This window comes from Doryrhamphus excisus, unplaced genomic scaffold (genome assembly GCF_030265055.1).
Source record: "Doryrhamphus excisus isolate RoL2022-K1 unplaced genomic scaffold, RoL_Dexc_1.0 HiC_scaffold_24, whole genome shotgun sequence".
In the NCBI taxonomy this organism is placed as follows: domain Eukaryota; kingdom Metazoa; phylum Chordata; class Actinopteri; order Syngnathiformes; family Syngnathidae; genus Doryrhamphus; species Doryrhamphus excisus.
Window position 1 is genome coordinate 1,651,402 of NW_026652242.1, and position 71,102 is coordinate 1,722,503.

Sequence of the window (71,102 nt, forward strand, 5' to 3'; positions counted from 1 at the left end):
AAGACCTACAGTCATTGTCGTCCTCAAAAAGAGACCTTCAGCCCTCTCCACCACAGCCGCTGTCCAAGCTGCCTCTGTCCCCGCCGCCACACATGTAGCACCTGTCCTGGCTGCTCCTGTCCCTTCGACCACTGTCCTTGCCACGACACCTGCATCCACTGTGCTGACTGCTTCTGTCCCTGCGGCCAATGTCCTCGCCGCAACACCTACAGCTATTGCCCCAGCTGCCTCTGTCCTCGCTGCCACAGGACCAACTGCCCCAGTCCACCCAGTTGCTGTCCCAGGTGCAGCAGGACCGGAATATCAAGACTCTGCAGCTGAAGGACATGTCCTGTCCAGAAATTTGTGGCACATACAGTGACACAGAAGTACAGAAATGTATGTTTATTATGTTTATGTTTGCCTTTACACAATAAATCTGGTATGCATGGATGTTTAAATGTTTCCAAGTCAGTGTTCAGTCTTGTAACTGTGATTAACGTATACGTTTCACTTTTGTAGATCTAGAAGCAGTGTGGACTGGGAACCACTCTAGTGACCATGTGCTGCTCTCAAAAATAGAAAAGTATAAACTATTTTGTAGGGACATTGCTCGGATCGCTCCTGGCAAAGAGCTTGAGAGTGAGGTAATAATTCTTTACTTTCGAATGACAGACTTTAGATTAAGTATATCTTGGATTGAGAGTACTGATCAAATGTGTGCGTGTATTTGTTTTTTAATTTTTTAATGTTCTTACTAGGCACCTCTGGGCCATATTTTAATCCATGAATACATAAATGAGTGTTTAAATATGTTTCTGTGTTGTGTGGAAACAAAATGTTATCTTTTTGTTGTCTTTAAGGTGATAAATGCATATCTAACATTGCTTGTCCAACGATACACCAATGCCAACAGCGGTGATCAAGCTGCTGTCATTGACAGCTATGAAATGACACGTATTTGGACTCACAACACCTCCAAGCTCAAAGTTAGTAGAGAAAATATTTTTCTAATTAAGTAATGATTACACAATTGCTTTATATAGTCACATTTTACTTTATTATCCTTCAAGTTGTTTGTTTGGATTGATTTTCAGATGGATCCGATGCAGTTCAATATTATTGTGGGGATTTTTAACCAACATCATCACTGGATGTTAACGGTAAAGCTTTGACTGTCGCTTTGAATACCTACATATAAAATAGTCCTTATTGGGACTGATATGAAGTGTATGATTACAGTTTATGAAACATTTTAAACAAATATTAATCTGTTCATTCATTGTCTCAATTGGTGGTAGTTGTAGTGGAAAAGTTGTAAAGTTGTTACCTTCCAAAAGGTCATTTATCCTCATGAAAAGAGGACCTTGTTTGTGGATCCATTTGGGGAAACTGACGATAAAATAAAAAGATGCCTGGAAACAAGAAGGTAAGAAGAACTTAAAGAAAGCAGTTAAAAACATCAATCTGGTATAGACAAAGATGTATCATTTCTTCAAAGGGCATTCATGCGGAAGAGGGACTGTAAGGTGTCAAGGTGGACATGTGGTACCCTTCCTCATGGACTTCAGGGTGATGGCACATCATGTGGTATGTTAGCCTTGAAAGTGAGTACAGTTGCAGTTTCATATAGCCAGACTTTTAATGTTGACTTAATCAGTCTGTCTTATGCACACATATATTCATAACAGATTTTCAGCTTGTATTAGTCCTGTCAATGTCTGTAACCCCCCCCCCCCCCCCCATATTTTTTGCAAAGCATGTACAAAGTATCACAATTCATTGGGTCCATATCTAATAACTTGTCTTCAGTTTGCTCAGTGTATCCTGGAAGACCAGCCCCTGACCTTAGATACCAGCAAAGGGGCTGTCAACAACATGCGAGAAGAGATTGCCAAAACTCTTCTCCGTGAATCAGGTGTGCTACCGTTTGCCTTCTTTTGTTTGTGTTAAAATTCATTATCAAAAGGGACAGTTTGTGGATTTTTTGTCAAATTAATTAACGTTTTTTTGTGTGCGTGTATGTTTTTTTTTAATTAGAATCCCTCAAGAACCTGTGCCACCATTGTGGGTCTGAGGAAACGGATGACATGCTATGGGTAATGACATTAAATTGAACATATCAGAACACATACAGTACTTAACAAGCCAACTTGTACTAATTGTACTTAGTACTATTGTAGTGATAGTAATGCCTACAGTAAAAGACGGATGTGAATAGCACCTTAAATGTTTGTCATTTTCAGATTGGCTGTGACAACTGCAGCAGGTGGTACCACCACAGTTGCTTAGGTCAGCCACCACTTGATGCGGACTATCTCTGTCCTCTCTGTCTGTAAGGCGGGCAGAAGACCATTGAGTGTGTGTTTATGTGTTTTGCTGATGGATCATGTATATTTCTCTACTGTATATAGTTTAAAACAATTTTCACACAATTCAAATATTTTCATATAAAGTTTTCGTATAAAACATTTTCCTGCTCCTATTTCTTTTAGGGCACATTTTGTGCACACATTATTTTAAAAGCAAATTGGCATACTGCCGTAAAATGCATGCACCCCGATTTGCTCTTGAAGAACTTTTCTGTTCAAATGATGAAGTCCACATGACAGGTGGGTGTCTTCAAAGTAAATCATGTGAACTATAGACATGTAGAAGTTACGCAGGTCTAAATAGGGGGTGCATGCAAATCTCGGCAGGCACAAAATCCGCCCTGCCGTAAAATGCATGGACCCCATATTTCCAATATGGGAACTTTTTTGTTCAAATGATGAAGTCCACATGACAGGTGGGTGTCTTTAAAGTAAACCATGTGAACTATAGACATGTAGAAGTTATCTTAGTCCAAATAGGGGTGGATGCAAATCTGCCCTGCCGTAAAATGCATGTACCCCATATTTCCTATATGGAAACTTTTTTGTTCAAATGATGACATCCACATGAGAGATGGATGTATTTAAAGTAAATAATGTGAACTATAGACATGTAGCAGTTATCCTGGTCCAAGTGGGGGGTGCATGCAAATCTCGGCAGGTCAAAATCCACCCGCTGTAGAATGCATGCACCCCATATTTCCTATTGGGGAACTTTTTTGTTCAAATGATAGACATGTAGAACTCATCTTAGTCCAAATAGGGGGTGCATGCAAATCTCGGCAGGCACAAAATCTGCCCTGCCATAGAATGCATGCACCCATATTTGTTGATGGGGAATTTAAAATTCACCAAATAACCATTGTGTTGCCACATAATGAATGAATGAGTGGAGCCCCCAAGTTCAACACTTTTATTTTTCATTTTACAGTCCAAAGTATGTCAAACGGGTGAGATCGACTGTTGCATCATGCCTCATTCACTGTCTGTTAACAACTCTTCCTTGTGGTTTGGTTGGTTTGGTCATATTTGTCATTAGTTATGCAGAAATACCTAAATGGTGGAAGAAATGTGTTACAAAGCGCCACAATTACATTGTAAATGTCTAACCCGCTCCACTCACCGTATTCCTGGATACGCATGCGTCAAATGCTTGACATACCTAACAAATACCAAGCCAATCGAAGTTTTCATATACTGTGTACTTTAGGTATCTCATAGTAAATGATAAAGCAGACAAAAAGTATAATATCTACGTAATCTAAAGTCCTGTGGCGAAAAAAACCCGCAGCGTCACATATTTTCGGTTTTTACTGAGCGTGCGCGCTCCCGCGAGGTGGATGCATATTCCGGCAGGCATGCAAAACTCGGCACAACACCGGCTTCTCCTCAAGATGATGGCGGATCTCGACTACATCATCCACTTGCTACCTGGCACAGTGGTGATGTTTTCGGATATCTTGCCCCGTTGGAACTGGCGTTACCAGACGGCACCCACAGGACGTGGACTGGACAATGCGAGGAAAAGGATTAACCGAGTCCTTGGCGGCTTCCTACGACAACGCGGCATGAAGCGCATCCCGCATTCCAACATCTCCGTCCACGACTTGCTTGCCGACGGTTGCCATCTCAACGAGAGGGGAAATGAGACGCTCTATCTCAACTTCCGCCGAGAAATCGCTGCAAATCTGCAGTAGATTCACCACAACGGCTCTTTTAAGAGCCAACCACTTTTCCATAAAGAGCAAAATGTTCCAATGCATTCCACACACCGCAACGCACTGCTTCAGAATAAAACGTAAACAAATGGTTTCAATCAGAATGATGTACAAAATACTACGCTCAGAAAATGACCCAGAGCTTAAGCTTGGTGACGTAGACCGTCATGACGTGCCCCCTTCGCGGCCAAAGGGGTGGAGTTATGAGAGGTCTATGGTACAGTTTCCGGCAACACAACAGCGAAGGTATCAAGACGAGCATGGCAAGTTATATGGACGACAATACATCGGTAAGTAGAGCACTTGCAATTTTTAAACTAATAGCGACCCCGTCTTCCTTCAAATACGCTGGGTGTTGTTTTTTTAATGTCACCACTATTCTGTTGCGCGTAAGCTAACTTTAGCTATGTTTGCTAGCCACCAAATTGCTCAGCTAACATGGTTCGTTGGGCGAACATACTTTAACAGGTAACGGACCATCGAACCGGAAAAGTGAAGCTTTTAACCGCGCTCTCTTTGTGTGTACGCCGTGTTTTGCTTGGTTTTACTTTGTTTTTGTAACATGACGTGATGTCGATATGCTCCGATGGGAATCTCTTGTGGGAACAGCCGAGCTACTTCCGGAGCTCATTACAATTATAATACAAGAGTATTCAACATTCGTTTTCTACCGCTCACCCCCACGAAGGTCGCGCGGGGTGCTGGAGTCTACTTGGAATTAAATTTGCATGTTTTTGGAATGTGGGAGGAAACCGGAGTACCCGGAGAAAACCCACGTATGCACGGGGAGAACATGCAAACTCCACACAGAGATGGGCAACAGTATTCATTAAAATTATTTATTCATGGTTTTATATAAGAAATATTAATTCGAATTATGAATTACTGCATGTTTTCCTATAATTATATTTGGAGATTAATTAATGTCAATGTGCATTTTTGGCAGGCGAGTGATTAGTGGCAGACCTCACAGCTAAAAGATGCCAGTTCAGGGGTGCTCATTAAGTCGATCGCGAGCTACCGGTCGATCGCGGAGGTGGTACTGGTCGATCGCTGGTCGATCGCGGCGTGACATTAAAAAAATAACATCCCAGCATCAATGCCGTCACTTGATTGATATACAGGGCAGCCATTCAGATGACAACTGAATGTTGCCCTTCGGGCGACCAATCAAATCAAACAACGTCTCTAAGTGCAGCAGAACTTACGATGTCAGCCGATATCATCCATCCCCGTTACTTGATTGACATACAGGACAACCAATCAGATGACAACTGAATTTTGACCTTTAGGTCACCCCTCATGCGTAAACAACGATGCAAAGTGCTAAGCTAGTCGGCGAATTGCGAGATTTTAAGCCCTCGCTAAAGTTTATGGTCACTAAAATGAGTGAAGGAGCTGGACCAAGTAAAAAGGCAAAAACATATCACTTCCATACGGAATGGGAGGTGGACTTTTTTTTCACAATGTCTTTTTCGAAGTGCGTTTGCCTGGCTAACCTGGCTATCAGCAGCTACTGTCCGGACTATGCATCCCTGGCTGGTTCAATTCAGTGCAAGTCATCAAAGTAAACTCAGGTAATTACAAAAAATGTTAATAGTTAATTATGTGTGTTTTGCAATATTGGCTCATTTGGTTATGTAAGGTACATCAACATACATTGTACGTACAAATAATCCTCAATACATTTGAAAATAAATAGATGTTTTGCATTTTTGTAGTGGGTAGATCATTTTGACTCGGTCATTTTAAAAGTAGCTCGCATGCTGAAAAAGTGTGAGCACCCCTGTGCCAGTTCAATTCCACACTCGGCCATCTCTGTGTGGAGTTTGCATGTTCTCCCCGTGCATGCGTGGGTTTTCTCCGGGTACTCCGGTTTCCTCCCACATTCCAAAAACATGCTAGGTTAATTAGCCACTCCAAATTGTCCATAGGTATGAATGTGAGTGTGAATGGTTGTTTGTCTATATGTGCCCTGGGATTGGCTGGCCACCAGTCCAGGGAGGCCCCCGCATCACGCCCGAAGACAGCTGAGATAGGCTCCAGCACCCCTTGCGACCCTTGTGAGGATGAGCAATCGAAAATGAATGCATGAATGAATGTGCATTATAATTATTTCTTTAGAACTGTGGATTTAAAACGCAATCCAAAAACGATGTACATGAAATTAGACAGCACTTTTAAAAACAAACCATCCTAACACTGTTTATGCTCCTTTTTAAGGTGGCGGCCCGTGGCCTGGCAATGTAGGCGCTGCACATTGGAGGATACTTCAGAAGGGGAGCTTCTCAAGCATTACCAAGTCAAGCACAGTATTTATGGTTGTGGCTGTAAGTACCCTGTCTTCATTTAAGATGTCCTTGCTCCCTTAAAACATGGAACAGTGGTGAAGTGGTATTCTTCCTCGCTATCCTCCAGGAGCTGAACCAAAACCAACTAATCACCAATTAAAGAAGAGAGACAGCCCAGTCATTAAGGACTTGATGTGGAGAACTTTTGCACATAGAGGAACATACGACATACAAATGAGCATCAGTGACATGAAGCACAGGTGGCCTACCTTGTTTAATGTCTCACAGGTGAGTATTTGGATCTTTTGTGTTAAACACATTAAGGACTGTAAACAACTACTGTATGTTTCACAGTTATACTTAAGTATGCACTTCACTTTTTGTTGTCACTGGTTCTTTTGTCTCTTCTTTCATATCTCTCAGGTTGGTGCAGAGTTTCTAATGCTCACAAAACAGAAGGGAGGCAAAAGGACATTGCGGTAATTGAACAGTCTTACTCATCTGTATTCCTAAGGAGAAGCTTACACAAGTGCAGCTTCATCTTGGAATGCCAAACAAGAAACTACTGCAGGAGGTTGAGACACGATGGAACAGCACATACTTAATGCTGCAATGATTGGTCGAATTAAGGGAGCCAGTTGGAGCAGCATCCGCAGGGCTCCAACACGACAGACCACTCCTGACAACTGATGAATTCACCATTGTTGGAGGGTGCCTTTCCCTGCTGTCTCCGTTTTATGATGCCACAGTTGAGCTGTCAGCAGAGAAACATGTGTGTGCCTCTAAAGTTGTCCCCCTCTTGAAAATGCTTGAGCAAACTCTTCAGGAGGAAGTGACAAAGCCGGCCTCAGTAGTTGCACGTGAAATGGGAGAGCAACTCATAAGGCTCCTCCGGGAGAAGCTCCACACTTTACAATCAATGAGCATCATGTCCCTAGCTACACTCCTGGACCCGCCATTTAAAGTGATAGGCTTCTTCAGCCCAAATAAGGCATCAGAAGCGATCAAGCGGCTGACCTCTGAGTGTGCCACGTTGATAAGGTCCAAACAGGATATTCCCCAAGCATCTACTTCTCATGATGACACCGGAGGTAATCTATTATTTTGAATGTTGAAATCTATCATTCCTTTCAGAACACTTATTCACATGATATGTGGTTTCTTCTAGGAAGCAAACTGTGGCTTCGTTTTGACACGAGTGTAAAGGAGGCACAGAAGACTCAAAACGTGACAGCAGATGCCACGGTAGAGGTCCAGCGCTACATATCGGAGCCAAATCTGAGCAGGATGGAAAATCCTTGGACTACTGGGAAAGACAAAAAAACCCTGTACCCCAATTTATACATGTTGGCTTTAACCTATTTATGCACGCCTGCATCCTCTGTGTGTTAGAATAAAATGGAGATAGAATGAATATAGTATTAGTTATCACCCTTATATGACACCGTGCCATGCGAAAGAATTTTCTCAAAGGCCGGAGAGGTTGTATCAAAAAAGAGGAATCGCCTCAAACCACAAATTGTTGAAAAACTATTACTTTTCAATAAAATGTCCAACGTCTTGTCCAAGTTACACAAGCATACATCTTTAGCACTTTAACTGTCCTCTGCCTGTATGAGGCCATGCCAGGTAACATAAAACCATGATGAAGCAAGCCATATCACATGATGCTGGAAGCATTTATTGACATGAAAACATTCCGCATTTCATATATACTGTATATGTTTTCCTACATGTTTTAGATGACTCATTTGTCAATGAAAATTGTGGAGTACATAATTATAAGAGCCAAAACATATGAATTGCTGCCTGCAATTGTATCCAAGGCCAGCAGGTGGTGTCGTGTGCACATGTAGCTTCAAGAAATGAATCCATTCTCGAACCAGTTGACTGAAATGGTTCCAAGCCTCATGGGGCTTCATCACACCAACACTAGCAAAAACTAAACTAAACAGCCAAACAAGAACAACAGCATGGTGCAGCCTGAAGTCTGAAGAAGGGGCAGGAGAGAGCTGTTGGAGGTGGAGCCCTTTTATCCTGGGAGCCTCCTCCCAGGTGCTGCACATCAGCAATCAGGCTTGGGTCCCATGGCAACCTCAGGGAAGCAGCATGTTAATGACGGGTCACATGGAACCCAAACAGGGCCATCACAAGGGAAAGGTTTTAATCATAAAGCTGTGATTTTACTTTTGCTTTTACTATCAGCTCTGTTTTTACCCCCCAAAGACATGTGCTTTTAGAACTGGATTGGGCCATCATTTATTTCCTTTGGGGCTCCAAGTGGGAAAGAGTGAGGAGAGACATCCTCAAAAGGCCAAAGGAAAAATGAGGAAAAGGAGTACCAGATCTCCAACGGTTCCTGGGAGCAAGATACTCATCCAGTACACCCAAGACCAAAGCCCTGGCACGACAAGGATGGGCTCCTACCTAAGAAAGCTAAAACTGATCCCAACAGACCTACGAGTACCTGTGGCATTGTTTAACACCAGCATATGTAGCCGGTCTAGCCGACCCTCTCTTGTCTCACGGTGATCAAACTCTGCGTTGTGTTGTGTGAACAGATGAGATGGGAATCACCGCTGTTTTGCCAGTGGAGCAGGATTTATTCCAAATCAGCTGTACGAACAAAACAAAATCAGTACAGGAGCTCGTCTCTCCTCAGCGGGATCTCGCGCCGTCTCAGCTAATGCACGTTTCTATAAGTTTGCTTAATCCATTCAACAGTGGCATTTTTCCCATGTTTCATCATGAACGTTATAACAAATGAACAAAAAAACCATGAGCTTACGTACCTGTACGAACAAAACAAAATCAGTACAGGAGCTCGTCTCTCCTCAGCGGGATCTCGCGCCGTCTGAGGAGAGTACCGCGAAACTGCGGGGAGTGCCTTCCTTACAGGAAGTCACCAAAATAAAACAAATTTCAAAATAAAATGACAATATACGTAAAATAAATAATTCAACATGAAAATTATATGACAAAATGAAAACAAATACTAAGGATGGACTTTTGGTGAATTACAACGCCATTGCTGGAACACACCTGTTACATCCACCCCTCCTAACTTCACCAAAATCCAGACTGTACATGTGAGCGTTTCAAAAAAAACAACAATTCACACACTCATTGAAACCCGACGGAGGTAGTTAAAAAGCTCTGAGCTTTACCTTCCATGAGAAACCCACAAAATAGGTTCAGAAAGAACATAAGGGTGATCAAGCCTTAGTCTCTCCTAGGTCGATATGATGCCGTGTACACCATACACATTCTCCGTCACCTTAAACTTCGCAAAACATACCGCATACAAAATCACTACGGTAGTGACATTGTCCATTAATCACAACACATTTACATATCTGGACACCTTGATACACTAAAACAAAGTTAGGAGTGACTGAGATTTCCTGCTGAATGAACTTGCCATATCTTTTATATCAAAAGGCTTTTGAACCATGGATTCAATAAGACGATTGACCTTTCTACTGACTCTGCCAAACCGTGTCCTGACTACATGTTCCGTAGCTGCTGATGGGTTAACTTGTATGCCTCTGTCATGAACAGCATCTACTGATGGCACCTGTGAGTCTGTGGAAAGCACTGGGCTTGCCTGAAGTAACCCTGACTCTGTGTCACAGTCAGTGTCTGGATTAGACTTGGTGTCTGTGTCTACTGGAAGCATGTCTGACGGATGTAGGAAGTCTGAGTCAGGTTCTGCAGCTAGACTGTTAATGTCACTGTCTCTATTGGAGTCTCTGCCGTCTGGTGCGCACTGGATCAACTCATCTGCAGACAGCTCCTCATGATCCAACGCTGCAGCATCCTGACTGGGCTGGTCCAGTTCTGACTGTCCTCCACTCAGGCTGGCCTGACTCTCGGCATCTGCTGATTCACTCATAACCCATGCGCTTGTCCTCTCCTCTGAGTTCTCCTCCTCCAAAGAATCCAGGGAATTTGTCACACTTGATCCATCCTCATTCCCAGTGTCACACAGTTCTCTTTCAGTCGCCACCACAGGTAAGAAACTGATGTTGAGGACTAAGTTGCGGTGCACTACTTTCGTTTTGCCCTTATTGTCCTCCAGCCTGTACGTGTGGGTCTGCAGATTTCTGTCTTTGACCGTGTACACTGTAGGATCCCACTTATCAGCTAACTTTTTCTTCCCTTTTTCGCCTTTGTTTGCAATGAGTACTCGGTCTCCAATGCTGAGGTGAGTGCCTTTTACTTTTTTGTTGTACTCTCTTGCTTGTTTGTCTTGTTCCTTGATTGCATGTGTTTGAGCGATCCTGGCTGCTTCATTAAGATGTGACATCAGAGTGTTCACGTAGCTTTTGTGATCGACAACCACAGGGTCGTGCAGCACCTGTTTAAACATTACATCCACGGGGAGCCTTGGAATACGACCAAACATGAGCTGGAAAGGGGCATATCCAGTGGTTTCATGTACTGTTGCATTGTACGCAAACGTCAAAGTTTGTACTTGTTGTGTCCATTTGTGTTTCTCCTTGAGGGGCAACGATCTGAGCATGCTGCCTAACGTTCTGTTAAAGCGCTCAGTTCCTCCATTTCCCATCGGGTGATAAGCCGTAGTGTGTGACTTTGAGACTCCTGACAGTCTGAGCAGTTCGGCTATGAGCTCACTCTCAAAGTTAGCCCCCTGATCGGAGTGGATCCGTTCAGGGAACCCATACACACAGAAGACGTGATCCCATAGCTTTTTAGCTACTTGCTTGGCGGTCTGGTTTGTGCATGGAAAGGCATGGGCCAGCTTCGTAAAATGATCTGTCAGGACAAGAACATCGACGGAGCGCTGCCTGCTGTCTTCTGCACTCCAAAAGTCCAAACATACGAGCTCCATGGGAAAAGAGGTTCTGATGCTTTCAAGTGGTGCTCTAGCAGAAGGGTCTGGTGTTTTTGCTAGAATGCATCTTTGACAGCACTTGACGTAATCTCTTACGTCAGACTCCATCTTGGGCCAAAAGAAGCGTTGTCTCGCCAGGTGTAAAGTTCTCGCTTGCCCCTGGTGTCCAGCAATGTCATGGATACCATGCAGCGCTGTCTCCTTGAGAGTCTCTGGCAAGACAAACTGATGCCTCTTTTGTTTACTGAGGGGGTCTTTAGTCACACGGTACAGGACACCATTCTGAAAGTGAAGCCGGTCCCACTGTTTGAGCAACGTCACAGCTTTCGAGTCAAGACCTGCTCTTTCACGCCTGGATGGTCGTCTCTTTCGGATGACAAACGGCACCAGCTTCGAGACGGTGGCGTCGAGCTCTTGGCTTCGCTGGAGGTCTTCCAAGGTGAAGACAGGAAGTGAATCCTGGCCCTGTGTCAAAAGATCCTGCACAGACTGAAACAGCTCCACAGCCCTGGTCTCAGCAGCTGTATCCCATTGGTCATGAGCATCCAAAAGAGCCTTGACGGCCACAGAGTCACAAGGATGTCTATTTGGACTAACCTGAGATGATGGGCTGGTACGGGATGGTTTCTTTACCCGATGACACTGGACCTTTAAACGGAGAGTGTCCTGAATGCCATCATAGCTGACATCCTCAGCTTCAGCAAGCAGTTGGTCGTAGTGCTCTGTGATGAGCCGATGACCGACTGTCGTGGCAAAGGGATCTCTGCTAAGAGCATCAGCAACTGTGTTCTTTGTACCAGGTATGTGTTTCAGGTCGAATGTATAAGGAGCAAGCTTGGACACCCAACGCTGCTCACAAGCATCGAGCTTTGGCTTTGTCATGATATAGGTGAGTGGGTTGTTATCTGTCCATACTGTAAATGAATGACCCCTCAACCAATGGCTAAATTTCTCGCACACACTCCACTTCAAGGCTAAAAATTCTAGCCGGTGAGCTGGATACTTTTTCTGAGAACTGCTCAGGGTCTTACTGGCAAATGCTATGGGGCGGGCCTTCTCTTGTCCAGCTGGTACTTGTGACAGTACAGCGCCGAGTCCATCTAGCGAGGCATCAATGGACAAGATCAGGGGCAGCGTAAAATCCGGATGCGTGAGGACAACACAGTTCAAAAGACAGTCTTTAAGCTTCGACAGAGCTGCGTCACACTCACCGGACCAATCTGAGGGTTTGAGCTTCCTGAAAGAGCCAGCATTTGCTTGTGACTTGACTTTTCCTCTTTTCTTTTGTCCAGCAGTGAGAGCAAAGAGTGGCTTTGCTATGGCAGAGCAACTTGGAATGAAGTGTTGGTAGTAGAATACCATCCCAAGGAAAGACTTTATCCTCTTCACTGATGGGGTGCAGCCATCTTCTTCCATCAGATCACTTTTGGACATGTTTGTGATTACGTCAACTTTTGATGGATCCACAGCCACTCCATTGCCATCTATGACGTGACCAAGAAACTTGACTGAAGATCGCATCAGGTGACACTTTTTAGGACTTAGCTTAAGGTTGTGGAGTCGCAGCCTCTGAAACACAACCTCAAGCCTCTCCAAAGCTTCCTCTTCTGTTGAAGCAAACACCAGCAAATCGTCGAGATAGCATAACAGACTGCTGAAGTTCAAGTCACCAAATATGCTGAGCATCATGCGCATAAATGAGGCGGGGCTATTGCACAGACCCTGTGGCATTCTATTATACTCATACAAACCCACAGGGGTCGTGAATGCAGTGTACTTCTTGTCTCCCTCAGCCATCGGGATGTTATAAAACCCGGAGGTCAGGTCCATGGTGCTGAAGTAGGTGTTTCCTCCCAGCGCAGCAAGGCAGTCCGACTGATGTGGCAGTGGGTGCGCATCTTTGAATGTGCGAGCATTCAGCCACCTGAAGTCGGTGCACAGTCTTAAGCTGCCGTCCTTTTTCCACACCAAGACTAGAGGAGATGCATATTCACTCAAAGATTTCCGGATTATTTCCTGCTCCTCCATCTCAGACAGGACCTGCCGCAGTTTCTGGTAGTGGGCTGGTGGCACACGGCGGTAAGGAAGACGAAAAGGTTTCTCATCGGTAAGTCTGATGTGGTGGGTAAAGCCTTTCGCCTCACCACAATCCAACGTGTGTTTTGAGAAGATGTCATTGTACTTTTCGAGCAGCTCAACTAACTTCTTTTTCCCTTCATTACCAGCGTGACACAGGTCAATGTCAATGTTGCTGAGACCAATTTGTTGCAGCCGCTGTTTCAGATCTGTGAGCTTGACATAGTCATGACTGTTGTCTGTTTCAGCTTTTCCAGGCTGACTGGAACCCTGGAAAACTTCAAAATCTTCTACAGCTAGGCAGGGAGACACATCTGCCAGCTTACTGTTCCTCCTGAGGGTTATCGGTTTGTTGGACAGGTTAGTCACTTTCATGGGAACCCATCTGTCTCCCCAAAGTGGCGTAATGACACGGCCGACCATGATGTTGCGTGGCATGGACTTTGATGAGGTGGGTTCGACAATGACTGTGCTTCCTGGTGACATTGGGACATTATTCGGCAGCTTACCCCACACAAGGTGTTCTTGTCTCACCAGCAGGGTGACTGACTGTTGAAGCTTGACTGTGCCAATCCTTTCCGGGAGCTCCTCACCTCTCCACCTGGATGAGTTTGCCATGAGGTCAAGAAACTGCTCACACTCAGGAAGAAGATTGCCACTGGAGACGAGACGCCAATAGTCACTGCTTATTTTCAGCTGGTGCATAAGAAATCTGATGACATTTGTGCCCAAGATTAAATCATCACGTTGACCTGGCACAACAAGAACAGGAACAACACAGGTTTCTCCGTACGCTTTCATCTCAACTTCATACATGCACTTAGGCTTGCTGATTTTTCCACCACAGCCCACAAGAACAATCTCTTGAGTCAGAGGAATGGAATTTGATAGAACATTGTCACTTAACATCTGTAGTTCTGCTTGCTCACTTAGTGTGCAGGCCATGGAGCCAGAGTCCAGCATCCCCTTCACGTGTGACTTGTTGTTGATGCTGACAGGAGTGTAAAACAGTTCATCAAAAGGACCTATTCTCTGTGTATTCTGCACTATCACCTTTGCATTGACTGGAGCAGCTGCACATGCCCTAATATAATGCTGTTCAATGTTGTCTTTACTGAGGGTTGCTTCTCTAGCGTCCACATGACCCCTCTCCCAATGCGGACCACTTAGTTTAAAGGCTGGAAGTTTTGTGGTTGAGGGATGAACTGACTTTGAGCAGGCATGCGACGAGGGCAGTTTCTTTTGATGTGATTTGGCTCAAAACATGACAGACACAAGCGTTTCTGCCTGCAGTGTGCAAGGGTAGAGTGCTCAAGAGACTGACAGACTCTACAGGACCTTTGGTAAGTCTGTGCCGGATGGATCGGTTTGTCTGTGGCCAGGACATGTTGTGATAAAGCACGATCAAAGAGACCGATCAGTGTTCTCAAGCAACCATCATCGCAGGGGGGTTTGGCTGCTGGGTTATTCTCAACCTGCACAGGAGGCTCTCTGGGTTGACATGTCGGCGCCAAATTATCAGGTGCAGGGGTCTGGATGTTAACCGTGACAAGTGCAGGCTGCTTTGACTTGGAGAGTTTCTGTTCTCTGGCCTCGATCTGGTATTGATCTATCTGCTCTTGAATATCACTAACAGTCCACTTGTCCGGTGCTTTAAACTTGAGGACTGCTGCCAGTGAGGGATCTGGACAGTACTTAACAAACATCATAGCAACTTCTTGGCAGGGGTTGTCTAAACGTCGACCTAGCCTTTTCAAACCTTCTTCTGCTGCATCAACTGCCTTGTTTAGCCGAACCCAATACTCTAGAGGAGTTTCTCCTGCTGTTGGGACTGTACTGTAGAAGTCCGCCATGGGCATACATGAAAAACTCACCTCACCGAAATGTCGACTGAGGATGTTGTAGATCACTTCTGGGCTCTCTCCTGGTTTCAGTGAGGGACTGCTTCTCAGAGTGATTCTTACAATGTCTTTGGCTTTTCCCATTAACTTACACATTATCTCAGAATGTTGCTCTGCTACGGGTGTGGCTCGTTTCTTGAAGTAGGTTTTCATCAATTCTTCCCACTCACACAACGTGATCTTGTCCGACTCATCTCCTCTGAAGACAGGAGGCTCTTTCACATCTGACTGCAGGACTAACTTGGCACCGGTCAGGTTAAGGTAAGTAGAGTCACTAGGTAACTGGCCGACACTGCTCTGAGCTTGTGCGCCTCTAACACCACTTTCTCTACATTCTTCCTTTAACTGATCCCTTATAGTTTGTCCCACCTGCTGTGCAATGCTTGTTATCAAGTAATTTAATGCCAGGTCAGTTGTAGCTGAGTTGTCAGAGAGTGCGTTACTGGGCTGAAGACCAGCAGGTGTACGGTTAAGAATGCGAGTAGAACAGAAAGCTGGGGAGCCTGCAGCATTCACATCTCTAACTGGTGTGGCAGGCAGCCTACCTCTCCCAAAACTGAAACTGTTAAGCTGACTGTTATCATCCATTTTTTCACAACAGACACATAAAGCTCACTTTTAACCACTTGAATAACCCTTTTTCCTTAGTTTTTTTTTTTTTTTTTTTTTTAAACCTTGTGAATAAACATTTTAACACTAATATGTGAGACAAAGCAACCTCTGGTGACCAAGCTGATGTTGATCCACAGCTCCAGGAACCGCGATGACGATGAACCAGCCTGGAGCGGAGTGAATCCGGGTCACGGCACCACTGTAGCCGGTCTAGCCGACCCTCTCTTGTCTCACGGTGATCAAACTCTGCGTTGTGTTGTGTGAACAGATGAGATGGGATTCACCGCTGTTTTGCCAGTGGAGCAGGATTTATTCGAAACCAGCTGTGCAAACAAAACAAAATCAATACAGCAGCTCGTCTCTCCTCAGCGGGATCTCGCGCCATCTCAGCTAATGCACGTTTCTATAAGTTTGCTTAATCCATTCAACAGTGGCATTTTTCCTATGTTTCATCATGAACGTTATAACAAATGAACAAAAAACCATAAGCTCACGTACCTGTGCGAACAAAACAAAATCAATACAGCAGCTCGTCTCTCCTCAGCGGGATCTCGCGCCATCTGAGGAGAGTACCGCGAAACTGCAGGGAGTGCCTTCCATACAGGAAGTCACCAAAATAAAACAAATTTCAAAATAAAATGACAATATACGTAAAATAAATAATTCAACATGAAAATTATATGACAAAATGAAAACAAATACTAAGGATGGACTTTTGGTGAATTACAACGCCATTGCTGGAACACACCTGTTACATCTCCACAACACAAGAACAACCCTGAAAGAACAATCACATTTAAATTTCAGTCAATTTAAATTTTTGTCACAGTCCACTGTCCCCCATGAAGAACCCTGCTGTCGGTGTGTCGCACTCATAGTCGTCATGTCAGGATGTCATTTGCAACACTTAAAAGGTCCAAGTTCCTTTGAAAGTCGGATTGTCCTAATTTACAAGGCCTTTTTCGTAATAGCTAATTTTTAGATGGTTCTGCATACCCTAAATGAACTATCTACATTTTAGCAGATTTAATTTATGCCTCTTGATGCTAAAAGAGCAGAACAGCCTAATATGTTCTTTGCATGTGTCTATTAGTAAACTAATCATTGGGTTTGTTCTGTATTTCCCAAAGTGATGGTCAAGGATGGCTTCAGCCTCACATTCACACAAGACAAACAAGACAACACAACAATGAAAAACCAGCTGGACAGTCCTTTCTGAGTGTATTTTTGCCGAAAATACTTTTCAAAAAATTCAATTTTAGGACTGTAAAAAATTAACAAATTGTTTGTGCATTCCCAATCGAATGTAAAATAGCATGCTTGTACAAAAAAGGCCCACATTATTCCATTTGTCACTGTGTCTCTTTTAGATAGAGACCCATGAGGAATGGAATCATTGACGTCAAAAAAATGGTACCTGAGTACCCCAAATGTGCATCAAGGCAGCACTTATGCCCAGAACAAAATATTTGTGAGATAAACATTCCCCTAACAGCTATCCCTATGTTCATATATTTTATCAAATTTCTCATCACCATAGAAAGGTATGATGTGCATTGAAGACCTTGCAGAGCATCAATTTGCATTAATTGTGTGTGTGTGTGTATGCGTGAGAAAGTACATTCTTAACCTCCTCCACCAGTTGAGCACTCATGTCACCAGTTTGCATCTTCCTTTGATATGCATACAGCTGATTGGCCTCTTGCTTCACCAAAGTGTGAACATCAGGGTCAGTGTAAGTTTTTACAACTTCACCTCCATCTGAATTAGAAAATAGGCCATTTGGTCCTTTGCACCATATGCCAACAAATTTAATTTTTGAAGTTGAATTTTCTCTGAAACAGAAAATCCAATGGTGACTTGTCTTTGGTCCACTTCACCTGATTGGCCAACGAAGTTAACATAATTGCCATTCAACTTTGGAGAGGTTAGGAATTTGTCACTCTTAGTAAGTGTGTTTCATCAGAAAGGAAAAGAAATAACCATATTTTGTATACTATGTCTTCTTATAGCATATTCTAAAAGAGAGAAGTAGATCATATCCTACATAGTTATCAGCAAGAGGGGCTGATTTAAGCCAAGACTCTAAACAAAAGGAAGAAAAGGACAGAGCATATAGATGTGTGTGTGTGTGTGTTACTGTCAACTTCAGTATCATCCTTGGCATCAGATGAGTCAGAGTAGGCATGATCCCATCACGCCCCACCTCCTTGCTTCCTTCCACCTTGCTTGTTAAGAAAGTCCTCCATCAAGTCTTTGGTCCAAAGTCTCCTTTTGCTGCACATGCCAGGGTCATATTGCTGTCCCAGTCTCTTCTCTGGATGTCCTCCTTGCAGGTGGCCATTTGTTGCCACCCATTGATTCTGGTACATGGCTTGTCCTTGCATCAAAAGTGAGATCCATCCAGTTCTAATTCGGCCACATTCCGCTTTAGTGGCTGGTGATGTGATTGTCGTCACCGTGAACACCATGTCAGCAAACATCTGCAGAACTCTTCAGTGGTCAGGGAAAGTGGGACAACTTCACTAAACACAAGCAGGGCTGTTATGGCCTCCCCACACGCCTTCCTTACACCATTGTCCCACTCATGGTCTCCACCATCAGTCACAGGATACTTGCTAAGCATCCGTTTGGATACGAGCGACAATGCATGTCTGGAAGGGATCGTTTGCAGTTAGAACACAGCTCATGTGTTGGATCTTCTTCAGGTCTTGGTGAAGATGAAACTGGACATAATGGCATGGCTGATGATATTGGACTCATCGTGCATGTTGTTGTATCAGGATGTTGTTGTCAGGTTGTTGGCAGAGCAAGGGTGGAGGTGTGCGATCAAGATCATGGTCCACTCTGAGACACTGAGGCACTGTAGGAGAAAGAGAAGGAAGACCTATTCTGAGAAGTCTTGTCTGTTCTTTTCATGTCAGTGTGTGTTGCAGATCTTCATCATCTATGTAACGATCATCATTACAAGTCTTAGTTGCAAGCCGTGCTCTCTGCCCTCAATGGTTTTTAGCCTTTTTCATTTTTTTTTCCCCCAAAGAGTCCATGCCCTAAACATAATTCTTGAATGCTCTTTGATTTTCTCTCAATTAATTATTTTTCTTTTAAACAATGCAATGTGATGTTTTCCCTTATCACCATTTTTCCCAACAAAAATCTCACTTATCTATTTTGTTTAACTCACTTTCTCTTGTTCTCAAAAGTTCCCTATATTAGTGTTTTTTTTTATGCATGCTTTCCTCATTTTTTTTCTTTACCTATAGTTGCTTGTTTACCAGATTTCCCATATTTACAGATGTCACTCGGTTGTGCACAATTCCCTTAAGACAAGGTCGTCACCCCGAATCCGTGTTGTTCCTTCGGCACAATCCACGACAAAGCCGAGCTGTATCCAATGAATAATGCGTAATCCACTCTTTATCACTTCAAGATTTTGTTTGCATTAATTTATATCCAATATACAATTGTGCATGATTCACTCCTATTGTCTAATCTATTACTATCTATTAATCTATTACTGAGGTCTTATCAGCACAAAACAGCTACAAGCGCAACTCACTCTTTGTTGTTACAGAGGTCTTGTTCGCGCAATGGTGCGCGACTCACTCACAATTTTTTTGGTTTATTTTTTATATTATTGAGGTCTTGTCCGCCCATACCATGCGTAAATCACTCAATGTTGTTACTGAGATCTTATTAGCATGAAAGTATACCCAGTATACTCTGATACGCGATTCACTCATGTTCCAGAGATCTTATCCGTACCGACAAGTGACCAAATGTGCATATGGGAAACACGACAACACTTACATATAAACATGCAACTAATGCTCAAATATAGTAATTATTTCAGGATTCTCACCATCAAAAAAAACGTAGTTCCACTCTTGATAAGAGATTCCAGTGGTGATGGTCTGGAATCCTGGACGGTCAGCCCTGAAAATCTCTGAATGTCACTGACAGAGAGGCTGGAGGAAAAAAATAATTCCAGGATGATCAGTCGCTGTCCGCCACAGGTCCAGATCCAATCAGCCAAGGAATCCCACTTCTGACACCAAATTGTTGTGGAAAAAATTTCTATCATCCTAAGTAGGATAGAGAATGCCTGAAATAAATACATAGCTCTGGCAGTTTTTATTACCTTTGCAAAACAAAGGGGTCAGACAACATACAGTATGCATGGCGGTCTGTAGGTGTCTGGCCAAGAGTGGCCTCTTGGCGGGAACTTTGCTATTCCATAGCATGCAAATGATTTACATTACAATAGAAAAGAGACATTCATGTCACTCCCCCGATGCCACCCTCATGTATGGGGGTTAGTCTACACACCCAATCTTCTGGCACGGTTTGTCACACCCATGCGAGACAACCTCCTAGGGTCAGCCATTTGGTGGGACATCCTGATGTCCACTTATCCCATGAAGGTAAAGCTTTGATCAAAGAATGACCTCCTCCGACACTGCCCCTAACCCCAGGTTACAGATAGCCTCCTGCTGTGCCACCATCTTTGAAGGGACAGCAGGATGTGCTCGGATGCAAATGTTGAAGCTCTACAAAAGGCCGTAAAGTAATTCAAACAATGTGTAACCTATGTTATACCGGTGAAATATAAAATTTTCCATCACAGGTTCTAACTAGGCTACCACAGTTTCTGCATTACCAAACACTAATTCAGATGTTGGGACTCATTTTCAGTCAACAAGACCATGTCAACAAAGGCCCTGCAGGAGATGAGGTGACCGAGAGGTTAAGGTGCTGGACTGCTAATCCATTGTGTTCTGCGTGCATGGGTTTGAATCCCATCCTCATGGGACTATACCAATGCAGTAGTTTTGACACCACCTGTGTTTTTAGGAAACATCATTAGAATGCAATTAATCAAAGTATCAGGTACGATGTTGGAGATGGAGAATGCTTTTTTAGCAGGAAAAAGACACAATATACCATTTGGAGAATGCAGGCATCGATTCCACTTCATCAATGAAATGTTTTCCGCATGTTGCACAATTTTCCACAGGAAAGAAATCTTGACGATGTATCACCAAAAGTGCTGAACCGCCCAATGTGTGGCTGAAACTAGTGCACAAGGAATAACTTGTTTAAGTAAACCTTTTAAACCTCGATGACCCATCAAGAAGTCAACCTTTGTTGGTTCAATTCTCCCAGTCACGATGAGGATGTGTGCTGGTTTAGTGCATATGCAGAACTTAGTTCCCATCGTGTAAGCATGTTTGGTGTGTTTGAAGGGGTATAGCTCAGTGGTAGAGCATTTGACTGCAGATCAAGAGGTCTCCGGTTCAAATCCGGATGCCCCTGATGCACTCCTTCGTTTTAAGAATAGTCTAAGAGTACATGAATGCATGGCTCATAATAGCAACAACTTCGGTGTAATATAACTCGCGATTGCTTCCCTTTTTGCATGGCTCCTTTCTACATTCTTCACACTGACATGAAATTTCTGCAGTGGCTTTTGTCCAAATTCCTCGCGGATGACACAGCCCCCCCCGACCCCCCACGTCTAAGAGAAAGTCCAGCCGCACCACAAAACAAAGTCATTTCAGCTGCTTTTACCCACGATCTTATCTTTTCCGTGCTGACTCAAAGCTCAGGACCATCGGACCAGAGCTCTGCCTTTGGGCTCAGCTCCCACATCACTGTGGCGGACCAGTGGAGCATCCAACGTAGATCAACTGGTAAACTGTCATGTTAGATGCCAAGAACAAGATGCCAAGGTACCTTGAACTCCTCCAGTGGGGGTCAGATCTCTTCCCCAACACATAGACAATTTCATTGAAATGTCAAGACAACCTCTTTTGTCCTGCTAATGTGGTCTGTTTTGTTAGCCCAAATGTCCAAAATCACAAGGGTTTTGCCTTTGTAGGGAGCATTGTAGTACATGTCACATGTGTACTACACATGCCATTAGAAAGGATGGGAATTTCTTCAACACAACAAGACTTCTGATTCAAAAACATTTTGTTGAAGAAAAGCACATTATTTCTGGAACATCTTATGTGAACTAAAATTCTCCCTACAAAGGAGAGATCTTGGTCCATTTGGACAATTGTCAATCTGCCCCCACTTTGGACACATCATCATGTTTCATTGTTTGGCAACTGCTTTCTGAGTTTCGCCAGTACTCTTATAACCCCCCCCCCCCTCCTCCACTCCGGGTTTCCATAAATTAGTGGTTATCCCGTTTGCCTCACACGCATAAGGCCCCCTGTTTAAAACTGGGTGGAAACATGGGCTTTCTATTCCCTGTTTTACAAAATAACTGGTGGTCTAGTGGCTAGGGTTCGGTGCTCTCACCGCCGCGGCCCGGTTTTCGATTCCCGGTCAGGGATTTGACATTTGGATAGGTTTTTACTGGAGAGAGGATTTGTCTTCGGCCTCGGTGGAATGGTTGGGGTCATCTTGAAGCGCTATTTGGGAACAATAACTCACGGACTCGGTTTCTTCACTATTACATGACAAGAGACTGGTCTAGAGAACGCGGCCAGGATGAGGATATTTGTCTGACGCTGGATAGATCCTGGACTCATTTCCGATCCCACATCTCTTTTACAAAATACAAAGGATTCCTTGGAGAATGCGGGTATCGATTCTGCTGCATCTCGCATGCTAAGCAAGCACTTTACCATTTGAGGTAATTCCCCTGGTTTGGGGTATTTGTCGGATGCTAAGGGGTAGATCCAATCCCAACATCTCTTCTACAAAAGGTGAAGAACTCCTTGGAGACTGTGGGCATTGATCCCAAACAAGACAAGACAAGGTGCTAGACAGGAGAATGCAGTTAGGACTGGGTTTAGGGTGATACCTATGGCTGTATTTGGCCTAGATATTGGGATTGGGGCCCGGATTAGTGTTTGGTACTTGGGAACATTTAATCACAAAAAACAAAAGAGGTTTTGGAGAATGCGGGCATTGAACCCACTACCTCTCACATGCAAAGCGAGCGCTCTACAATTTGAGCTAATTCCCCTGCTGTTGCAGCATTGGCAGAGAAATCTTCTGGCATACTCTACGTGTCCTTGCAGAGATGAAGTGGCCCTGGTCCCGAAATGTCCACCTCCAAGATGGACTGAGGTCTTAAACTACCCACATGGACAAGCCAAATATCTTCTGGACAAAAAGAGTTCATGGTCAGACACGACAAAGGTTGAGCCGGTCACCCGAACATGAAACTTTTGATCTGAGTGTCCGGGATTCAAGTCCCTGTTCAGGTGACCAGGTCTGAGGTCCACTTGCAAACGCCTCCTTTTTGCCCTCAATATACGAGGGCAACAGGACAATCCCTTGGTACTCTATGGAAACTATATGAGGAGCCTGGCTTTTAACTGGAACTGGAAAGACTTGTGGCCCCGCACACAAACCAAGTATCTTCTGATCAGCTGATCCTTGACATCAGCTGTCACAGACATTGGCGTCGTTTGGGGACCTCCTCCTGATCCACGGTTACCACTGATTTGTAGAGTAAGTCAATAAGTCATCATACTCTTACTGTTAAAGGAAGACACAGTCCAAACACTCGATTGCTGCAAGGCAAGTAGGTTCCACCAAGACTTGAACTTGGATCACTGCATTCAGGGTCCAGAGTGCTAACCATTACACCATGGAACCCTTTGTTTTGGATGTGACTGGCACCTTCTGGCGTAACAATGGAGGCTTTGCAAACCAGGACAACAACTTTCCTCTTTGATGAGCACAAAGTATTTTTGGGTACAATCCAGGGGTCTTGTGCTCTCACGGAAATGGCTGTCCTTTTCCAACAGGAGTTGAGATGAAATGTATTCAAATAGACAAACTGCATTGATCACTCTATCAGAATTTCTCAGTTTGCCAATTTCAGACTGCGTGACAAAGACTCAAGTCCAACTCCATGGACAGGGAAGCGGAGGTCCTTCAGACAAGACGGTATTGCCATTTTTTCCTGGCAGACATAACATGAGCAAAGGGATTGTCCTTCGAGCCGGACTTGAACCAGCTACATAAGGATGCCAGCTTGAACCACTTCAGTACGCCGCTCTTCCAACTGAGCTATCGAAGGTCTTGCTGTTCTGAGGCTAGTGAGTACGGCCGAGCGTTCGACGGCGTCTCATCGAGGTTGTGGCTGAGAATGCCACTATTGACAGAATTTGGATTAGATAATCAAGTCTTGTGGTGGAGAGTCTCAGGTGGAGAGTCTCAGGTCGAGAGGTGTGACGTTTCTGATCGAATTCAGAGGTCATCAGTTGGTCCTGAACACGGTCTTGGCACTTTTTTTCACGATGAAAGGTATGAAAACAGCCCTGTTGCATTGGCCGGGAATCGGACGCGGGTCTACCACGTGGATCGATCCTGGACTCATTTCCGATCGTAACATCGCTTTTACAAAAGGCAAAGAACTCCTAGAAGACTGCGGGCATTGATCCCACAGCAAGACAAGACAAGGTGATACCTATGGCTGTATTTGGCCTAGATATCGGGATTGGGGCCCGGATTAGTGTTTGGTACTTGGGAACATTTAATCACAAAAAACAAAAGAGCTTTTGGAGAATGCGGGCATTGATCCCGCTCCCCCTCACATGCGAAGCGAGCGCTCTACCATTTGAGCTAATTCCCCTGCTGTTGCAGCATTGGCAGAGAAGGTCCAGTCTTATAACTATTTTGGTTCCTTTGCTGGACTACGTCAAAGCGACACAGACTCTGCCTTTCTGAGTGCAAACCTAACGCAGTCCCTGGTGGTCTAGTGGCTAGGATTCAGCGCTTTCACCGCTGCGGCCCGGGTGCGATTCCCGGTCAGGGAATTGACATTTGGCTAGGTTTTGACTGGAGATAGAGTCGCCAGATCGTCAACCTCCCACCTGGAGGCGAACTCGTCGCCCACAGTACCGAGGCCATGTCGGCGAAGACGGCAGTACATGGCACAGACACAGCTTCACTCTTCCCCCACTTTAGGCCCCGACTGAAAAAGCAGAACCCCCCATCGCAGCTAAAATAGCCCACTTGGGAGAGCGTTGGACTGGAGTTCTAAAGGTCCTCACAATAAACCTCACTCCTCCTGATGGTCGTTACGTCTTTCAATAATGGGGTGTTAAAATGTGGATTGTCAAAAGGAACAAAGACAATCCATCTGCAACCTGGTCAACGGACAGGTAAACAGTGCAGGTACCCTGCTTTGTGCGGCTCCTTTTCAGTGTCCTCCATTGTCAGCGAACCTCACAAGGTCACAGTTTTTTCCTGATCAGGGCACCGTTTTAGGTTGTGTGGATGAGTGGTCTAAAGCACCAGATGAAGGCTCCTTTTGCTCAGCGGGCACTGGTTGAAATCCCACAGCTGGCATTTTCCTGGTCAGGTCCATTATCCACGACTGGAATGATTTGGCAGCAAAGGACTGTCAGATTGTACAACACACCCGAGCACCTCATGAGCAGAGTTATCCTTTTCCGGGAAAGAAACAAAAACTCTGACTCGAAGGTGCTGATTGCTGCTCCCAGTTGCTTCTAATTCGTCTGCGAGCAAAAATTGAATTTTAGAGTCTGGTTAATTGAAAAGATTTGCTAGCTAGCCAGGAGTTGAAACTTGAATCTTCTGAGATGAGTTATCCTTTGCCCCACTATTCGTACAACAAAAGGACCTGTCATTTAAGGTTAGCTTCTGGATTGTCACTGTTTCGCCAAGACTACAATTGGGTTGAGAGAAAAGTACTTTTTAGACAAGACAATAACAAAAGCAACACACACCTGCCATGACCCAGGGTTGGTGCGGACACAACAATGAGTACGAACCACGATATGATTACAGCTGTCTAACCCGTAGACAACACGTCATCCACTGCGCCACTAGCCATTCAACAAAATAACCTGGAGTTTAAGGTTGGGTTCTAACTAGGCTACCACAGTTTCTGCATTACCAAACACTAATTCAGATGTTGGGACTCATTTTCAGTCAACAAGACCATGTCAACAAAGGTCCTGCAGGAGATGAGGTGACCGAGAGGTTAAGGTGCTGGACTGCTAATCCATTGTGTTCTGCGTGCATGGGTTTGAATCCCATCCTCATGGGACTATACCAATGCAGTAGTTTTGACACCACCTGTGTTTTTAGGAAACATCATTAGAATGCAATTAATCAAAGTATCAGGTACGATGTTGGAGATGGAGAATGCTTTTTTAGCAGGAAAAAGACACAATATACCATTTGGAGAATGCAGGCATCGATTCCACTTCATCAATGAAATGTTTTCCGCATGTTGCACAATTTTCCACAGGAAAGAAATCTTGACGATGTATCACCAAAAGTGCTGAACCGCCCAATGTGTGGCTGAAACTAGTGCACAAGGAATAACTTGTTTAAGTGAACCTTTTAAACCTCGATGACCCATCAAGAAGTCAACCTTTGTTGGTTCAATTCTCCCAGTCACGATGAGGATGTGTGCTGGTTTAGTGCATATGCAGAACTTAGTTCCCATCGTGTAAGCATGTTTGGTGTGTTTGAGGGGGTATAGCTCAGTGGTAGAGCATTTGACTGCAGATCAAGAGGTCTCCGGTTCAAATCCGGATGCCCCCTGATGCACTCCTTCGGTTTAAGAATAGTCTAAGAGTACATGAATGCATGGCTCATAATAGCAACAACTTCGGTGTAATATAGCTCGAGATTGTTTCCCTTTTTGCATGGCTCCTTTCTACATTCTTCACACTGACATGAAATTTCTGCAGTGGCTTTTGTCCAATTTCCTCGCGGATGACACAGCCCCCCCCCCCCCCCGACCCCCCCCCCCCCCGACCCCCCCCCCCCCCCCCCCCAAGAGAAAGTCCAGCCGCACAACAAAACAAAGTCATTTCAGCTGCTTTTACCCACGATCTTATCTTTTCCGTGCTGACTCAAAGCTCAGGACCATCGGACCAGACCTAAATTCATGAGGAGCCGGGCTTTTAACTGGAACTGGAAAGACTTGCAGCCCCGCACTGTCTACTCTGAGCCCTCCCGGATGACTGAGCTCCTCACCCTATCTCTTAGGGTGAGTCCAGCTACCCTACGGAGGAAACTCATTTCAGCTGCCTGTATCCGAGATGTCATTCTTTCGGTCATGACCCAAAGCTCATGACCATAGGTGAGGGTGGGAACATAGATCGACCGGTAAATTGAAAGCTTTTTTAACCACGACGGTCCGTTACAGCGACCGCATTACTGCCGAGGCTGCGCCGATCCGTCTGTCGACCTCACGCTCCCACTTTCCCTCACTCGTGACCATACCTAAGATACCTAAACTCCTCCACCTGGGGTAGGACCTCATTCCCAACCCGGAGGGAGCACTCCACCCTTTTACGACTGAGAACCACGGCCTCTGATTTGGAGGTACTGAGTCTCATCCCAGACGCTTCGCACTCAGATGCAAACCGTCTCAGTAAGCGCTGAAGGTCACAGCCCGTAGAGGCCATAAGAACCACATCATCTGCAAATAGCAGAGATGAGATTCTAAGGCCCCTGAAACAGATTCCCTCAACACCTTGGATGCGCCTAGAAATTCTGGGATGTCCATAAGTGCACTTGGCACCAGGACACCCTTGGCTGCAGGTCTATGATCGACTTTGCAGTCGTGTCATCAGACCTGCGTCCGCATGTTCTGGACAGGCGGGTGAAGAGAGGGGCTGAGCTGTCAACTGATCACCACCTGGTGATGAGTTGGATTAGATGGCGGGGGAGGATGCTGGACAGACCTGGTAGACCCAAACGAGTAGTGAGGGTGTGCTGGGAACGTCTGGCCGCCATCAAGCTGAAGAAGGAGTCCTATCGAGCATTGATGGCTTGTGGGACTCCGGAAGCAGCTGACAGGTACTGTCAGGCCAAACGGTTCGCGGCTTCGGCGGTTGTCGAGGCAAAAACTCGGGTGTGGGAGGAATTCGGTGAGGCCATGGAGCACGACTTTTGGTCGGCCTCGAAGGGGTTCTGGCAAACCGTCCGGACCCTCCGAAAAGGGAAGCATTGCCCAGTCCACACTGTTTACAGTGGAGACGGGGCCTGCTGACCTCGACTGGGGATTTGTTTTGGTGAAGTAGGTGCAGACACATCCATTAAAAAATGAAAATACAAAATTTACAGTATACAGGATAAATATATGTACACGGTCTGTTATTTGTTTGTTGTTCCGGAACTGCAGTCTGATTGTTTTTCCTAAGAGTCCAAACTGAGCGTTAATTTAACGCATATAGAGTGTCAAAGTGGCAGGATGAGGCAGAGGTGGGTTGTGAACAGTGTCGGGGGGGGGGGGGGGGGGGGGGGGGTTCCGGGACTTGTTGATGAGGCTGACAGCAGACGGGAAGAAACTGTTCTTGTGGCGTGAGGTTTTGGTCCTGATGGACCGCAGCCTCCTCTCAAAGAGACTGTGTCCGTGTTGAGAAGGATCGGCCACAATCCTTTTCTGCACGCCTTAGGGTCCTGGAGGCGTACAGATCCTGGAGGGACGGGAGATTGCAGGAGGTGAGGATGGACTCAATGATGGAGCTGTAGAAGTGCACCAACATTGTCTTTGGCAGGATGAATTTCTTCAGCTGCCATAGGAACGTAGGAAGTACATCCTCTGCTGTGCCTTCTTGATGAGGGAGCTGATGTTCGGCTCCCACTGGAGGTCCTGGGAGATGATGGTACCCAGGATGCGGAAGGACTCCACAATGTCAATCGTAGAGTCACAGAGGGTGATGGGGACAGGAGAGGCTGAGTTCTTCCTGTTGTCCACAACCATCACCACTGTTTTTAGGGCGTTGAGCTCCAGGTTGTTCAGGTTGCACCAAGTCACCAGATGGTCAACCTCTCACCTGTAGGCAAACTTGTCGCCGTCAGAGATGAGTCCGATGAGGGTGGTGTCGTCCGCAGACTTCGGGAGCTTGACAGACTGGTGACTGGAGGTGCAACTGTTTGTGTACAGGGAGAAGAGCAGAGGAGAAAGAACGCAGCCCTGGGGGGATCAGGTGCTGACGGTTTTTGTATCTGAGATGTGTTTCCCCAGCTTCACGCACTGTTTCCTGTCAGACAGGAAGTCTGTAATCCACCTGCAGGTGGAGTCAGGCACGCTCAGCTGGGAGAACTTCTCGTGGAGCAGAGTTGGGAGGATGGTGTTGAAGGCGGAGCTGAAGTCCACAAACAGGAGCCTAGCATAGGTTCCTGCGGAGTCCAGGTGCTGGAGGACCAACACACCAAGGCAGCCGTCCGCAGCGCCATTTTGGAAACACGTGGTGGCATGGGAATAAATGACTACATGGTAATCAGGTGGTTAGGTGTCAGTGGTTCCAGACACATGGGTTGTTTACATTGTCCACAGTAAGAGGGTGATTATTCACAACAGACATGGCTTCCTAAAGAAAGGTTCTCAAGGAACTGTCACTCAACCTGCCAGCACTGTTTGCTAGGACTGAAATGAGCACGCTTTTGATGATTCTGATCTGGCGCTCCCAAACACCTCCCATATGGCTTGCATTTATGACAAAGTTGCATTGCTTGTCTGCCAGGTATTCTGTTACTCTTTCTGTGTTTATTTCCTTTAGAGACTTTTCCATTTCATTTTTAGTTCAAACTAAGTATGTTCCCTGATCTGATCGGATGTGCCAAACAGCACCTCTGATGGCAATGAAGCATCTTGGGGCATTGATGAATGAGTCAGTGGTCAAGTCCTCCAGCATCTCTATGTGAACACCTCCAGAACATAGACAAGTGAATAGTAGACTGTACTGTTTTTGTTCTTTACACCCTTGTTTTGTGTGAAAGGGGCCAAAACAATCCATGCCACCATAGGTAATTGGTGGAGAAGGCTCAATGTGGTCTTGAGGTAAGTCAGCCATCTTTTGTTCCTCTGTGGCTCATCGAGCTTTCCGGCATGGGATGCACTGTCAAATATGTTGAGCCACTGCTTTGCTCCCTCCCATGATCCAGTAGTCATTTGCTCTGAGTTAATTCAAGAACCAATATAGTTCTGAGACTGGACCTTCTCTGCCAGGAAAAGCAGGGGAATTAGCTCAAATGGTATAGCGCTTGCTTTGCATGTGAGAGGTAGCGGGATTGATTGCCTAAATTCTACAAGGAATCCTTTGTTTTATTGGCTAATTGTAGGCCATTCGCGCACCCCGAGGTTACAGAGGTCAAAGGTAAGCCCATATTCAGCAGCACAGTGGCGAAAGGTAAATTTATGTGCATTACCGTTTCCACAGGTTCTCGATTTGTACAACCCGGCATTAATACCTCTTAGTGTAATTCTACCTTACTGGTGGATGCCTTCTTCTGGTCGCTCCTCAGGGCTGACCTCTGGTAGTGGTGCGGTGGACCCGACGTGAGTGATAGGTTACCGACCGAGAACATGACTGGTGTTTGTGCCCTGATTTCTTTCCTTCCTCCAATAACAGATTGTCAATTGATGTGGAGCGCCTAGTGCATAGTGCTACTTCCGTAGGGTCTAGCAAAGAGGGGCTCATTGGTTCCAATTCCAGCAGTCCTCTACTGGTATTTCCATACTTTCTTATCAGAGGTCATGTTGAGATACAAAGCCTGTTTTCAGGAGAAATGCAAGACCCCGGGATACAATAGGTCTTCTTTGTACACTTTTCAGCAGCAGACATTTTGAAAAGCACCCCTGGTTTACTGCCCAGGAGTAACAGCCTCGGCCACTCTGGAATGAAGGGTGACGCCACTTCAAGATGCAAGAAGCTGTCAGGAGTGGGATTTGAACCCACGCCTCATTCGAGACTGCACCCTGAAGCAGTGCCTTCGACCACTCGGCCACCCTGACCCTCCAGAGGCTACTTTTTAAAAGTCATTCAAACACTCTGCGTTTTGTTTCCCATGTGGGTATTATGTTATGTTAGTCCAGATTAACAGCCTAGTTATTTGTGTCAGTCCCAGGGACCATTTCCAGACCCTCGTGTGACACTTGTGTTGGACTCTTTTGGAGAGCCCTTGCATTCTTCCCAATAGGTAAACCCTTTGTATCGGTGCCAAATATATACGGGATTCCCCACCTGCTGACCGAATGACACACGACAAATGGCGTCGTCTCAACGTTGCAAGCAGTTACTGTCTAGAAGAGTAAAGGCAGCATTGCCAGGTTGACATGCTCAGCTGGCACTATGGCTTAGCTGGTCAAAGTGCCTGTCTAATAAACAGGAGATCCTGGGTTCAAATCCCAGCAGTACCTGGGTGCTTGGTCCGTGAAACTTTGGCAGCTGAATTTTGATCCACGTACCTCTTTTTGTCACTTGCCCTTCAAAAACGAGTCTACGGTGCATCCACACCTGACATGATTGTTGTGGATCCCATTACGCCAGAAGGAGCTAAATCCAAAGAGTATGACATTGTGATGTTTTGTCATTCAGTGCCACTTTGCATAGGCTCAGCCACTTTTCTCCGACATGTGGCATTGGTGGTTCAGTGGTAGAATTCTCGCTTGCCAAGCGGGAGCCCTGGGTCCAATTCCCAGCCAATGCAGAGTATCTCAGCTTGTACCTTTCTTTAGAGTTCATGTGAAAAAGTACAAAGGCTCTTTTTCCTGCGAAAGGGCAGAACTCAGAATGACACCTGAAAAGTAAGAGAACGGACCACCTGACAGTTAAGGTGGACAGCACTTGAGTATTTGCACATTTCTGTCAGAAGTAGAAACTTATTGAAACCTTACTGCAGTGATGCTGATGTAGTCTCTGTGCAATTGGTCAGAGCGTTGGACGGGCCGCGCTTGTGTTGTTGACATTTGCTGCCAGCCAATCAGGATGCGAGACAGATGTCAGACAAGCAGAGAGACTTTGGAGAAATGAAGTCAGGTATTTGAATCCCGTCTAAGCCAGCAGTCAAGTCACAGTTTTCTTCTCCACAATATTATTTTTTTCCAATTAATCCCTATATAATTACAAATTATTCCTATCAGGCTTATATTGATACCAGTGCTTGAAATAAAATACAAAATCAATGCAATGTCACAAAGAATATTTATTTATCAGGTTGCCACACTCAAGAACACTCTCAATAATAATAAAAAAATCTACATGTAAGCAGTTATGAATAATGAATATACACATTGTTCACTTATTTTGCCGCCTTTGTTTCTCCTTTTCATAGAAAGGAAAGGCCTGGAACTCCCTCCAGCTCATCTCTTTTTCCATCCTGTGCTCTCTATAGATGGAGAACACTTTGGCAGGACAGTAGATGTACTTCTCTGAAGCCAGTGTGGATGCGGGGGCTTTTCCGGCCCTGCTTCAGCTGCATCCTGCAGAGGCACTTTCGGACAGGGGGTGGAGGAGATTCATCCCTCTTTCTCTTCTTCTGCTGTTTTTCCTCCACCCTCTTTCTTGTCTCATCCACCTCTCGCTGGAAGAAGTCTGTTTGACTGAAATCTTTAAATGGCATCTTAGGGTCTGTCAGACCTTCTGCAGCAATAAGATTATCTGACAGGGCCTTGTTGATGAACGTCGTGGTTGATGTCCCATCCACTTGATATTTTGATTTTGGTTGGCCACAGCACAGACATGGTTTTTGTTTGAGTTTTTTGGCACAGGAGGTGGTTGCTGCTGCTCCAACGGGGTATGAGCAGGTGGTGGTGGTGAAATAACCATCTCTGCAGGCAGTGTCACTACAGGCACAAGATGCAACTATTCCAACAAAGGGACAAATGATTACATTTTTACCTGGCTTTGCTTTGGCTGAGCGAGAAGTCCTCTCAGGCAAGAAAACAGCAAAAAGCAACACACACCAGCCGTGACTCAGACAGAACACAGAATACAAACAACAACACGATTACGGCTACAAGCTATCGTTTTTTGGGTGAGAACCATGAACTCCTACTCAGAGGTGCGGATTGCTCATTCTCGCTGCTTCAAATTTGCCTGCGAGCAAACCTTGAACTTTAGACTCAGATCAATCGAAATGTTTGCCGACGCCCCTTTCTCTGTCTTTTTGCCGTTTCTCATTGAGGTTTCCTGACTGAGAGCAGATCGGCCTCACGGCTGGTTGGTTGTCTTCCGTGCACGGGCAGACCTTTCCAGCAAGCATTGGTAGTGCTGGGCTGGTCGTTTCTTGCTCGGTCTGGCTGCACTCGCAAGCCAAGGAGCTCGGCGCGGTGCTGTGCCTGCCTCTTGTTTTAAACACGGGATAAGGGGAGAGCGTGAACGCAGTCCCCCACTACCACAAATTATGCAGTCGAGATTCCCGCATTTGGGGAATTCGCAGAGGTCAGCTCAACCCATGTGCAATGGCTGAGCCTCGCCCTGGGTGAACCACCTTCTTGATCATGGTATCTCCCCTGGCAGGTAAGTATGAGTTGCACCGGTCCCGCCCGGACTAGTCTCTCGCACATGTCACATGCTGAGTGGTGGTCTCATCAGGTCGCCCACAACAAGCCCAGCCACTTGACCTGTGTCCAAATTCAGAGACAGGACTCTGGTTATCTCAAGGAGTCAGTCTGTATGGCACTCTTGTGACTTCATTCTGAGCTAAGGCAGCGGCAGCAAGTGGCTTAGGGCAGTTGCTGCAGACATTCAATGCGGAGACTGAAGTACTGACTCCACGTCCCTAGTCACACCATGTAACATGAGAGGCCAATATGTTTAACCCTGACACGTGTAGATGTGCAAGGTCGTTGTGAGTCAGTGGGTTGTCAGGTTCAAACTCCTGTGACACTTGGAAAAACACTTAAATGCAGAAATACAGAAGAGACAGACAACAATATTCAAAGTTACTCGCAGCGAGGAGAGTGAAACCACATACCCAGTGACATGCCGCTCCACTGAGTATGCAGTTCAAACTCCTCTTTATTTATTCTCTTTCGGGGGTCCCTACTACATGGTCATGCAACTCTAGGGGTGGCAGTTGCACGAGCTGTATTTGTTTCTCTATGTGTATGTGTGTGTATGTGAGAGGAATTACTTTTATTGTTTTATGAGTTCTTATCTTGACACGTTCTTGCAGTATTAACGTGAACATCTGCAGGGTTGCGGTTGGTGCATCCAGGCACCTCCAGGACCTGGGGGTTGCTGGGGGTCTCTGATCAGGGTCACAGGAACATTTCTTCTTCAGCACATTCAAACACTCTTTCTATTGTCTAGGCAAATGGATATAAGGGTGATAACTGATGCTATATTCATTCTATCTACATTTTATTCTAACAAGGATCTATCCCTGAGCATCCGACAAATGCTCTGTCTCACCCTAAACCCAGTCGTGACAGCATTCTCAGTCGAGGACCTTGTCTTATTGTGTTGTCCATGTTTTGTTTATATTTCTGTTGTCAGTCGCTTCAGGATGACAACGGTTTGTGCTTCAAGGTGACCCCAACCATTCGACCGAGGCCGAAGACAAATCCTAGCTCCAGTCAAAACCTACCCAAATGTCAATTCCCTGACCGGGAATCGAACCCGGGCCGCGGCGGTGAGAGCGCCGAATCCTAGCCACTAGACCACCAGGGACTGCTTTATGTCTGCACTCAGCAAGGCAGAGACAGTGTCACTTTGACGTACTCCAGCAAAGGAACCAAAATAGTTCTGTGACTGGACCTTCTCTGCCAACATTGCAGCAGCAGGGGAATTACCTCAGATAGTAGAGCGCTTCCCTTAAATGTTAGACCCGAACCTCTTTTGTTTTGCTAATGTGGTCTGTTTTCTTAGCCCCGCAAATGTCCAAATGCACAATGTTTTTGCCTTTGTCGAGAGCATTGTAGTACATATGACATGTATGCTACATATGACATCAGAAATGATGGATATTTCTTCAACAGAACATGACGTCTGATTCAAAACATTTACTTGAAATGTTGGAGAGAAAAAAATGGAGTCGCTGAAACACATATGCAAGGCACTGCTGGGATTTGAACCCAGGACCTCCTGTTTACGAGACAGGAACTTTGACCAACTAAGCCACAGCGCCGGCGAAGGAGTGTCTTCAGTGTTAGGCGAACCACTGCATGACGGAAACCACACCAGTGGCCAGGCTTTCAACAGGACTGGTGAAATCCTGCCAGTGTAAGCGGACCGAATCCACGATTATTCTCCTCCTTGGTCTTCGCTGTGTCAAGGATGAGAATGTTGTTTGCATGCAACGACACCACAGCGGCCACCTCCTTCCTATAAGCCCCTTCGTGCAGGCCAGTGACGCACCCGATCAGTCATCCGTGAAATATGGATTGTGTGTCCAAACTGGGGACAGATGCCCGTGTACACACCTTCAGGGATCAAGCACATATCCTTGTTCCCATTTGTCACCTTGATTTTTTTGTGAAAGAAGGAATTGAACGGCCTTGCTTCCACCCAGTTTCCAACTAGGGACCTTTTGCATGTAAGGCAAACGTGCTAACCACTACACTATGAAGGGTGAGCCCTTTAAGGGGACTGGTGAAGCAGTTGCCAAACAATGACACAAGACGATGTGTCCGATGTGGGGGCATATTGACAATTGTCCAAATCGACAAATGTTTCTCCCTTGTAGGGAAAGTTGTTCCACAAATTATGGGCTTTTCTTCAACAAAACATGAAATCACAATCACGGCTTGACAGGTTTGGCTTGTAACCTCCTCTAACGTTGTCTGGAGGGGTGGCCCTTTGATGAATGAAGTTAAGGTCCTTTCAGCCTGCCAATAAGCATTTTCAAACTATTGGCAAAGTCGCAACGTAAACAGGGATTGTGCTCAAACCCAGGCTTGAACCACGGACCTTTAAATCTTAATTCTCGCACTCGCCCGACTGAGCGATTCAGCTGAAAGGTGGTGTTCCACTTTTTCAGTAGAGGCTAAAAGAGGGGCCAGGGTGAAGCTGTGTTTCTGCCACATGTGTTGCTGTGTACCTGGCCCAGGGTGTTCTCATCTTGGGTTGGTATGTCCCCATGCTGGTAATGTGGGGTCTACTCTTCTCCGCCTGAACAGGGACTTGAACCCTGGACAATCAGATTAAAAGTCTGATGCTCTACCAACTGAGCTATCCAGGCCCTTGATGAATGAGGACAACTCACAAGGCAAAATCTTCTGGCATACTGTACTTGACCTTGCAGAGATGAAGAAGCCCCTGTCCCGAAATTGCCACCTCCAAGATCGACGGAGGTCTTAAACTGCCCACATGGACAAGCCTAATATCTTGTGGACAAAAAGAGTTAATGGTCAGACAAGACAAAGGTTGAGCCAATCACCTGAACAATAAACTTTTGATTTGAGTGTCCGGGATTCAAGTCCCTGTTCAGGTGACCAGGTGGCCACGAGCCCTCCAACTAATGCACCTGCAGTTTAAGGCTATGTTCTGGATTATCAGTGTTTCGCCAAGAGTAAAATTGGGTCGAGCGAGAAGTCCTTTCAGGCAAGAAAACAACAAAAAGAAACACACACCAGCCGTGACTCAGACAAAACACAGAATACAAACAACAACACAATTACGGCTATAAGCTATCCTTTTTTAGGTGAGAACCATGAACTCCTACTCAGAGGTGCGGATTGCTCATTCTCGCTGCTTCAAATTTGCCTGCGAGCAAACCTTGAACTTTAGACTCAGATCAATCGAAATGGTTGCCGACGCCCCTTTCTCTGTCTTGTCGCCGTTTCTCATTGAGGTTTCCTGACTGAGAGCAGATCGGCCTCATGGCTGGTTGGTTGTCTCCCGCGGACGGGCAGACATTTTCAGCAAGCATTGGTAGTGCTGGGCTGGTCGTTTCTTGCTTGGTCTGGCTGCACTCGCAAGCCAAGGAGCTCAGCGCGGGGCTGCATCTGCCTCTTGTTTTAAACACAGGATAAGGGGAGAGCGCGAACACAGTCCCCCACTACCACAAATCATGCAGTCGAGATTCCCACGTTTGGGGAATTCGCAGAGGTCAGCTCAACCCATGTGCAATGGCTCGACCCTGGGTGAACCACCTTCTTGATCATGGTATCTCCCCTGCCAGGTAAGTATGAGTTGCACCGGTCCCGCCCGGACTAGTCTCTCGCACATGCCACATGCTGAGTGGTGGTCTCATCAGGTCGCCCACAACAAGCCCAGCCACTGGACGTACTCTGAGTTAAATTCAAAATCATTTCCAGTGAGGTTAATTTCCAATAATTGTAAAAGTTGTTTCTGGGGTCTTGTCCTGTCAGGGTATTCATCAAATATGTATTATAGCTTCTAGGCCCCTCTTGGTATCGATATTCGTGTACATATTGTCCACGTCTAGCGAAAAAAAGAAGGCCTGGGCCGGCAATTTAATTTTTTTGGACTAACTCTGTGACGAGTTGGCGATAGGAACCGGGTTCGGATCCCAGGATGCAGAGGACACCGTGTTCAGTTGCACTTCAAGTCTTTTAATTGGCTTACGTGACAACGAGGGGGTAACCAAGGACAACGGCATGTAAAAGGAACGAAAAGATGCCGCGGGTAAAAACCAGGAAATCAAAGTACTAACAGGGATCGAGGGGGCCACAGGGCGTGCAGCAGGAGTAGTCCACGTCGACTGGAGGGCACCCGGGATAGTCATGTAACCAGAAGGTCAGACGCGAGAGCATATGGCGTGGAGACCAGAACAATAGCCGAGTACCCTCCAGTCGCCACAGGTGGGTATAAATGGGGGAAATGGAATGAGGAACAGCTGTGGCATGTCCTGTGGCTCCTCCCAAGGTGGGAGTGGAGAAATCTAAAAGGGACAACAGAATTAGTAAGCAATATAAACAAGGAACAAGACTATACCACCCAAGCTACCGAATCATAGTTCAGGTGGAGCATGACAGTATTCCCCCCCTCCATCAATGGACGCCACCTGGCGGAGCTCCAGGCTTGTTGGGGAACCTGCGATAGAAATCGGATATGAGGGTTTTGTCAATAATAAGTGATCTTGGGATCCATGATCGGTCCTCAGGACCGTAGCCCTCCCAGTCGATCAGAAACTGCGTTCCCCTGCCTCGGCGTCTTGCATCCAGGATGGACCTTACTGTGAACGCAGGGTGGCCGTCAACCTGCCGTGCGGGAGGTGGTGATGCAGGGGGGGGATTCAGGGCGGATGAAGCCACCGGCTTGAGTTGGGACACATGGAATACAGGGTGGCGTTTGATAGATGCTGGAAGTATAAGGTGTGTGGTCACAGGATTGATCATGTGTTTAATCTCGTATGGCCCAATGAATCGAGGGGACAGTTTCCTAGATTCGCCTGCCAGGGAGATGTTGCGGGATGCCAGCCATACCTTCTGGCCAGGTTTGTAGTTCGGGGCTGGTTTGCGGTGGCGGTTGGCCAGCCTCTGGTTGCGCCTGGCGGTACGCGAGAGGGCGACCCTGGTGTTGCGCCAAACCCGGTGAGCCCGACGGAGGAAGGCAGCCAAGGAGGGGACTGTGCACTCGGGTTCCTGGGAGGAAAAGATGGGGGGTTGAAAGCCATGAACAACATGGAATGGCGAGAGGCCTGTCGCGGAGCAGACCAGGGTATTGTGGGCGTACTCTACCCAAGGGAGGTAGGTGGACCAGGAAGACGGACGCTGGTGACAAACACATCTCAAGGCTGCCCCCAAGTCCTGGTTAGCACGCTCAGATTGTCCGTTGGACTGCGAGTGGTAGCCTGATGACAGGCTGGGTCGGGCCCCCAGGGACTTACAGAAAGCCCTCCAAGTGGCTGAAGAAAATTGAGGGCCCCTGTCAGACACTATGTCCTGTGGGATCCCGTGCAGGCGGACCACATGCAGGACCAAGAGTTTGGCCGTCTCCATTGAGGAGGGGAGCTTGCGGAGGGGGACGAAGTGTGTCAATTTGGAAAATCTGTCCACAATGGTCAGAATAACGGTAAAGCCACTAGATGGGGGTAATCCGGTAACAAAGTCCAAAGCGATATGGGTCCAGGGCCGGGACGGGACTGGAAGGGGTCGTAGCAATCCAGCAGGAGGCTGATGAGAAGATTTATTCCTGGCGCAGACGGAGCAGGCTGCGACAAAGCTCCTGGTGTCAGCATGAAGGGTAGGCCACCAGAACCGCTGAGCCAGGAGGAAGGCGGTCCGTCGAGCCCCGGGGTGGCAGGCGATTTTAGAGGCGTGAGCCCACACCAGCACCTCGGGACGCAGTGCCGCCGGGACGAACAAGCGGTTGGGGGGGCATCCAGCTGGGGTGGGTGAGTCCTTGGCCGCCTCTGCCACGCGCCTCTCTACCTCCCATCGCAGGGCCCCTATGATTCGGGACTGTGGCAGGATGGTCTCTGGGAGGGAGTCCTCAACTGCGGGCGCAAACATCCTGGACAGGGCATCAGGCTTCCCATTGAGTGACCCCGGGCGAAAGGTGATGCAGAAGTCAAACCTGGTAAGGAAGAGGGCCCACCTTGCCTGCCGGGGGTTCAGGCGGTGGGCAGAGCGGATGTAGGCCAGATTCCGATGGTCCGTGTAGATGGTAAAGGGGTGAGTGGCGCCCTCCAGCCAATGCCTCCATTCTTGTAAGGCCAGTACCACCGCCAGGAGCTCCCGATTCCCAATGTCATAATTACTCTCGGCCGGAGATAGACGACGGGAGAGGAAGGCACAGGGGTGCAGTTTCTGATCGGTGGTGGAGCGCTGGGAGAGCACGGCCCCGACCTCAGAGTCGGAAGCGTCGACCTCAACAAAAAAAGGGAGAGAGGGGTTAGGATGTACCAGTACGGGAGCGGACGTAAACAGGGATTTGAGGCGCTGGAAGGCCTTTGTAGCCTCAGGAGACCACACAAAGGGTACCTTGGATGAAGTAAGCTTATTCAAGGGTTCTGCCACCTTACTGAAGTTCCGAATAAAACGACGGTAAAAGTTGGCGAACCCCAGGAACCTCTGCAACACCTTTCTTGACGTAGGAGTAGGCCAGTCAACCACTGCCTGAACCTTGGCAGGGTCGGGTCCGAGTTGGCCTTTCTCCACTATAAACCCCAGGAAAGACACAGAGGAAGCATGAAACGTACACTTCTGGGGTTTGACAAATAGTCTGTTCTCCAGGAGTCTCTGGAGGACTAGTCGGACCTGCTGGCGGTGTACCGAAACGGAGGGGGAAAAAATTAAAATATCGTCCAGGTAAACGAACACGAAACGACCAATCATGTCCCGCAAGATATCATTTATCAGGCATTGGAAGACGGCAGGGGCGTTAGTAAGGCCGAAGGGCATCACAAGGTATTCGAAATGCCCGAGTGGCGTATTAAAGGCCGTTTTCCACTCATCGCCCTCTCGGACACGCACCAGGTGATAGGCGCTACGTAGATCGAGCTTAGTAAACACGGCGGCCTCGTGCAGGGAAGTAAAAGCAGAATAGAGAAGGGGAAGGGGATATTGATTCCTGACCGTGATTTTATTAAGAGCACGAAAGTCGATGCAGGGGCGTAGGGAGCCGTCTTTCTTTTTGACAAAGAAGAACCCTGCCGCGAGGGGGGAAGATGATGGTCGGATGTGACCGGCAGCGAGGGAGGTGGAGATGTACTCCTCGAGAGCACGGTGTTCGGGTTGAGAGATATTGTACAAGCGTGATGCGGGGAGTGGTGACCCGGGAAGCAAATCAATGGCGCAGTCATAGGGACGGTGAAGCGGAAGGGTCATGGCCCGGTCTTTGCGGAACACGTCACTAATGGAATGATACTCCCCCGGAACCAGGGACAGGTCAGGGCGGTCAATGGTGGTTAAGCCGACAGGGGGCGCGGGGGGTAAGGCGGCACGAAGACAACGGCTGTGACAATATGCGCTCCAGTTGGAAATAGTTAAAGTCTTCCAATCAAAGTTAGGACCGTGCTGGCGAAGCCAGGGGAGCCCAAGTACTAACGGCGCTGAGCGAGAGGGCATAAGAAAAAATTTAGTGACCTCTTGGTGGTTACCCGACAGTAGTAAGGATAAGGTGCATGTCTGATGCGTAATACAAGCCAGGTAGCGCCCATCAAGCGAGCGGACATTCTTGTGGTGGACACGTTCGACTGTGGGAATTTTAAGAGGACTGACCAGTCCGCTATCGATGAAGTTCTCATCTGCCCCGGAGTCAATTAATGCAGTGATGGGAGAAGCTCCCCCCGCCCAGGATATCGTACCTTCGACCTGAAGTCGACCCACCAGGGAGGATGACATCGCCGGTGTGGTAGGAGCGGGGAGTGCCAGCAGCTGGGGAATATCCCCGGTGGAGGATGAGCGTTGACGTGATGGGCGTACCGGGCAGCGGGAAATCATATGTGTGGGGCTCCTGCAGTACAGGCACAGCCGCAGGCGTAGACGGCGACTCCTCTCCGCCGACGAAAGGCGGCTGGCTCCCAGCTGCATGGGGACGACGCCCCTGACGTCGTCAGACGGCGCTCCGCCACTAGAGGAGGGAGGAAGGAGCGGAGCCGGAAGAGCCCCGGGAGGTGGAGGTTGGAGCCGGCGTGTTGGTATGAGAGGCTCCGCCCTCCGCTGCGCGGTGCGCTCCCGCAGCCGGCTGTCAAGGCTAATGGATAGCGAGATTAGCTCCTCCAGCGTCTGCGTCTCATCCCGAGCGGCCAACTCATCCTGCACACGTTGGCTGAGGCTCGCCCGGTACGCGCTTCGCAGCGCCTTGTCATTCCAGCCGCTCTCTGCCGCCAGGATACGGAAGGAGATTGAGTGGTCGGCCACTGACGCGCCGTCCTGCCGAATCACGAGGAGGCGGCTGCCTGCCTCTCTCTCTCTCACCGGATGGTCAAATACGCTCCGGAGTTCCGCGATGAACAGAGGTAGGCTGGCGCACAGTTCTGGTTTCACCTCACACACCGACATCGCCCAGCTTGCCGCACGTCCCGCTAGCAAGCTGAGCATGTACTCCACCTTGGCTGCTTCCGTGGCATATGTGTGAGGCTGTTGTGCAAAAATGAGGGAGCACTGGTGGATGAACAACCGGCATTGTCCGAAATCCCCTTCGTACCTCATGGGGTGGGGGATACTGGGCTCCCGGGGGAAGTAGTTGGGAGACAACGCGCCAGCTGCGCTTCCGGCGGCATGTGGAAGAGGATCTGGCGTGGAGGTAGCGGGCCTGCTTGACAGCTGCGCGTGTAGCTCCCTAACGAGTGTGGTTAGCTCGTTAAGGGTTTGCTCGTGATGGCTTATTCGCTGGCCGTGGGCTCTGAGGGCTTGTCGCACCCCGTCGTCCTCTGCGGGATCCATACCTGACTCGGCTATTCTGTGACGAGTTGGCGATAGGAACCGGGTTCGGATCCCAGGATGCAGAGGACACCGTGTTCAGTTGCACTTCAAGTCTTTTAATTGGCTTACGTGACAACGAGGGGGTAACCAAGGACAACGGCATGTAAAAGGAACGAAAAGATGCCGCGGGTAAAAACCAGGAAATCAAAGTACTAACAGGGATCGAGGGGGCCACAGGGCGTGCAGCAGGAGTAGTCCACGTCGACTGGAGGGCACCCGGGATAGTCATGTAACCAGAAGGTCAGACGCGAGAGCATATGGCGTGGAGACCAGAACAATAGCCGAGTACCCTCCAGTCGCCACAGGTGGGTATAAATGGGGGAAATGGAATGAGGAACAGCTGTGGCACGTCCTGTGGCTCCTCCCAAGGTGGGAGTGGAGAAATCTAAAAGGGACAACAGAATTAGTAAGCAATACAAACAAGGAACAAGGACTATACCACCCAAAGCTACCGAATCATAGTTCAGGTGGAGCGTGACAAACTCGACAAAATTGTAGGTATCTTTCACATAAGCCAAATGTTTGTTGGAGAGTGGGTTAAGATAGAAGTCAATAAATATAGCCGTACCATATGTTTCACTACCACAATCCGATACAATTGGTCTACCCGGGGGATGTGGTGTGGGGGATTCCAAGTCTCGGGTTTTGATGGATTTTTGATAGATGAGTTCTTTGATGATTTTTCGAACTAGGGGTATCGTTTGTGTATACATGGGTTGTGTAAGTTTTTTATAAGTGGGGTCCCCTGATTGTCTTTGTCCTTCCCAGACGTACTGTTCTCTGCTAAGAATTACTATAGATGATCCCTTGTCCACCGGTTTGATAACTATGGAGCTATCCCTATTCAATTCCTTTAGTGCGGCTCTTTCCCTTTTGGTTAGGTTATCCTTTTCCTCAGGTTTTTGTTCGGCTAGTTCCCTATCTTTTCTAATTAGGGTGTGTAGGGCGGGGGAGATTGTGTTAAAAGGGGGGGAGGGGGGCAAATCGAGGGGGGATGGAACTTTGGCTATGCGCTTTTTTCTTCTTCTTCTCTACCGAAAAATTCAATAAGTCTAAGCCGTCTATGATATTCTTGCACATCCCAAAGTAGTCTTTTGTGTTTTTCCAATTTATAATTCTTGTTTTCTGATTGAGTAGGTATAAAAGGTAGGCCTTTGGATAACAGGGATAATTGTGCTCCGGATGGATTGAAACTGGGGGATAACACTTTAACATTTTGGCAATTTAGTGAAACTTGGGACCCCCCAGGGACTTTGTCCTTTGGGGGCCTACAAGTTTAAAAATCGTGTCCAATGCCTGAGCATTGCTTCAGCAGTGGACGTGGTCTGGGTATGCAGTCTGGGTCTGTGTGGAACAGATTGTCCTGCAGAAGCGGGATGGATGGTAGTCTATCCTCAATACACTCATTGAGGGTCCTCAGTAGGCATTAGTATGGTGAGTGGTTAACTAATGGGATGAAAACTGCCGCCTCCAGGAAGACCCGCTTGGCCTCTTTCCAAAGGGCCTGCAACTGCCTGGAGGTGGTCTCTTTGAATTTCTGAGTTCTACTGTTGATCCCGAAGGACAACACCAGTTTTTCCACCTTGGTGTGAATGACTGCCTTGGCGAGTAGCGCCTCGGCTACTCCTAAAGGTGGCCCCGCGGAAAGCTGTCAACCTGCAGATCTGGGAAGTCATGTGGTGGGAACCGGGACACGTTAGAATCTCCCAGGATGACAAATTTCTTCCACACGGTAAGTTTCCGGTCGACCATTTTCCTGGTGGTGTTCCAATGTCGCTGGACCAGTTGCTTTTGGCTCCCGCCAATTGAGCCGGACATGGAGCTGTCGAAACTGATGTCCGCCAGCAGCTCTTCCCATTGGCCTTCTTTTTCCACAGGTGATTTCGTTGGCGGCGTGGAAGTCAGCAGTGGGGTGTCGTCAAGTAAGTTCTCTGACTCCCAACGGCAGAGGGCCTCTGTTGCCGGGGAGGGGGCCGGGTCCATGGGGGAAACCACTTCCCCTCGCGCCATCAGGTCCAGGTGCAGGGACAGCTGGTCCCCGTACTCGTCGGGTTCCTCTTGTTGGCAAGTAATGCAACACGAACCACGTCTGCAGTTGTCGGGAAAGGGTCCTCTTGTTTATTTAATACAGCACTTATATAGACCTCATGAACAATAACGATGACGTGGATTTCCAGAATTCAGTCCCTATCTGGTCATGCCTCCTGACTGGACCTAAGTATTTTGGCAGAACATCTTGGACTCCAAACATCCGAAAACATCTTGTGTAACAATCAGGTCAGGTTGGCCTCCCCAAGTCACGTAGCCCTCTTAAGTTCAACTAGAGTTTACCAAGAAGAAAAGTCATATGCAATGTGCAAAAGAGTAGTCATTTTACAATATATTCCCCCCATATGGGGGTACCAAACTCCCAAAACAACAAATAATGTCTCTTGGTCCAGTCTTGGCCCCTTGGCACGTTACCATTTCCGAAAAGAATTCACATATGACATTCAAGGGGATCTCGCTGCCCTCCTGGAACATGGGCCTGGGGAAGGGGAAGTGTTGTGGTCTGGGATTCAAGGCCCAGGGCGAGAGCAGAATTGGTTAAGAGCAATGTTTCTGCTCACATTTTCACCGCCCAGAGGATTATTGTGCCTCTGTACAAATGGTGTTGGCCATCTTCAGTCCCTTTCTTCGACCACCCGCCGATGGTCAGCACGATGTCATCTGGAGGGACCCTTTGTAATGAGGGGCTCCTTTCGTCGAGATGAGGTGGTGACTTGCCACATCACATGTAGGAGGAGGGCGGTCCTCCGGAATGGTTCAGTCGGCGGGTTCCCTTGGTTGGCGCCAACTTCGCTGGAACATTCCCTTCCTAACTCTGACCCTATGCTTACTATTTGAGTGTCTGGTGACTATTGCAATTTATGAGTTACATGAATAACATATCCACTACACCCTTTAATATATAAATGGAATCTAACTGCAAAACAAATCTAAACAAAACACACCTTTGTGTCTATAGTGAGCGTGTAAAGTCCTTAATGCTCTAAAGTACTGTATAAGGCAACTGGAATAGTGAGTGACTGATATACTCCTAACATAGTAAGTAGTGCTGAACAACTGAACCAGTACACGTGTTACTACTGATTGACTGGTATTACCCACACTTATTAACTGTAAGTGAGTGCATTGTTGTTCAGTCCCGTCAAGTCCCTTGCCCTTCTAGATCAGTCCTGTCCATGGCATGGCGGTTTCTCAAGCAATATCAGCATAGTTCGTGGAGAGGACTCGCATAGTGACTTAAAGATGGTGATGTTCAGCTCAAGGTCCGGCTCCCTTGCCAATCATAGCAACAGTCATACCTCATGGCTCATCGAGTCCTCTGAGTCAGTGCCATCATCCTCACGATCGTCCGGATTGGGAAATAGGTAAGGCTGCTCAACCACCTTATAGGGTCCCAATCGTCTTGGCTCGTGCCACTTTCGCCTGTACACTTTGATGTACACCTGGTTGCCTGGCACCACCAAGTCACCTTTGTCGACTCAGGAACCCTGTTTTTTACCCTGCACATAGATAGCTCCATGTATGGCAGTTAACATATTTTATATAGTCAATTCATTTTGCAACTGCTCAAGTGGGGGCCCTTTATAAGGCCCTCTCAAATGCAGTGCTGGCATGGGTCGACCCGTAAGCATCTCATGCGGTGTTAGATGTGTAATTCTGTTAGTTTGCATGCGATAGCTCATTAATGCAATTGTTAGTGCATCCGCACAATTTAACTTTGCGCTAGCACAGATTTTATTGAGCTTGGCTTTGAGTGTCCCATTTACTCGTTCTACCATTCCCTGGGACTGGGGATGATAGACAAACCCGAACCTTTGTTTTATTCGCAGTTGTTGTACAATATGGTTTGGGTTTGGGTTAGGGTTAGGCTAACCCTACTTTTTGCACGAACGCCGGACCATTGTCTGAACTTATTTCTGATGGTTAGGATGAACTTTTTATAATACAATTTATACACGATCTCTCGTACCATTGGCATTGTCTGCCGAACAATTGGATTTTGTAGTTTTCTATATCTTTGATCGTTCAGCTGTCGATAAACCTCTTGGGTGTACTGTTCTCGTCCCAAAATCACCACCGCGCTCTCTTTATCTGCTGGTTTGATTACGATTTGTCTGTTTGTTCCTAATTCTTTTAAAGCTTTGGCCTCGGCCCTGGAAATGTTCATCTTTTCGCGTCTTGCCCGCATGATTTGGCTGAACGCTTCCAAATCCTGAACCACGGACCTTTAAATCTTAATTCTCGCACTCGCCCAACTGAGCGATTTCAGCTGCAAAGGTGGTGTTCCACTTTTTCAGTAGAGGCTAAAAGAGGGGCCAGGGTGAAGCTGTGTTTCTGCCACATGTGTTGCTGTGTACCTGGCCCAGTGTGTTCTCATCTTGGGTTGGTATGTCCCCATGCTGGTAATGTGGGGTTGACTCTTCTCCACCTGAACCGGGACTTGAACCCTGGACAATCAGATTAAAAGTCTGATGCCCTACCAACTGAGCTATCCAGGGCCTTGATGAATGAGGACAACTCACAAGGCAAAATCTTCTGGCATACTGTACTTGACCTTGCAGAGATGAAGAAGCCCCTGTCCCGAAATGGCCACCTCCAAGATCGACAGAGGTCTTAAACTGACCACATGGACAAGCCTAATATCTTCTGGACAAAGGTTGAGCCAATCACCTGAACATTAAACTTTTGATCTGAGTGTCCGGGATTCAAGTCCCTGTTCAGGTGACCAGGTGGCCACGAGCCCTCCAACTAATGCACCTGCAGTTTAAGTCTATGTTCTGGATTATCAGTGTTTCGCCAAGAGTAAAATTGGGTCGAGCGAGAAGTCCTTTCAGGCAAGAAAACAACAAAAAGCAACACACACCAGCCGTGACTCAGACAAAACACGGAGCGCCGTCTGATGACGTCGGGAGTGTCGTCCCCATGCAACTGGGAGCCAGTCGCCTTTCGTCAGTGGAGAGGAGTCACCGTCAACGCCTGTGGCTGTGCCTGTACTGTGGGAGTCCTACACACAATTTCCCGCTGTCCAGTTCGCCCAGCACGCCAACGCTCTTCCTCCACCAGGGATATTCCCCAGCTGCTGGCACTGCCCGCTCCAACCACACCGGCTGCGTCATCCGCTTTGGTGGGCCGACTTCTAGTGGAAGGTACGATATCCTGGGCGGGGGAAGCTTCTCCTACCACAGCATTAATTGACTCTGGGGCGGACGAGAACTTCATTGATAGCGGACTGGTCAGTTCTCTCAACATTCCTACTGTTGAGCTTGTCCCCCACAAGAATGTCCGCTCGCTAGATGAACATCACCTGGCATGCATTACGCATCAGACGTGCGCCACATCCTTGGTGCTGCCGGGTAACCACCACAAGGTCACAATTTTTTTTCTTATGCCCTCTCGCTCAGCTCTGTTAGTACTCGGCCTCCCCTGGCATCACGTGCGTCATTCAGCGCCACTTTGCAGAGGCACATCCACTCGACAATTTAATTTGTTCTCCGACAGTGTTTCCCAATGTGGCATTGGTGGTTCAGTGGTAGAATTCTCGCTTGCCAAGCGGGAGGCCCGGGTCCGATTCCCGGCCAATGCAGTATATCTCAGCTTGTACCTTTCTTTAGAGCTCATGTTGAAAAAGTACAAAGGCTCTTTTCCTGCTAAAGGGCAGTATTCAGAATGACACCTGAAACGTAACAGACCGGACCACCGGAGAGTTAAGGTGGACAGCACTTAGTGAAACCTGACTGCAGTCATGCTGTTGTAGTCTCTGTCGCGCAATTGGTCAGCCCGTTTGGCTGTTAACTGAGAGGTTGGTGGTTCGAGCCCACCCAGGGACTCTCAATTCACACATTTGTTGGACTTTGGACTCCCTCCCTTGTATGAACATTTTTCCCCATTGGCGAACTGTTTTTGTGTTGGTGCCAGATGCACTGCTGGCACTGTGGCTAAGCTGGTCAAAGTGCATGTCTAGTAAACAGGAGATCCTGGGTTCAAATCCCAGCAGTGCCTGGGTGCTTGGTCAGTGAAACTTTGGCAGCTGATTTGTGAACCATGTACTTCTTTTTGTCACTTGCCCTTCAAGAACGAATTGACGTTGCATCCACAGCTGACGTGATTGTTGTGGATCCCATTACGCCAGAAGGTGCTTGAATCCAAAGAGTATGACATTTTTGATGTGTTGTCATTCAGCGCCACTTTGCAGAGGCTCATCCACTTGACAGTTGAATTTTTTTTCTCTTACAGTGTGTCCCCACGTGGCATTGGTGGTTCAGTGGTAGAATTCTCACTTGCCAAGCGGGGGCCGCGCGCGTGTTGTTGACATTTGCTGCCAGCCAATCAGGATGCGACACAGACGTCAGACAAGCAAAGAGACTCGCCTGCCACGCGGGCATGATTACCATTACCATCTATCAGGGATGGCAACTGAATTAAGAATCAATGCCAGAATTCTGCCACAGGATTTCAGATAATGTTTTGATGCAGACTGGTCATGATGCCTCTGATTCGTTCAATTAATTAATTAAAATTAATTAAACCACTACCTGTGAGAGGTAAGGTACACCATTGCTCTAAACATTGATAGAATAGTTAGTAATGGAGTTAGTCGTGAATAACTAACAATGCTTGTGGGGATTTTTTTGGTGTTGGACATCTTTCAGATAAATAAACATGCAAACTGACCCGGGAACATCATGGCTGTTCCTGGCAAATGAACATAACAGGAGGGTTAAGATGACTACACTTCCAAAGTTCTCAGCTATGACTGAACCTCTCGCTCCTTTGTTCCCCGAGAAACTAGGTTGGGTGTGGAATTGATCAAACATCAAGAAGACCACATCAATTCAAAAAAATTAAAAAGTGATATCGTGGCAGAAAAATGCCCGGTTAGCTCAGTCGGGAGAGCATGAGACTCTTAATCTCAGGGTCGTGGGTTCGAGCCCCACATTGGGTGGTTCAGCTCTTTTGGTGATACATCTTAAAGATTTCTTTCCTGTGGAAAATTCTGCAACATGCGGAAAACATTTCATTCGAAGTACACAAAAACAAATCCCATTCTTGTAGGACCACAAATGGTAGAGCGCTCACTTCGCATGTGAGATGAAGTGGAATCGATGCCTGCATTCTCCAAATGGTATATTATGCCTTTTTCTTGCCAAAAAAGCATTCTCAATCTCCCACATCGTACCGGATGCTTGGATTAATTGCATTCTAATGATGTTTCCTAAAAACACAGGTGGTGTCAAAACTGGTGCATTAGTATAGTCCGATGAGGATGGGATTCGAACCCATGCGTGCAGAACACAATGGATTAGCAGTCCATCACCTTAACCTCTCGGTCACCTCATCTCCTCTGTGGACATGGTCTTGTTGACTCAAAATGACACATCTTAATTAGCGTTTTGGTGTTGCAGAAATTGTGGCAGCCTTCCTGTGCAGCGGGGGGATTTAACTCAAAGGCTAGAGTTCTTGCTTTACATGCAAGAACTAGCGGGTTTGATACCCGTATTGTCGAAATGATATGTTATGGCTTTTTTTTTTGCCAACAAAAGCGTTCTTGATCTCCGACATCGTACCTTATACTTTGATTCATTGCATGCTAATAATGTTTACTAAAAATACAGGTGTGGTCAAAACTAGTGTATTTTTATAGCACCACACTTCAAGTGGACAGACAATCTTGTCTTTTCAGACAGAACAATTACAAAAGCAACACACACCTGCCATGACCCTGAATCGGCCGGGGTTGATGTGGCCACAACACAGAGTAGGAACCACTATACAATTACGGCTGTGAGCTATGCTTTTTTGGGCAAGAACCATAAACTCAGACTTGGAGGTGCAGATTGCTCATTCCAGCTGGTTCTTTTTCGTCTGCGAGCAAAGCTTGAATTTCATGTGGGTGTTGTCCTGGCGGGAGAAACATTTTAGCTCGTGTCGGCATGGCTACCGTGACAAAAGCCCATTTTCCTTTCCAGTAAATGTGCATCAGCTGAACACTTTGCAGACCTAATGCTGTGAACATTTGCGCGAACTCAAGGTCGGGTCCTACATCCTGTTTGTGTCTGATTGTAACATGATATGCATCAGGATTCTGTATGTCACCTCCCAACTGCACTTGTCTGGTCTTAATATGTCATTGGCTGTGTTGTCGTGATCGATGTTGATGAAATCAAGAGAACAAAGTCACCCCTTTACAAACTATTTGCCAACTCACGATGTAAACAGCGATTGTGCTGAAAACTGGGCTTGAACCAGGGACCTTTAGATAGTCAGTCCAACGCTCTCCCAAATAAGCAATTTCAGCTGCAAAGGTGTTTCTCTGCATTTTCAGTCTGGGCTAAAAGTGGGGGTAGGGTGAAGCTGTGTCTGTGCCACGTACTATGTTGCTGTGTACCTGGTCCAGTGTGTTCTCATCTTGTTTTGGAATGTCCCCATGCTGGTAACGGGTGGGGAATAGAGTCCGTTGATGACGATAAGCGGGGCAGAAAATGGATGGAGTTCACTGGTTGAAGTCGCCAGGTACCATAAAAATGGCAATGGGCCACAAGCGTGTTCTGAATTCCCCTTTGGCCAAATTGGCTAAATGGCCGTACAAAAAGCACCATACTTGGAGCCTGTGGTCAATGTCAACAGTTGGGCTAATTCAGTTCCGTTGAGACGGTGATTATGTACCAAGTCAGTTATGTCAGTCAGGATTTGGTCAAGGTTGTTGTGTGGTTTTGGCATGGATAAGGCTATGTATCTAAATTTAGGAGGAGTCCATGGTCTGTAAACATACTGAGATACTCCCCCTGCTGTTGCGGAACTTGCGGGAACTTGCAAATTTTCCCACTGAGGGACGAATAAAGCTCCTCTCGCTCCTTCTGAAACAAGGTTGTCTGTGGAATTGATCAAACATCAAGATGGCCACATCGATAAAAAAGAAAAACAAAAAATTATATCTACAGCAGAAAAAGGCTTGGTTAGCTCAGTGGGTAGAGCATGAGACTCTTACTCTCAGGGTCCTGGGTTTGAGACCCACATTGGGTGTGCATGTGAGGAAGACACTTGGTTTGTGTGCGGGGCTACACAAGCCTTTCCAGTTCCAGTTAAAAGGTAGGCACCTCAGGCAGGCATTGGTGGTTCAGTGGTAGAATTCTCGCTTGCCAAGCGGGAGGCCCGGGTCTGATTCCCGGCCAATACAGTATATCTAAGCTTTTACCTAGAGCTCATGTTGAAAAAGGACAAAGGCTCTTTTCCTGCCAAAGGGCAGAACTCAGAATGACACCTGAAAAGTAACAGACCGGACCACCTGAGAGTTAAGGTGGACAGCACTTGAGTATTTGCAACTTTCTGTCAAAAGTGGAAACTTACTGAAACCTTACTGCAGTGATGCGGATGTAGTCTCTATGGATCAATTGGTCAGCGCGTTCGGCTGTTAACTGAGAGGTTGGTGGTTCGAGCCCACCCAGGGCCGTTCAATTGACACATGTGTCTGGCTTTGGGCTCCCTCCCTTTTATGAACATTTTCCCCATTGGTGAACTGTTTTTGTGTCGGTGCCAGATGCACAGCATTTCCTTTTTTACTGAAGGCACCATTTTCAAGTTTGCATGCTTCGCAGGCACTATGCTTTAGTTGGTCAAATTACATGCCTAGCAAAGAGGGGCTCATTGGTTCTAATTCCAGCAGTCCTCTACTGGTATTTCCATGACTCTGGTTTTCATACTTTTTATCAGAGGTCATGTTGAAGAACAAAGACTGTTTTCTGGAGAAACGCAAGACCCCAGAATGCAATAGGTCTGCTTTGTATACTTTTCAGCAGCGGTCATGTTGAAAAGCACCCCTGGTTTACTGCCCAGGAGGAGCAGCCTCGGCCACTTTAGAATGAAGGGTGACGCCACTTCAAGATGCAAGAAGCTGTCAGAAGTGGGACTCAAACCCACGCCTCATTAGAGACTGCAACCTGAATGCAGCACCAAACTTCAGGTTCAGGTTCAAACTCCTGTGACACTTTAATTACAGAAGAGACAGACAACAAAATTCAAAATTTCTCGCAGCGAGAAGAGTGAAAAAACAAACCCAGTGACATGCCGCTCCACTCTGAGGATGCCATTCATGCTCCTCTCTTTTTATTTTCTTTAGGAGGTCCCTAATACATGGTCGTGCAACACTAAGGGGAGGGGGAAGCAAGCAGTTGCACAAGCTGTACTTGTTGTCTATGTGTGTGTGTGTATGTGAGAGCAATTACTTTTTGTGCATGTGTTCTTATCTTGGCGCATTTTGCATGATGAACAGGAACATCTTCAAGGCCACTGCTGGCATTCCCAGGCACCTGCAAGATTAGTGGTGCTGGGAGTTGCTGGTCAGCGTCATGGAATGTTCCTGCTTTAAAACACTCAAGACTTTTGTCTATTGTCTAAGCAAACGGATATAAGGGTGATAACTTAACACTATAATAATTGAATTTACTTTTTATTCTAACAGTTAGTCCAGATTAACAGCCTAGTTATTTGTGTCAGTCCCAGGGACCGTTTCTAGACCCTTGTGTGACACTTGTGGAGAGCCCTTGCATTCTTCCCAATTGGTAAACCCTTTGTATCGGTGCCAAATATACGGGATTCTCCCCCTGCTGACCGAATGACACACGACAAATGGCATCATCTCAGCGTTGGAGCAGTTTATGTCTAGAAGAGTAAAGGCAGCATTGCCAGGGTGACTTACTCGGCTGGCGCTGTGGCTTAGCTGGTCAAAGTGCCTGTCTTGTAAACAGGAAATCCTGGGTTCAAATCCCAGCAGTGCCTGGCTGCTTAGTCCGTGAAACTTTGGCAGCTGATTTCTGACCCACGTACCTCTTTTTGTCACTTGCCCTTCAAAAACGAGTCAATGGTGCATCCACAGCTGACATGATTGTTGTGGATCCCATTACGCCACAAGGTGCTTGAATCCAAAGAGTATGACATTGTGATGTTTTGTCATTCAGCGCCACTTTGCAGAGGCTCATCCACTTGACAGTTGAATTTTGTTCTCTTACAGTGTGTCCCCACGTGGCATTGGTGGTTCAGTGGTAGAATTCTCACTTGCCAAGCGGGGGCCGCGCGTGTGGTGTTGACATTTGCTGCCAGCCAATCGGGATGCAAGAGAGACGTCGGAGAAGCAGAGAGACTTCAGAGAAATGAATTGAGGTTTTCAAATCCCGTCTAAGTCATCAGTCAAGTCACTGTTTTCTTCTCCACAATATTATTGTTTTCCAATTAATCCCTATATCATTACAAACTATTCCTATCAGGCTTATATTGATACCAGTGCTTGAAATAAAATACAAAATCAATGCAATGTCATTCATTCATTTTCTACCGCTTTTCCTCACAAGGGTCGCGGGGGTGCTGGAGCCTATCCCAGCTGTCTTCGGGCGAGAGGATCAATGCAATGTAACAAAGAATATTTATTTATCAGGGTACCACACTCAAGAACACTCTCAATAATAAAAAATAAATAATAATCTACATGTAAGCAGTTATGAATAATAAATATACGTATTGTTCACTTATTTTGCCGTCTTTGTTTCTCCTTTTCATAGAAAGGAGAGGCCTGGAACTCCTTCCAGCTCATCTCTTTTTTTCATCCTGTGCTCTCTATAAATGGAGAACACTTTGGCAGGGCAGTAGATGTACTTCTCTGAAGCCAGCGTGGATGTGGGGGCTTTTCGGGCCCTGCTTCAGCTGCATCCTGCAGATGTAACCCACATAGAAGTTATGCATCCTTGGAAAATAATGAAAATATATTTTATAATAAAATTATTAAATAATTATATAATATAAAAATATTCCCCGGTCTTGTATAACGTCTGTGAATGCAACCCAGTCACATGACGGAAGACGGAACGCTGCGTCTCAGCCAATCAGGTTCGCCAGGGCCGCAATCAAATACACCGGTGCGCTCTCCTCACACATACTGGTGAGGAGACAGGCTACAGGACGCTGCTAACACGGTTAGTCTCGAACAAACTACTTCAACTTATATATATTGTTGATCGTTCTCTAAAACTTTGTGCATTATAAAACTTGTAGAAGCCGCGTACCGTCGCTGCAGACATCTGGGTTCTAGCGGGGACTGAATTACGAGGGGAATTGGTGAGTCTGAATGCTATTGTTGTGTGTGGTTAGCTTATGTAGCGTTAGCATATCAATGCGATCGGCAGCCAACCTCGTTGCTGTAATGCGATTCATTGTTATGCTAACCCCCAAAACGATAATCAAACTTTTTAACTTGATTTGGCCAAATAGAATTAACTGTTTAAATAGTGAGCTACTGCTTTTGATTACTGTGTATTCTGAATGTTATGCACCTTAAATTGCATTTTAAAACAATCCTCTTTAAAGCTAAACCGGGGTTGATATTTGGAAATGTATTTTCATATTCTGATGTATAATGGATTTTGCATACTGATTAATGGATTTGTGTACACTGAGCTAGCTAATGATAATTGATTGATTTACTGATAGTGGCCCTGTCTGTGATATACAGGCCAGGTGTGGCCGGTTGGGGACAACCCCCATGCTACGAGGCGAGCTAGACCCAAAGGGAACCGAACAACTTCAACATCCTCCTGCGGTCTGGTAGGGGTGTTGGCAGCCAGTTCTCTCCCACCTATGCACTGGTCACTTTCTGTTCACATATGAACTCTGTTGCGCGCGATCCTGGACAATTTCCACATATACCATGGACTCTGGGTTCCTATAAAATGGACATTCGCTCCACACATTGTTGTGGCCACTGACCCTTTATTGTGAATACTGTGATTTTGTGCTTTGTGTGATCTTAAGGGCATTTACACCCTGGACTGTGCTGAACCACTGTTGAATTGTGATTTCTTTATTTGTAAGAACCAAATGAACTAGATTGAAAGACTGAAGTGCACTTCATCAAACAGCTATTGGAATTCCCGAACCCTCTATACCATTTTACTGCCGTTTGTATATATTGTAAATAATTTGTCACTGTTTGCACTTAAACCAAATAATAACGCACCAAGCCACTTAAAAGTACATTTTGTGTCTTCTGTGATATTACTGCACCTCAACCTCCCTAGAGCCGAGCATAGATCTTCTGAGCTAGTCCATACTTCTATTTAATTAATCTTTACCTTTTCTTGCATTTCTCATATGTGCTACACAGAGGTACTTTCGGACAGGGGGTGGAGGAGATTCCTCCCTCTTCCTTCTTCTTCTGCTGTTTTTCCTCCACCCTCTTTCTTGTCTCATCCAGCTCTTGCTGGAAGAAGTCTGTTTGACTGAAATCTTTAAACGGCATCTTAGGGTCTGTCAGACCTTCTGCAGCAATAAGAGTATCTGACAGGGCCTCGTTGATAAAAGTCATGTGTTTGATGTCCCATCCGCTTGATATTTTGAGGTGGTGAAATAACCATCGCTGCAGGCAGTGTCACTACAGGCACAGCAGCTTTGGTAGTGCTTCGCGACTACCAAAGCTGCTGTGTATGTTGCAGTTTCTCTGGGCTGGTATTTAGTGAAGATGATGTGTGTTGAGAAATTTACTGTTGTGTTTTATGTATTTAGAAATGTGCAATTTTGTTGGATGCAGCATGCTGTTGGGGTCTTTGCTAGTGTTTATCTAGGAGATCGTCAATTGTGGACTTCATTGGAGTCGGCAGCGCTTGTGGTCCAACAGAAATACCCTCCCTCCAGTCTTCACTGGTCCAGTGTGGGCAGCAGTTGGAGAAGTTTGGATGGACAATCTTTTTTGGGCTCTAGGCAAATAAAACCATGAAATACACATTTGTAATTTGGTTCAAACAAGATGCAACTATGAGAACAAATGGACACATGATTAAGTTTTTACCTGGCTTTGCTTTGGCTGAAGCTGTTGCTAATGTAATGTAACTGTTGCTAATGCTAATAGGTATACTACGTGTAATAGGTATACTGCGGCGGTCGTAAATAACGAACAATAGCGGAAGTGGCACCGCCACACCACAAACAGCCACATAAAAACATGAAAGCAGAACAGTTCAAAGACAAAATATTTTCAAAAAAATTTTCAGATAGCACGTAGTAGCGTGCCACCAATCCCCCCCAAAGTACGCCACGAGGGACACGGTCCTGATGGACCGCAGCCTCCTCTCAAAGAGACTGTGTCCGGGGTAAAAAAAAAAAAAAAACTAGCAAGACAGCCTCAAGATCCAAAAGTGTTAAGGCAGTCCCATAGTGTCCCCACATCATGCCATGTGTCTATTTGCCTTGAGACATGAGTAAATTAGCTTAAATGCTAACATGCTAATGGTCATCATGTTAGCACCAAGCAAGAGAGTCTTTTTTCAGTCGGGTCTAAAAGTGGGGGCAATGTGAAGCTGTGTCTGTGCCACCTACTATGTTGCTGTGTCCCTGGTCCAGTGTGTTCTCATCTTGGGTTGGAATGTCCCCATGCTGGTAACGGGTGGGGAATACAGTCCGTTGATGAGGATAAGCGGGATGGATTTCAGTGGTTAAAGTCTCCAGCTACCATAAAAACGGTCATGGGCCACGAGTCTGTTCTGAATTCCCCTTTGGCCAATCGACACCACATCATCGCAGCAGCAGTCCTCGTTAGTATAGTGGACAGTATCTCGGCCTGTCACGCGGAGGCCGCGCGGGTGTTGTTGACATTTGCTGCGAGCCAATCAGGATGCGAGATAGACGTCATACAAACAGAGAGACTTCGGAGAAATGAAGTCATGGGTTCGAATCCCGTCTAAGCATCAGTCAAGTCACCATTTTCTTCTCCACAATATCATTTTTTTTCCAATTAATCCCTATATGATTACAAACTATTCATATCAGGCTTATATTGATACCAGTGTTTGAAATAAAACACAAAATCAATGCAATGTAACAAAGAATATTTATTTATCAGGTTGCCATGCCACACTTAAAAACACTCTCAGAGATAAAAAAAAAAAAAAGAATACTAATAACAAGCTCTGAATAATAAAAAAAAATGTTCATTTATTTTGCTGCCGTTGTTTCTCCTTTTCATAAAAAGGAGAGGCCTGGAACTCCCTCCAGCTCATCTCTCTTTCCATCCCGTGCTCTCTATAGATAGAGAAGACTTTGGCAGGACAGTAGATGTACTTCTCTGAAGCCAGTGTGGATGTGGGGGCTGTTCGGATCCTGCTTTAGCTGCATCCTGCAGAACCGGCACTTTCGGACAGGGGGTGGAGGAGATTCCTCCCTCTTCCTCTTCTTCTGCTGTTTTTCCCTCCACCCTCTTTCTTGTATCATCGAGCTCTCGCTGGAAGAAGTCTGTTTGACTGAACTCTTGAAATGGCATCTTGGGGTTTGTCAGACTTTCTGCACCATATTTTTGGAACACTTTTGTGGAGCAATAAAAGTATCTGACAGGGCCCCGCTGATAAAAGTCATGTATTGATGTCCCATCCCCTTGATATTTTGATTTTGGTTGGCCACAGCACAGGCATGTTTTTGTTTGATTTTTTTTTGACACGGGAGGTGGTTGCTCCTGCTTCAATGGGCTATGAGCAGGTGGTGGTGGTGGTGGTGATGGTGGTGGTGGTGGTGATGGTGGTGGTGGTGGTGATGGTGGAATGACCATAGCTGCAGGCAGTGTCACGACAGGCACAGCAGAGGTAGTGCTTAGCAACTGACAAAGCTGCTGTGTATGTTGCAGCTTCTCTGGGCTGGTATTTAGTGAAGATGATGTATTGAGAAATTTACTGTTGTGTTTTATGTATTTGGGAATATGCAATTTTGATGTTGGATGCAGCATGCTGTTGGGGTCTTTGCTGGACTTGTGGACAAGAGTGCCATACTCCCGAACCACAAGCTTGATCATGTCCTCGTGCCCGCGGTGTTTATTAAGGAGCTCGTCAATTGCCGACTTCTTTGGAGACGGCCAGCACTTGTGGTCCAACACAAATACTCTCCCTCCAGTCTTCACTGGTCCAGTGCGGGCAGCAGTCGGAGAACATTGGATGGGCAATCTTCTTGTGGGCTCTAGGCAAAGAAAACCAAGAGATACACATTTGTTATTTGGTTCAAACAAGATGCAACACTATTAGAACAAGGGGACACATGATTAGATAATTTACCTGGCTGTGGCTGAAGCTCAGTAACAGAAGCTTCATTGTCCAAGTCAGATGCTGGGATAGGGGCCACATGACTAGACGTAGTCGCAGTAGCAGTTTGAAGAGGGTGAACAGAGTGGGGAACAAAGCTGAAAAGCCTGGTGGGAGGTGTGGAGGAAGGCTGCACTGGGTCTGCTCCCTGATCAGACAGGATGCCTGGAGAAGGAGCACTTGTGGCGTGGCCGGGGTCCTTCTTGGTTTTATGTTTGTCCCAGTCTAAAGGGACCGGACAACATTCTGGCTCCCTGTACTCCAGGCCAAACCTCTCCCTGGTGTCTTCAGCTGCCAGATGAAGAGCAGGGTACTTTTCTTCGCCAAAGACCCGTCTGGAAACAGCATTCAGGGAGCATATCAGTGCAGGGTCGAAAACAGGCGGGAGAGAAACGCCTGGCAGTTTCAGGTCCAGCAGATGCTGATAGTTCCAGCGACACACTCCTGTCATGGCCTGGGCCTGGAACAGCTCTGGGGAGACCTGCGTGCCGGTCACCCATTTGGCCTGGTGAAAGTGGTAGCCCTCCTGCTGCGACGTGCCTCTGATGGGGATCCAGACGGTGACTGCTGCACGCTCATCTGGCACATGGTTTAACTGTATCATTCCTCCACGGCGGTACAGTATGCCCCCTTCCACCTCAGGATCACTGAGGCAACCGCGCAGAATGTGGACTCGTTGGATCCTCCATCACTTTAGCATGGAGGGCTTATAAAGAGGGATGCCATTCGGATCTGTGGTCAGGTGAAAGTGCTTCAACACCCCTTCCACTCTCTGAATAAGCGTCCCGGGCGGAGGAATCTTTATCCTGCAGTGCTTACGAATATGCTGCTTGGTGGGATTTGCAGGCTGGATGCCACAGAAGACGTATGCATCCTGGAGCCTCTGCAGGTCTTCCTGGTCCACCACAGAGAAGGCAGCCAACAGGAACTGTGCGAAGGTGCCGTATAACGGGTGATGTTCTGAGGCACACTCACGAAGAAGCCGTCGCATACAGTGGAACAAGTCCATCTTGATGACGATACTGTTGTTGTAAGAGGTTCTTGATGCACATGTATTCAACAGGCTCCCAGATGTGGCCTCAGTAACAATTGCGTCAGTTGTTTGCCAGGCATCCCAGTTGAGGTGTTCCTCCGCAGAAGACTCTGCAACCCTGAACGGTGCGCAGCAATCTCTGAGAAACACAAATAACATATGAAACTAGAAAATTCCCGCGGAAATTTTGATGGACTGGCCACCTGTGCTGTGAACCTCGGGCCCGGTGCGCCAACGGCTACCGCGGTAGCACCTAGCAAGAAAGCCTCAAGTACGGAAAAGGTTGATGCAGTCCCATAGTGTCCCCACATCATGCCAAGTGTGTATTTGCCTTTAAACTTGAGTAAATTAGCTAAAATGCTAACATGCTAACGGCTATCGTGCTAACACGTGGCAAAACAGCCTCAGGTCCCGAAAAGTTTGGGGAAGTCCCATAGTGTCCCCACATCATGCCACGTGTGTATTTGCCTTTAGACATGAGTAAATTAGTAAAAATGCTAGCATGCTAACAGTCATCATGCTAACACCTAGCAAGAGAGTCTCAAGTTTAGAAAGTGCCAAGGTTATCCTATAACATCCCTACATCATGCCATGTGTGTATTTTCCTTTAGACATGAGTAAATTAGCTTAAATGCTAACATGCTAACGGCTACCATGCTAGCAGCTAGCAAGAGGGCCTCAAGTTTAGAAACTGCCAAGGTTGTCCTATAACCTCCCCACATCATGCCATGTGTGTATTTGCCTTTAAACATGAGTAAATTAGCTAAAATGCTAACATGCTAACAATCATTATGCTGGCACCTAGCAAGAGAGCCTCAAGTTTAGAAAGTGCCAAGGATGTCCTATAACATCCCTGCATCATGCATGTGTGTATTTGCCTTTAAACATGAGCAAATTAGCTTAAATGCTAACATGCTAACAGTCATCATGCTAGCACCTAGCAAAAGAGTCAAGTTTAGAAAATGCCAAGGTTGTCCTATAAACTCCCTACATCATGCCATGTGTGTATTTGCCTTTAGACATGAGTAATTTAGCTTAAATGCTAACATGCTAACATGCTAACATGCTAGCACCTAGCAAGAAAGCCTCAAGTTTAGAAACTCCCAAGGATGTCCTATTACGTCCCTGCATCATGCATGTGTGTATTTGTCTTTAGACATGAGTAAATTAGCTTAAATGCTAACATGCTAATGGCTACCATGCTAGCACCTAGCAAGAGGGCCTAGCAACATAGCATCAAGTCTTGAAAGTTGCCAGGCACTGCTGTGGTGTCTCTACATGTCATGTGTTGTTTTCCAATTGACAGCAGCACTTGCATTGCCATGGAGGACTAAAGAGCAGAGAGTTTATGGCATGCGGGTCGATACTGAACTATCGATTCCTGACATGATGATAACACAGCATATTGCTGTATCATGGATTCTATAAAAATTTTGATATTTTGATACTTTGGTCTTTGAGGTGCCTGGAGTCACTGTGCTTAATTAGAAAAATCTAACTTTTAAAATCAACTTAATAAATGAGCTGTATGGTATCAGCTGGGAAGGGAATCATTGGAATCGCACATGTCAAGAAAAGGGGGTTTTTGAAGGGAGGGGCTGTGAGGAGGAGGAGGTGGTGGCCATGGCAGTGAATGAGCTCAGAGGGCTGAATCGCTCATGTCGAACAGAAGCTTCTTACGGCCAAACGATTCGAGATATCGACACCACGAGACGACCGTGAGCGGCCCGAGGGTCGGGGCTTCGCATAGATCTGCTCGTTTTGCATATCGGTTGAGAAACGACCGCAAGATGACGAGTTGAAAACACAGAAAATTAAAGATTTGGAGAAAGAAAAGACGGCGTCTTTAACATGGGAGTGAATGGGAGACATGCCGGCGCTCTTCTCGCTTCTGAGGGCCCAGAAGGCAATCCGTACATCTCTCAGACATAAGAGTGACATTTTTGGAAAGGGGACAAGATTTCCTACGTTTTCACCAAATTAAATCGAGCTGGCTAAAACGGTGTGGCCAGGAAGAGCAGTTGTTTGCAAAGCCAAAAAGTTTTCTCTTCGTCTCCCCTGCCACAGTGGAGTCAGAGTGGGAGACGCTGGAACTGCGCACACCTCCTTCTGACGAAGATAGAGGGAAAACTAAACATCCTACGACAAAACTAATTAGCCACAGAGAGAGTAGAGAAGTTTATCTCAAAAATGAGCCGTCAATCACGTTTCTACGTGGCCGTAAGGCTGAGCTACAAGGCTGTGAAAAGTCTGTAAATTTTCGTTTTTTCACTGGCATGAGCTGCTCTAAAAATAGAATAGGGTGTCCCTAATATAGTGGCAGATTTTTTTTTCTATCGCGAATACCGTCGCCATGGTTACACAAACCGTTCCAAAAAATAAATACCGCTGTAGTCCCGAGCGCCACGTTTCCGGCGGAGTAACATGTGTGGGGGTCCTTCTTGTGGTTTCGGCCGCATTACGCCCGCAAAAAGTGGAAGATTAAGATATAAGAAGAAGAAAAACTAGAAAATTCCCGCGGAAATTTTGATGGACTGGCCACCTGTGCTGTGAACCTCGGGCCCGGTGTACCAACGGCTACCGCGGTAGCACCTAGCAAGAAAGCCTCAAGTACGGAAAAGGTTGATGCAGTCCCATAGTGTCCCCACATCATGCCAAGTGTGTATTTGCCTTTAAACTTGACTAAATTAGCTAAAATGCTAACATGCTAACGGCTACCCTGCTAGCACCTAGCAAGATGGCCTCAAGTTTAGGAACTACAAAGGTTGTCCTATAACCTCCCTATATCATGCCATAAGTGTATTAGCCTTTAAACGTGAGTAAATTAGCTTAAATGTTAACATGCTAACAGTTATCATGCTAGCACCTAGCAAGAGAGCCTCAAGTTTAGAAAGTGCCAAGGTTGTCCTATAACCTCCCCACATCATGCCATGTGTGTATTTGCCTTTAGACATGAGTGAATTAGCTTAAATGCTAACATGCTAACGGCTACCATGCTAGCACCTAGCAAGAGAGCCTGAAGTTTAGAAAGTGCCAAGGTTGTCCTATAACCTCCCTACATCATGCCATGTGTGTATATGCCTTTAGACATGAGTAAATTAGCTTAAATGCTAACATGCTAACGGCTACCATGCTAACACCTAGCAAAACAGCCTCAGATCCTGAAAAGTTTGGGGCAGTCCTACAGTGTCCCCACATCATGCCAAGTGTTTATTAGCCTTTAAACTTTAGAAAATTAGCGAAAATGCTAACATGCTAACGGCTACCATGCTAACACCTAGCAAAACAGCCTCAGGTCCTGAAAAGTTTGGGGCAGTCCTACAGTGTCCCCACATCATGCCATGTGTGTATTTGCCCTTAGACATGAGTAAATTAGCTAAAATGCTAACATGCTAACAGTCATCATGCTAGCACCTAGCAAGAGAGCCTCAAGTTTAGAAAGTGCCAAGGTTGTCCTATAACCTCCCTACATCATGCCATATGTGTATTATCCTTTAGACATGAGTAAATTAGCTTAAATGCTAACATGCTAACAGCTACTATGCTAGCACCTAGCAAGAGGGCCTCAAGTTTAGAAACTGCCAAGGTTGTCCTATAAACTCCTTGCATCATGCCATGGGTGTATTTGCCTTTAAACATGAGTAAATTAGCTTAAATGCTAACATGCTAACAGTCATCATGCTAGCAACTAGCAAGAGGGCCTCAAGTTTAGAAAGTGCCAAGGTTGTCCTATAAACTCCCTACATCATGCCATGTGTGTATTTGCCTCTAGACATGAGCAAATTAGCTTAAATGCTAACATGCTAACGGCTAACATGCTAGCACCTAGCAAGACAGCCTCAAGTTTAGAAACTGCCAAGGTTGTCCTATAACGTCCCTGCATCATGCATGTGTGTATTTGCCTTTAAACATAAGCAAATTAGCTTAAATGCTAACATGCTAACAGTCATCATGCTAGCACCTAGCAAGAGAGTCCCAAGTTTAGAGAGTGCCAAGGTTGTCCTATAACCTCCCTACATCATGCCATGTGTGTATTTGCCTTTAGACATTAGTAAATTAGCTTAAATGCTAACATGCTAACGGCTACCATGCTAGCACCTAGCAAGAGAGCATCAAGTTGAGAAAGTGCCAAGGTTGTCCTATAACCTCCCTACATCATGCCATGTGTGTATTTGCCTTTAGACATGAGTAAATTAGTTTAAATGCTAACATGCTAACGGCTACCATGCTAGCACCTAGCAAGAGGGTTTCAAGTTTACAAAGTGCCAAGGTTGTCCTATAACATCCCTATATCATGCCATGTGTGCATTTGCCTTTAAACGTGAGTAAATTAGCTTAGATGCTAACATGCTAACAGTTATCATGCTAGCACCTAGCAAGAGAGCCTCAAGTTTAGAAAGCGCCAAGGTTGTCCTATAACCTCCCTACACCATGCCATGTGTGTATTTGCCTGAAGACATGAGTAAATTAGCTTAAATGCTAACATGCTAACGGCTACCATGCTAGCACCTAGCAAGAGAGCATCAAGTTTAGAAAGTGCCAAGGTTGTCCTATAACCTCCCTACATCATGCCATGTGTGTATTTGCCTTTAGACATGAGTAAATTACCTTAAATGCTAACATGCTAACGGCTAACAAGCTAGCACCTAGCAAGACGGCCTCAAGTTTAGAAAGTGCCAAGGTTGTCCTATAACCTCCCGACATCATGCCATGTGTGTATTTGCCTTTAGACATGAGTAAATTAGCTTAAATGCTAACATGCTAACGGCTAACATGCTAGCACCTAGCAAGACGGCCTCAAGTTTAGAAACTGCCAAGGTTGTCCTATAACCTCCCTACATCATGCCATGTGTGTATTTGCCTTTAGACCTGAGTAAATTAGCTTAAATGCTACCATGCTAACAGTTATCATGCTAGCACCTAGCAAGAGAGCCTCAAGTTTAGAAAGTGCCAAGGTTGTCCTATAACCTCCCTACATCATGCCATGTGTGTATTTGCCTTTAGACATGAGTAAATTAGCTTGAATGCTAACATGCTAACAATCTATATGCTAGCACCTAGCAAGAGAGCCTCAAGTTTAGAAAGTGCCAAGGTTGTCCTATAACCTCCCTACATCATGCCATGTGTGTATTTGCCTTTAAACATGAGTAAATTAGCTTAAATGCTAACATGCTAACAGTTATCATGCTAGCACCTAGCAAGAGAGCCTCAAGTTTAGAAAGTGCCAAGGATGTCCTATAACGTCCCTGCATCATGCATGTGTGTATATGCCTTTAAACGTGAGTAAATTAGCTTAAATGCTAACATGCTAACAGTTATCATGCTAGCACCTAGCAAGAGACCCTCAAGTTTAGAAAGTGCCAAGGTTGTCCTATAACCTCCCTACATCATGCCATGTGTGTATTTGCCTTTAGACATGAGTAAATTAGCTTAAATGCTAACATGCTAACGGCTAACATGCTAGCACCTAGCAAGACAGCCTCAAGTTTAGAAACTGCCAAGGATGTCCTATAACGTCCCTGCATCATGCATATGTGTATTTGCCTTTAAACATGAGCAAATTAGCTTAAATGCTAACATGCTAACAGTCATCATTTTAGCACCTAGCAAGAGAGTCCCAAGTTTAGAAAGTGCCAAGGTTGTCCTATAACCTCCCTACACCATGCCATATGTGTATTTGCCTGAAGACATGAGTAAATTAGCTTAAATGCTAACATGCTAACGGCTACCATGCTAGCACCTAGCAAGAGAGTTTCAAGTTTACAAAGTGCCAAGGTTGTCCTTCAACCTCCCTTTATCATGCCATGTGTGTATTTGCCTTTAAACGTGAGTAAATTAGCTTCAATGCTAACATGCTAACAGTTATCATGCTAGCACCTAGCAAGAGACCCTCAAGTTTAGAAAGTGCCAAGGTTGTCCTATAACCTCCCTACATCATGCCATGTGTGTATTTGCCTTTAGACATGAGTAAATTAGCTTAAATGCTAACATGCTAACGGCTAACATACTAGCACCTAGCAAGACAGCCTCAAGTTTAGAAACTGCCAAGGATGTCCTATAACGTCCCTGCATCATGCATGTGTAAATTTGCCTTTAAACATGAGCAAATTAGCTTAAATGCTAACATGCTAACAGTCATCATGCTAGCACCTAGCTAGAGAGTCCCAAGTTTAGAAAGTGACAAGGTTGTCCTGTAACCTCCCTACATCATGCCATGTGTGTATTTGCCTTTAGACATGAGTAAATTAGCTTAAATGCTAACATGCTAACGGCTAACATGCTAGCACCTAGCAAGACAGCCTCAAGTTTAGAAACTACCAAGGTTGTCCTATAGCCTCCCCACATCATGTCATGTGTGTATTTGCCTTTAAACGTGAGTAAATTAGCTTAAATGCTAACATGCTAACAATCATTATGCTAGCACCTAGCAAGAGAGCCTCAAGTTTAGAAAGTGCCAAGGTTGTCCTATAACCTCCCTACACCATGCCATATGTGTATTTGCCTGAAGACATGAGTAAATTAGCTTAAATGCTAACATGCTAACGGCTACCATGCTAGCACCTAGCAAGAGAGCATCAAGTTGAGAAAGTGCCAAGGTTGTCCTATAACCTCCCTACATCATGCCATGTGTGTATTTGCCTTTAGACATGAGTAAATTAGCTTAAATGCTAACATGCTAACGGCTACCATGTTAGCACCTAGCAAGAGGGTTTCAAGTTTAGAAAGTGCCAAGGTTGTCCTATAACCTCCCTATATCATGCCATGTGTGTATTTGCCTTTAAACGTGAGTAAATTAGCTTAAAGGCTAACATGCTAACAGTTATCATGCTAGCACCTAGCAAGAGAGCCTCAAGTTTAGAAAGTGCCAAGGTTGTCCTATAACCTCCCTACATCATGCCATGTGTGTATTTGCCTTTAGACATGAGTAAATTAGCTTAAATGCTAACATGCTAACGGCTAACATGCTAGCACCTAGCAAGAGAGCCTCAAGTTTAGAAACTGCCAAGGTTGTCCTATGACCTCCCTACATCATGCCATGTGTGTATTTGCCTTTAGACATGAGTAAATTAGCTTAAATGCTAACATGCTAACATGCTAGCAATTAGCATTTAGCCACAGAGAGAGTTCAGACGTTTATCTCAAAAATGAGCCATCAATCACGTTTCTACGTGGCCGTATGGCTGAGCTAAAAGGCTGTGAAAAGTCTGTAAATTCTCGTTTTCTATGTGCTGTTCTAAAAATAGAACAGCGATTCCCTAATCAAGTGGCCCATTTTTTAACGTTTTCGTTAATAGCGTCGCCATGGTTACACAAAACTTTCCAAAAATTAAATACCGCTGTAGTCCCGAGCGCCACGTTTCCGGCGGTGTAACATGTGTGGGGGTCCTTCTTGCGGTTTTGGCCGCATTACGCGCGCAAAAAGTGGAAGATTAAGATATACGGAATAATAATAACTAAACAGCAATAACAATATGGGCTGGCTCAGTAGCCAGCCCATAGACTGCTACTGCAAGTAGCAGTCTATGGGCTGGCTACTGAGCCAGTCCATAACTAGAAAATTCCCGCGGAAATTTTGATGGACTGGCCACCTGTGCTGTGAACCTCGGGCCCGGTGCGCCAACGGCTACCGCGGTAGCACCTAGCAAGAAAGCCTCAAGTACGGAAAAGGTTGATGCAGTCCCATAGTGTCCCCACATCATGCCAAGTGTGTATTTGCCTTTAAACGTGAGTAAATTAGCTTAAATGCTAACATGCTCACAATCATTATGCTAGCACCTAGCAAGACAGCCTCAAGTTTAGAAAGTACCAAGGTTGTCCTATAACCTCCCTACACCATGCCATATGTGTATTTGCCTGAAGACATGAGTAAATTAGCTTAAATGCTAACATGCTAACGGCTAACATTTTAGCACCTAGCAAGAGAGCATCAAGTTGAGAAAGTGCCAAGGTTGTCCTATAACCTCCCTACATCATGCCATGTGTGTATTTGCCTTTAGACATGAGTAAATTAGCTTAAATGCTAACACGCTAACGGCTACCATGTTAGCACCTAGCAAGAGGGTTTCAAATTTAGAAAGTGCCAAGGTTGTCCTATAACCTCCCTACATCATGCCATGTGTGTATTTGCCTTTAAACGTGAGTAAATTAGCTTAAATGCTAACATGCTAAAAGTTATCATGCTAGCACCTAGCAAGAGACCCTCAAGTTTAGAAAGTGCCAAGGTTGTCCTATAACCTCCCTACATCATGCCATGTGTGTATTTGCCTTTAGACATGAGTAAATTAGCTTAAATGCTAACATGCTAACGGCTAACATACTAGCACCTAGCAAGACAGCCTCAAGTTTAGAAACTGCCAAGGATGTCCTATAACGTCCCTGCATCATGCATGTGTTAATTTGCCTTTAAACATGAGCAAATTAGCTTAAATGCTAACATGCTAACAGTCATCATGCTAGCACCTAGCAAGAGAGTCCCAAGTTTAGAAAGTGCCAAGGTTGTCCTATAACCTCCCTACATCATGCCATGTGTGTATTTGCCTTTAGACATGAGTAAATTAGGTTAAATGCTAACATGCTAACGGCTAATATGCTAGCACCTAGCAAGAGGGTTTCAAGTTTAGAAAGTGTCAAGGTTGTCCTATAACCTCCCTATATCTTGCCATGTGTGTATTTACCTTTAAACGTGAGTAAATTAGCTTAAATGCTAACATGCTAACAATCATTATGCTAGCACCTAGCAAGAGAGCCTCAAGTTTAGAAAGTGCCAAGGTTGTCCTATAACCTCCCTACACCATGCCATATGTGTTTTTGCCTGAAGATATAAGTAAATTAGCTAAAATGCTAACATGCTAACGGCTACCATGCTAGCACCTAGCAAGACAACATCAAGTTGAGAAAGTGCCAAGGTTGTCCTATAACCTCCCTACATCATGCCATGTGTGTATTTGCCTTTAAACATGAGTAAATTAGCTTAAATGCTAACATGCTAACAGTTATCATGCTAGCACCTAGCAAGAGAGCCTCAAGTTTAGAAAGTGCCAAGGTTGTCCTATAACCTCCCTACATCATGCCATTTGTGTATTTGCCTTTAGACATGAGTAAATTAGCTTAATTGCTAACATGCTAGCACCTAGCAAGACAGCCTTAAGTTTAGAAACTGCCAAGGATGTCCTATGACGTCCCTGCATCATGCATGTGTGTATTTGCCTTTAAACGTGAATAAATTAGCTTAAATGCTAACATGCTAACAATCATTATGCTAGCACCTAGCAAGAGAGCCTCAAGTTTAGAAAGTGCCAAGGTTGTCCTATAACCTCCCTACATCATGCCATGTGTGTATATGCCTTTAAACGTGAGTAAATTAGCTTAAATGCTAACATGCTAACAGTTATCATGCTAGCACCTAGCAAGAGGGCCTCAAGTTTAGAAAGTGCCAAGGTTGTCCTATAACCTCCCTACATCATGCCATGTGTGTATTTGCCTTTAGACATGAGTAAATTAGCTTAAATGCTAACATGCAAACGGCTAACATGCTACCACCTAGCAAGACAGCCTCAAGTTTAGAAACTGCCAAGGATGTCCTATAATGTCCCTGCATCATGCATATGTGTATTTGCCTTTAAACATGAGCAAATTAGCTTAAATGCTAACATGCTAACAGTCATCATGCTAGCACCTAGCAAGAGAGTCCCAAGTTTAGAAAGTGCCAAGGTTGTCCTATAACCTCCCTACATCATGCCATGTGTGTATTTGCCTTTAGACATGAGTAAATTAGCTTAAATGCTAACATGCTAACGGCTACCATGCTAGCACCTAGCAAGAGAGCATCAAGTTTAGAAAGTGCCAAGGTTGTCCTATAACCTCCCTACATCATGCCATGTGTGTATTTGCCTTTAAATGTGAGTAAATTAGCTTGGATGCTAACATGCTAACAGTTCCTTGCAGTAGCAGTCTATGGGCTGGCTACTGAGCCAGTCCATAACTAGAAAATTCCCGCGGAAATTTTGATGGACTGGCCACCTGTGCTGTGAACCTCGGGCCCGGTGGGCCAACGGCTACCGCGGTAGCACCTAGCAAGAAAGCCTCAAGTACGGAAAAAGTTGATGCAGTCCCATAGTGTCCCCACATCATGCCAAGTGTGTAATTGCCTTTAAACTTGAGTAAATTAGCTTAAATGCTAACATGCTAACAATCATTATGCTAGCACCTAGCAAGAGAGCCTCAAGTTTAGAAAGTGCCAAGGTTGTCCTATAACCTCCCTACATCATGCCATGTGTGTATTTGCCTTTAGACATGAGTAAATTAGCTTAAATGCTAACATGCTAACGGCTACCATGCTAGCACCTAGCAAGAGGGCCTCAAGTTTAGAAAGTGCCAAGGTTGTCCTATAACCTCCTTACATCATGTCATGTGTGTATTTGCCTTTAAACGTGAGTAAATTAGCTTAAATGCTAACATGCTAACAATCATTATGCTAGCACCTAGCAAGAGAGCCTCAAGTTTAGAAAGTGCCAAGGTTGTCCTATAACCTCCCTACACCATGCCATGTGTGGATTTGCCTTTAGACATGAGTAAATTAGCTTAAATGCTAACATGCTAACGGCTAACATGCTAGCACCTAGCAAGAGAGCCTCAAGTTTAGAAACTGCCAAGGTTGTCCTATGACCTCCCTACATCATGCCATGTGTGTTTTTGCCTTTAGACATGAGTAAATTAGCTTAAATGCTAACATGCTAACGGCTAACATGCTAGCACCTAGCAAGACAGCCTCAAGTTTAGAAACTACCAAGGTTGTCCTATAACCTCCCCAATTCATGTCATGTGTGTATTTGCCTTTAAACGTGAGTAAATTAGCTTAAATGCTAACATGCTAACAATCTTCATGCTAGCACCTAGCAAGAGAGCCTCAAGTTGAGAAAGTGCCAAGGTTGTCCTATAACCTCCCTACATCATGCCATGTGTGTATTTGCCTGAAGACATGAGTAAATTAGCTTAAATGCTAACATGCTAACGGCTACCATGCTAGCACCTAGCAAGAGAGCATCAAGTTTAGAAAGTGCCAAGGTTGTCCTATAACCTCCCTACATCATGCCATGTGTGTATTTGCCTTTAAATGTGAGTAAATTAGCTTGGATGCTAACATGCTAACAGTTATCATGCTAGCACCTAGCAAGAGAGCCTCAAGTTTAGAAAACGCCAAGGTTGTCCTATAACCTCCCGACATCATGCCATGTGTGTATTTGCCTTTAGACATGAGTAAATTAGCTTAAATGCTAACATGCTAACGGCTAACATGCTAGCACCTAGCAAGAGAGCCTCAAGTTTAGAAACTGCTAAGGTTGTCCTATAACCTCCCTACATCATGTCATGTGTGCAATTGCCTTTAAACGTGAGTAAATTAGCTTAAATGCTAACATGCTAACGGGTCCATGCTAGCACCTAGCAAGAGAGCCTCATGTTTAGAAACTGCCAGGGTTGTCCTAGAACCTCCCTGCATCATGCCATGGGTGTATTTGCCTTTAAACATGAGTAAATTAGCTTAAATGCTAACATGCTAACATGCTAGCAATTAGCATTTAGCCACAGAGAGAGTTCAGAAGTTTATCTAAAAAATGAGCCATCAACCACGTTTCTACGTGGCCGTATGGCTGAGCTACAAGGCTGTGAAAAGTCTGTAAATTCTCGTTTTCTCTGGAATGCGGCTGTTCTAAAAATAGAATGGTGTACCTAATCTAGTGGCCGATTTTTTTTTCTATCGCAAATAGCGTCGCCATGGTTACACAAAACGTTCCAAAAAATAAATACCGCTGTAGTCCCGAGCGTCACGATTCCGACGGTGTAACATGTGTGGGGGTCCTTCTTGCGGTTTTGGCCGCATTACGCGCACAAAAAGTGGAAGATTAAGATATAAGAATAATAAAAATTGGTAAACACCACAAGGAATAACAATATGGGCTGGCTCAGTAGCCAGCCCATAGACTGCTACTGCAAGTAGCAGTCTATGGGCTGGCTACTGAGCCAGTCCATAACT

The 71,102-nt window shown here is 46.0% G+C and overlaps 1 long non-coding RNA gene and 14 other non-coding genes across 15 annotated transcripts; 8 read left to right on the top strand and 7 right to left on the bottom strand.

The window, feature by feature from the left end:
* Positions 1–21,051: 21,051 nt before the first annotated feature.
* Positions 21,052–21,123, top strand: trnac-gca (transfer RNA cysteine (anticodon GCA)). The gene has a single exon. It is a non-coding gene; the product is annotated as a tRNA-Cys (tRNA).
* A 2,235-nt stretch (positions 21,124–23,358) lies between these two features.
* trnaq-cug (transfer RNA glutamine (anticodon CUG)) lies at positions 23,359–23,430 on the bottom strand. Its single transcript has one exon. It is a non-coding gene; the product is annotated as a tRNA-Gln (tRNA).
* Positions 23,431–24,524: 1,094 nt separating this feature from the next.
* trnae-uuc (transfer RNA glutamic acid (anticodon UUC)) lies at positions 24,525–24,596 on the top strand. The gene has a single exon. It is a non-coding gene; the product is annotated as a tRNA-Glu (tRNA).
* A 1,690-nt stretch (positions 24,597–26,286) lies between these two features.
* Positions 26,287–26,358, top strand: trnac-gca (transfer RNA cysteine (anticodon GCA)). Its single transcript has one exon. It is a non-coding gene; the product is annotated as a tRNA-Cys (tRNA).
* A 4,831-nt stretch (positions 26,359–31,189) lies between these two features.
* Positions 31,190–31,260, top strand: trnag-gcc (transfer RNA glycine (anticodon GCC)). Its single transcript has one exon. It is a non-coding gene; the product is annotated as a tRNA-Gly (tRNA).
* Positions 31,261–32,915: 1,655 nt separating this feature from the next.
* On the bottom strand, positions 32,916–33,079 carry LOC131111119 (U1 spliceosomal RNA). The gene has a single exon (XR_009121116.1). It is a non-coding gene; the product is annotated as a U1 spliceosomal RNA (small nuclear RNA).
* Positions 33,080–34,154: 1,075 nt separating this feature from the next.
* Positions 34,155–34,226, bottom strand: trnae-cuc (transfer RNA glutamic acid (anticodon CUC)). Its single transcript has one exon. It is a non-coding gene; the product is annotated as a tRNA-Glu (tRNA).
* A 383-nt stretch (positions 34,227–34,609) lies between these two features.
* On the bottom strand, positions 34,610–34,683 carry trnat-cgu (transfer RNA threonine (anticodon CGU)). Its single transcript has one exon. It is a non-coding gene; the product is annotated as a tRNA-Thr (tRNA).
* Positions 34,684–35,663: 980 nt separating this feature from the next.
* Positions 35,664–35,736, bottom strand: trnak-uuu (transfer RNA lysine (anticodon UUU)). Its single transcript has one exon. It is a non-coding gene; the product is annotated as a tRNA-Lys (tRNA).
* A 791-nt stretch (positions 35,737–36,527) lies between these two features.
* Positions 36,528–36,686, bottom strand: LOC131111123 (U1 spliceosomal RNA). Its single transcript, XR_009121120.1, has one exon. It is a non-coding gene; the product is annotated as a U1 spliceosomal RNA (small nuclear RNA).
* A 10,765-nt stretch (positions 36,687–47,451) lies between these two features.
* trnag-gcc (transfer RNA glycine (anticodon GCC)) lies at positions 47,452–47,522 on the top strand. Its single transcript has one exon. It is a non-coding gene; the product is annotated as a tRNA-Gly (tRNA).
* Positions 47,523–48,808: 1,286 nt separating this feature from the next.
* On the top strand, positions 48,809–48,881 carry trnak-cuu (transfer RNA lysine (anticodon CUU)). The gene has a single exon. It is a non-coding gene; the product is annotated as a tRNA-Lys (tRNA).
* A 313-nt stretch (positions 48,882–49,194) lies between these two features.
* Positions 49,195–49,276, bottom strand: trnas-gcu (transfer RNA serine (anticodon GCU)). The gene has a single exon. It is a non-coding gene; the product is annotated as a tRNA-Ser (tRNA).
* Positions 49,277–52,637: 3,361 nt separating this feature from the next.
* trnat-ugu (transfer RNA threonine (anticodon UGU)) lies at positions 52,638–52,711 on the top strand. The gene has a single exon. It is a non-coding gene; the product is annotated as a tRNA-Thr (tRNA).
* Positions 52,712–53,793: 1,082 nt separating this feature from the next.
* Positions 53,794–54,836, top strand: LOC131111065 (uncharacterized). Its single transcript, XR_009121083.1, has 3 exons — positions 53,794–53,898; positions 53,978–54,040; positions 54,435–54,836. It is a non-coding gene; the product is annotated as an uncharacterized LOC131111065 (long non-coding RNA).
* The last annotated feature ends 16,266 nt before the right edge of the window (positions 54,837–71,102 follow it).